Genomic DNA, 60,948 nt, shown 5'->3' on the forward strand with positions numbered 1-60,948 from the left:
ATGAAGATTAGTGACTTATCACTCTCCCAATGTCCCCTGATGGAGGCAGAATTATGAAATATGCCCCCTGCTGCTGGTTCTGCAAGGGCCTGGATATGTCAGCCAGGGGACAATAAATATGTCAGGTAATGCTAGGGATCCTTCTGTATTTCAGTCTTCGCAACGTAAGGATACTGCATATTTACCCAGTAAACAGCTAATAAGTCATAGCGTAAAACATTTGATGCACAAAGATTTGAATTGTCTGTATTTTTTATTCTAGTTGACTAAAACTTGAAGTAAAATCAGGAAAATACTGCGCAGCACGGTAAGAAGTAAGTGTTGTTAAAATCACCGACCGTTGAAAATACACTTTGCCTTTTCTCCACGTATGACAAGGGCTGCATTTTCAGTGGGGGCTCTGGTAAAATATCTTTTGAATGCATGAACTGACCAAAATCCACAATAAAAACTGCATCAAATAATAAAATGAATAAGATGTAAAAATACAAGCCTGCCTTTTTTTTTTATTTTTTATTTTTTTTTTTTGCAATAAGTAACTTTAGTAGGAGAATGCACTGAGTGTAGTGTCTAGCTGTCAAGGTCTGGAGCAAACAAAATGGAAAACATATTTTTCAGGCATCATTGCCTTGCCTGCACACGCACTTTGAATCCATTTCTAAATACAAATGAAAGATAGGCATTATTAAGTACCCTATGAGGCTTGTCATAACTTTTTTTTTTTAAATTTCAGTGGAGATACTAGAAAGAATGAAAGAATTGTTAAATTGAAATATAACATGCAGATTGGGAAACAAATAGCATTGTGCAAGATGGTTCAGTTTCCAAATAAATTATCTGTTTAAAACAAACACACACCAAACTTTTGAAGAGAACTTGTTCTGGGGCTTTTTACTATCTAATGTGGAATGCAAGTTTCCCATAGCTTAAACTCTAAAAGCATTCCTGAAACATCATAGTTCAGGTGTGAAGCCTCAAGTACATTAACCAGTTTAATATTTCATCAGTTTATTTAAATTAAATAGGAAGCATAAGAGATTTCACTGGTTAGAGTGGGCTGGCAATTTAAGTAACTTTTAATGATGTAATGCAAACTTGTAAATCATTTTCAGTGAGGGCCTCCTAGTTCAGCACAACTTTTATGTAATATACTAAATTGCTGGCATAGCTTTAAAATTTGTAATACTTGGAGATCATGAAAATTAGAACAGAATCCATATGTATACGGGAGAAGTAGCTGAAAATATGGATTCAGGCTTAAAGTTTTTATAGATATGTTGTAGTCTTTAAAGCAAAAAAACTGTGTCTGATAAGTGTTAAACCATGGCACATGTAAACGTTAAATAGAGTGAAATGGAAGTACACCACAGAAATGCAATGTTAAAGTTATGCGGTACTCATTGTGGTAGTGTAATTTATCACACACAAAAAAAGCCCCAAAACCAAACACAAAAAGGTTTTATGTCTAAGTATAGTGAAGATGCTGGTATACCGTAGGCTTATGAACAGTAAATGTGATTATCATCATTCTTAACTAGTCAGGGATTCAGTACTTTTGACAAGTCAGCCAACAAATTACTCATTTTCTGTGCAAGGCTTTTCAGTTAAGGCATTCAAGCATCACTGAAATGATGCATAATCCCCAGGCTTTATTGTTGCTTATATCTGTAGGTTTCCATTGCAGCACAGGTATCAAGAGAAACGAACTATATTGCTTCTATGGGAGTTAAACAGGCAAAATTCAGGGAAAAAAAGAAAAGACTGAAAATAAACATACATCTGTTGTGAATCTGGATTGACTCTAAGGTTAAATAATGATGCCTGCCTTCACCAAATTGCCATGGAAAAATACGAACTGATCATAATTACAGTACAATAAAACCTCGTCCTTTTGCTTTGGTAGGCTCTTGAGTACAATAAAATCTTTGGCTAAAATAAACTGAATTCATATTTGTAAGCTTTCTCTTTGACAGTAAGGAGCATACTCTTAAATGGTGTAAATTGCCATCTTTTGCTGACTTCAACAAAGTTCAGACAATTTCTATGACTCAACTAGTGGTCCCCAAGTATGACTATCTGTCTGATGTTACTGTAACATCCATATTGCAAATATGCAAACCGCACACTAGAACAAACTGTTCAAGAATCCTACTTACATTCCGATAAATATTCAAGACGATGGTGCTTTCAGCCTTCAATATAAAAAACTGAGCAGGACTACAGAAGTCCTGAAGAGGAGCAATTGTACACTGGGTTCATTCAGGTCAATATTATATGATCTCTTTCCCCATAAATCATAAGTTAAAAAAAAAACCCAACCCAAACCCACTGCAAAACAAACCACCACCGAAACCAGAAAGCACGAAGCAAATGCAAATATCAGTCCATACATGTAAATATAAATGATGCTCCAAACTGTGTTGGCTCCAGATGTTTTCATGAGCTAAACGGTTTACTGTTTTCATATATTTAAAACATTCTGGTTTTTCACTTGATGTTATAAGCTTTGGGCAAACTTGCTGGCATTGATTTAAGTTACGCTTTTGTACCACATGTAGGTCAAACGCGCATTCTGAATAGATACAATACAAACAGGAATTCTATCATTAATATCGAGAGGTAGTAACTGCTTACACTTTCTTTAGCAATTATTTCGCTGAGAAGCTTTGCATCGAAGGTTGCTTTGACTGTGAAGTCATAAATTTGTACAAAGGATGGCATTGTACAGCCATAGTTGTTTGATAACTCCACACAGAAACGTTTTGAATCATTTCAGTAAGCGTTTGAAGTTGTTTAAATGCCTCAACATTAGTTGCCTATATTTGTATTCTCTTTAGATAGTTTAAAATGAAAGCATAAAGCTCTGTGGAGATTTGTATTTGCAGTTCTCGCGTGCCTCAAATGCCTTATTAAAGAAGTAGTAACATTTGATCTAAGACTTGGGTACTTATCAGGGCACTCAGGAGCCCAAGGACGCGCAGTCCTTTGATCATAAAGATAATGGCAAACACTTCCCTGTGCCATTACAACTTTGCTCTTGCGTTCCGATTTGGGAATTTCTGTGGGGTTTTGGGTTTTTTTTTTCTGTCTTTCTTCTTCACCTTTTGGAGCCTCCCCTACCTCTCCCTAAAAAAGCTCTATTTGGCTCAGTCTCTTATTTCTTTTGGAAACATAATCTTTCTCCTTCTCCCCCTCGCACCCTCTCATTTTCTTCATTGTGCTTCACTTATTTAACTTTTTTTTTTCAATCCTGTGCGAGAAATGCTGTGCGGCCAGCCCCTAGAATTAAAAAAAAAAAAAAAAAAAAAAAAAGAAAAGAAAAAAGAGGGGAAAAAAAGAAAAAAAAAGGCATTTTTACACTAGCTGGGGTTTGGGACTTCCCCGGCCCCGTCGCAGCTGTGTCGGTGTCAAGGCTTCAGCGGCGACGGCCCTTACGGGAGGGGTCCCGGCATTCCTGCTCCCCCACCCCTCCCCCGGCTCCGCGGCTTTCCCCCCTCCTCCCCGCCCGGCCCCCACCCGACGGCGTCTCGCCCCCGCGGCCGGGCCGGGCGGACTGACAGCAGCAGGTTGGAGAGCCGCGGCGCGGAGCGGAGAGGAGCGGCCGCCCGGGCGGGCCTCCCCGCCGCTCCCCGCGCTCCCACCTGGGGCCGCCCCCGCAGCCCTCGGGCCGCCGCCGGCGGGAAAACGGGCCAGGGCCGGCGGGGCCGCTGCGGGCGCGACGCACCGCGCCGGTAACTGTCTCTCGCACCATGGCACTGCCTGTCTCTGAGGGACCCCACCAGCCCTGCGCTCGCAGCCCGGCGAGTTAGCAAACCCAAGAGGGGTTCAGCCATTGAGTTCTCTTTGTACTCCTCTCTTTTAATATTAGAGCACATATTGAAACGATAAACACAATGAAAAGCACAAAATATTTCATCAGTGTTGTAACTGTATATTTCCTTTATTCTGAAGAAATATCAAGTTTTGAACAGTGAACAGAGGCAGCAACTTCTGCTTTGGACGCCACTCTCTTTTTAAAGACCGCATTGTTACAGTTAAATCTAAAGACAATTTTTAAAAGCATTAGATGTCAGAAAAGGGGGGAAAATCTTACCGTCGAAAGACTGCTGCAGGTTCCAGCTCAGTCTGAAACTGCAGGGAAAAGTGGAGCAGCTGCTGAACAAAAGTTTTAGATTTTTTTTTTTTTAGAAAGTCTGCAAAACTAATTTCCCACAAAATAGGACTCAATTTCCGTTTAAGAAACTGGCTCTTGCAAATCTCATACAATTCATGATTTTTTTCCAATAGCAATTGAAATTCATTTTATCTTTCGCACATGGACCCAAGAATTTAGACATAAATTGCAGAAGCGTAATGGGGGATTTTGTTTGGTTGGTTTGGGTTATTTGTTTTAAATTTTGGTTTGGGGGAGGAGGAGGAGGAGGAAGGTAGAGCGAGGAGGAAGGGCTAAGAAACTAAACGTTTCCGCACCGGGCACCTCTGGGCAGTGATTGTCAGTGATCACTAAACGCGTTATCCCAGTTTAAACCAGTTAACAGACGCCTTCGTGGCTACTGATCATTTCACTACACGCACGTTAAAAAAAAAAACCCAAACCAAACAACACAATAAAATAACAAAACCCCCCAAACCCAGACTCTCCTGGTTGTCCCTTTTGAGCCACTAAAGACACAACGAGGAAGATGAAGACACAAGGAATAAAAATTATGCGAATTCTTGTATTGAAGGGGTAGGGGGCAAGAAGGGAAATTGGTCTTTCCCCGGCCAGATGTGATTGCCCAGTGAGCGCCGGTGGTTTCGTTGCAGAACCAGCTCCCTGATGCTGGCGGGACAGCGTGCGGTGCGGGCGGGCAGCCGGGCCAGCGCTCCGGCTCATCCCGGGAGCCTAGGAGTGGGGTGCGGGGGGAGCGGATGAATGCCCCGCACCCGCGGCAGCACCGCGCTCCTGGGCGCAGGGAATGGAGGCGGCCGGCCCCGGCCCGCTCAGCCCCGCACACCGCCCCGTCCGCCTGCGCGCTGGGCCGCGCTGTGTCCTCCCACCTGGGCGCGCAGGTGAGGGGCTGCCAAGCGCCCTTCGTCCCCCCGTGAGAATGGGGCGGTGGTGGCCCCCCGAGTAAAGCCCGCGGATTTCGCTTCACGCTTGTATTCTGTACTACGCTCCCCTGCCCGCTTCCCGGGGGGCGGTGGCACCCCGAGCGGCCCCGCCAGCCCCGACGGGGCCGTAATGACCCTTCGGGCGCTGCGCGACTGCGGGGACATCGCCGCCCCCCGCCCTCCCTCCCCCCGCCGATCCTCCCGGGGAGGAGGGGAGGGGGTGCGCGGGCGGCCTCGTCGACCCCGGGGCAGCCCCGCCGGGCGTCGCGGCGGGGAGGCGTGCTCACCGCGACCCGCCCGGGGGCAGGGAGAGGCGGGCTGCGCCCCCGCGGAGCCACCCCCTTCCTTCCCCCCCAGCCCCCCCCTGCTGCCGCGGGCGCCCGGGGCGCGGGCGCGCAGCGCTGCCGCCCGCTGACGGAGCGGCTCGGCGCGGGGACGGCGCTGGCGTTTTGGAGGGAGTTTGCATGTGGTCAGTGCTGTGTTGCTAAGCCAGCCCCCAGCTCACATTACACACTACTGTATTTATAACCTCTCGGAGCTGTTTCCCCCTTCAAGCAGTTCTCTGGGACCACCTTCTATTGGCTTCAACCTCTCCCACTTCTTGACATCTGAGCAGCTCTGAGAAAGGCTCATCTAGGTCCGAGTGTTTATGCAGCGGAGACTGGCCACTAGGGCTAAAGACCTGGATTATCTGAGCTCAGCTGCCTGCTGCAAAGTCTGTCGTTGCCGTTTTGGAAAAAAAAATTCCCAAGCCCGATCTGTTTACAGTGAAAGTTGACAAAGGGTGGTGAAGTTGGATCTTTCCTAAACTCTCCTGCTTGGAACCTGAGACTTGCATGCCATGGATCACACACTCTTTGGCTGCCTGCGCAGCCCCCATGCCACTGCGCAGAGCTTGCACCCTTTCTCCCAGTCTTCTCTTGCCTTGCATGGAAGATCTGACCACATGTCCTACCCTGATCTGTCTTCTTCTTCTTCCTCTTGCATAATAGCGGGATACCCCAATGAGGAGGGCATGTTTGCCAGCCAGCATCATAGGGGGCACCACCACCATCACCATCACCACCACCACCACCACCAGCAACAGCAGCACCAGGCTTTGCAGACGAACTGGCACATTCCTCAGATGTCGTCTCCTCCCGCCGCAGCCAGGCACAGCCTCTGCCTTCAGCCCGACTCAGGAGGACCCCCGGAGCTGGGCAGCAACCCCCCCGTCCTGTGTTCAAACTCTTCCAGCCTGGGCACTAACACCCCCACGGGGGCAGCGTGTGCGCCAGGGGACTATGGCAGGCAGGCTCTGTCCCCGGTGGAAACAGAGAAGAGGTCCGGCAAAAGGAAAAGCGACAGCTCAGGTAACGGCTCACGCTTTCCCCTGCGGGGCGGGACCCCCGGGCGGAGGGTGCCGGGGGAAGCGGCGCTGCCGGGCCGCGGGTGCCCCCCCGCCGCGGTGCTGGCCCGGCTCGGCTGGCCCCGGCCCGGCCGGCTCCCGGCCACCGCGGTGTTCTCGGCGTCCGCTGGCACCGGGCTGCCGGGTCGCTCCTTCCCTCGGACGCGCTCTCGGGATCTCTGTCTTCAAAGCAAGTTTATTATGTCTGTGGACCGGGGTGGGGGGTGGGGGGCAGTGGTGGTGGAAGAGAGGAATAAAAAGGAAAAATCCAGCACGTGATAGAGCATGAAATCAAGGTGGTGGCGGTGGTGGGGGGAGAGTTTCCTACAGTCAAGGAGAGAAACGTGTGTAGTTTTGGTGAGGATATTAGCATCTGGTCCCGCGCCCCCCTCCCCCCTGCCCGGTACGCCACCTCTGCTTCAAAATTCAGAATATAGCGCGCTCCGTCCCCTCCGCCCCTTCACCGCGGAGCTGACTGCGGTGCCGAGGCGATTGCACAACGCTTGGAAACTCTGCCTTGGACGTGGGGATTCGGGAGAGGGGATGGTGCTTCGCTGCCCTGTAGGATCTGGGTGCGCCTGCATCAAATACTCGGCGTGAAAGGGGCAAGATTTGGAGCCCATAAAGCAAAAGGGGGATCGGGAGTTTTCGAAAGCTGCTTCACTTCAATCTGCTGTTGGCGGGGGTGGAGGGAAGGAAGGAGCTGTCTGACTTTTAATATCACTGCAATTCTTGCTTAAAGACGAACATAAGCACACGTAGGCTTGCAGACATTACAGGGCGATGATTTGGCATCGCTGAGCGTGCAAAAAAACCCTTGACATAATCTCTGCTTTTTAAAAACACGAAGCCTGTCAAAGTCCCAGTCTGACAAAAGCCACTCGGCGAAGGCTGAAGGCTACGCGACTGATGGCACTTCCGTTAGAGCGTGCATAAACCAGAGGGTCATCAGAAATACACTGAGACAGGCAGGAGCTGCTGGAAAAAGAGAGGGCTCAACAGTCTGAAAACTCAGGAGCAGGCGTAGCAAATTGTTATCGAGGAAGAGAAAGTGAAAGGCTTTTCCAGATCTTTATGAAGCTCACAACTGAAACCGTGACCTCTTTCACTGGAAATGTTGTAAGCTTGGTAAAGTGGTAAACAACAGAAGCTATTTTAAAAAATAACCCTCAAGGATACCATCATTTTCCTCATTGTCCATTACGTTATTCTACAGTAATTCAGAGTGGGTTTAACTGAACCTCGTCTTACTTAGCTGGTAGACAGGCTGAACGCTCTCCTAAGATTAAAAGTCACATTTAGTTAACATACTGGTGGCAAAACCTATTGTTGCATCTTCATTGCATTTTATGAGAGAAAAGGAATTCTCAGATTTCAAGAGGTGTATGAGTAATACTAAAATTCGAGTCCCCATTTCTACTGGGAAAATAACTGGATGCCTGTCAGCGCAAGGATGTATTATATTTGTCAATCTATTTAAAGCTGAAGGGAAAAAGGAAATCGGTCCCTTTCACTATCAGGGAAGTATCTGTATTGCTTTCTGTTTATTTCATTTTGTACTGCAAACAAAAAAAATCCAACTCCCAAAACCTTTGGGGAATGTCACAAACCTTACCCTCAAGTGAGTGGAGCTTTCCATTGGATTTAGTGGACAAGGGTTCGAGCCTTTAAGCCATGGTTATGCTTATCTTGCGCTGTACTCCAAACCTCACTTTCTAAGACTTTCTGAAGATCAAGGCAGGTAACTATTTCCTCCTCCCTTCCCCTAAGAGAAACACACTATGTCCGTTCACACAATTGTGAATCTCTCGAATTGAAAATCGGCATCTTTTCAGTACAACTGAGTAGCTGCTGTGTCTTTGGTTTTTCTTCAGGAAAAGCCCGAGTTCTGGACTGAACATTTAACCCCACCCCTTTATTAATCCTGAACTCTCATACTAGATATTTACTGCCCTCCTAATGTATGGCAGCAAGAACTATTTTTAAGTCGCCGCGTTTCTATATCTGTCATCCATAATTGCCCCTCATTTGATTGAAAATCATCTCTTCTTTTAAACAAAATACCATACTTGAAAGAATTTCATCCTTGTCTTCCCCACTTTCTGGAGGCATATTCATCACACTTGGAACTACTTCAATAGGCATTTGTATAAAATCCTAATAGTAAATAACTAAGAAGTGAAGAGGGACTGTTTAAGTTTCAGTGCCAGCGTTCTGAGACAATTATTAATGCTCTTGCTTATTTACAGTTGTATTTCCTCTCCTTAAGCATATCACTTAAAGCCACAGAATGTGCAGTGTTTTCTTGAGCACGGAATCTGTTCCACATTTTGGAGCTGAATTAACCTTAGGCTACCCTTTTCTTGCACTACTTTGCTTTCATTCCTCAAGGTTTAAGATCAGGAACGTTGACTCACAAAACTGAGTTTGAAGAAAGTAAAACCTGGAGATACCCTGTACCCTTTATCTCCCAAACTAGTAACTATTATTCAGCCACACAGATACTCTGAAAATTTACCAGCAGAGACACAGCATTTTGCTTGTTTGTTATGATGGTGGGAGTGTGATTTTTAAAATTATAAACAAAAATCCAGAGGGTGAACAAAATTTTGGATGATGGACTCTGTGTTTGTCCGCGTGCTTGCTCTTTTTCGCTGGAATTCACATCTTACAGGGGGAACGAGAGGATAGAAATATTTGTGCTGTGCTCAGTTGCCCTTCTGTTTGGGTTTGAGAAAGTAAGGTGAAGTGTGCTTTTGTGGTAGTTTTACCCTGCCTTACTTAAAGTTTTCTTTTGCCCTAACCCAGGTTTTAAGCAGTTTGGGAAGTTCCCTTTGAAGATATTGAATAGGCTGCTACAGAACAGGGTGAAATTGTCAACTGTTCTTGTTGTAAAGGACGGGGAAATGCTGCTAACTTAGTCATCGCCTCCTGCATGCTACAGCTGTCAGTGTCTCCAGGTTTTGCAGTCGCTCTCTCATTATCTTCAGAACATTCCTTTCAACCTGCGTAGGCCCAGAAGTGGGTCAGTAAACTTGTGTTTCAGTTGAGGAGTGATGCACACAAATCTTTAGATGTTAACATTTTGCAGTGAATAATAGCATCTGTATCCTTGCCTTTGTAACCCAGCTCTGCGTATGTCAAGGATGTAGGAGTAAAAGGCCAATACTAAACTTGAGGATAGGTTTGCAACTAAATTTGCTTATTTTAAAGCACACTAATGGTCAGAATTATCTGTGTGCTAATGAGGTGCGGATGAAAACCATGCTGAGTGTATAAAAAACATATTCTTGGAGTGCTTTGTTGCTTTGTGGTACGAGTTGTTCTGTATGGAATATTTTAGATTTTTTTAATGCCTCCTCATTACTTGACAGTGACTTTTGAGGCCATTTTCTTTCTGGTTTTTATCGAGTAGGTTTTGATTCTCAGACGATGCAGAACACATCAAATGCAAAATTACTACCGCGATTGTCTAGGTTGGCTTACTCAGGCCCAAGTTTTAAAACTTCAGTCAGGGAGAAAGCATATGAAAGTCTATATCAACAGTGTAATTGAGTTTTACTGAGAAATGCAAAAAGAAAGTGATTCTGGTAGCCTTAAGGAAGGCAAAAATGTTATGGCAAAAAGAATTAAAATAAGCAGAACTACACTGAAAAGATTAGGGGATGGCTGAGTACTGTGGAAGGAGCACTTCTAAGCACTACTATTATTCAAACATTTAATTACAATAAAGAAATATGTGCTTTAAGTTAATTTGATTCCAGTTAAAGTCTAATGTAATTAAACACATGCGTTCAGTCATGAGAAGCCCTTTTTTTTTTTTTTTTAATTTGACATGGAAAAATGTGTTTATGCAGATTTCCAAGTGAAGTCTATCAGGTAATTATTCATATTTTTTTCACTGTATTTAAAATAGTATCATATAGAAACACTGCTGCTAAACCTACAACGACATTTCAGGAATCCAGTGTTTCAATAGCTGCTGTGCTCGGTATTGTTCATTGACAAATCACATGAAAAGAAAATAATACTCTCTTTTTCCAGTGTTTCAACATCTTTTATAACTTACCTATTCTCAACATGCAAGCAGTAAAACGTTGTATCTCCAGGGAATTTATTTTAAACACATCTAAATATCATAAATCATATGTACTTGTTTGAAATGGTCTCTAAAAAGCAGGACATTTTGATAAATGATCATAAATACTGTGAAATCATGGGTTTTGAGGACTTCTGATTGGTTTCTGAAACACATCAGTAAGAAAAATGAGCTGCACTCCTGTAGTCAAAAAGAACTGTGCAACTGATTCATCAATATGTCTGTGCTTTTCAGCATGGTTGTAAACGGAAGCAAGAAAGAATACCTAATAAAACATAGTTTTTCTGGAAAGAGTAAATTTGTTTGATACCCAGCACTAAAGCATTGCTTACCATTAAAAAACCCCAAACAAACAACAAACAGACAATATCCCTTATCCCCAGTTGCATAAATGAAACAAGTTCAAAATCCAATAATCACAGTTTTAGGAGAAAACTTTTAAGGCTGATTGCTTAGAAAATGTTGGGCTACCTAGTGGGCTACTTGCTCGATTGTTTAATAGATGAAATTTTGCAATGCATTCACTTTTGCTCTCAGGAAATTTAATCACGAACTTTTCTAGGACTGTAAAATTTTAGAGTACTATTTTACTGGTACTTTCTCAGAAATCTTTGCCCCAAACCAAAGAGTAATTTTGTGTGAACAGATACATACAGCCTCTAATTAGGTATTTCTGTCTGTTTATATGTATTATTCAATAGGATTTACACCCCCCTCTCCCCTTTTAGTAACTTTGGGGTCCCAATCCAGGTGATTACTGGCACACAAATGTCTTTGTGAGAAGATCTGTTGACTCTGGTGGAAATACTGAAGTGCTCAAGGATTTTTTTTTTAAGCCATTGGAACTCAATTCTGTCACCCTGTTTTAAATTTTTGGCACAGAAATGTAATCGCTTGTTATTCTTTTATCATTTAGTATTAACCACTTATCAAGGATCCCAGTCTTCAAAGCAAAGTTACCGAGGGATCTGGATGAGTAAAAAGCATGGTGCTAGAACCAAATGCAGAAGGAGATGTGGACAGATGTGGGTCAAAGATACAAACATTCTGTCAATATCTCGAGAAAATGTCACTAAAATGTTTCAAAAATCACGGTTGTAGCTACCTTTCAGGGTTTTTAAAGTGCTGTTGCATGGTAAGGAAAGAAAAATGCTCTCTAATTCTTGCAGATATTTATCGATAAAATACAAAGATCGTCTTGTTGGGCATTGCAAATTCAGCATTATATATCTAAAAATAGACTTTTAATGTCTTTGTTGTTAACATCCTAGGATAAAATTTATCCTAACATATCTAGCTTAAGTTTTCTAGTATTTTGCACAGTAAGTCATCAGGTTCCAGATTTTTTTGTCAGACATTGCCCTTTTTAGACATGCTAATGATTTAATAAGTGCTTTTTAAATTGAGCCTGTTAATCTGCATATAATTTGCTGTTTGGAAATACTCGTTCTTCAGTGATGTCATGATTCAGTTTGCCGTATCTTTGAAGTCCTCAAGAGTGGGACTGAGCTCCATGTCTTGAAATTCAAAAGGAAGGTGACATTATCTTTGCCGCTGCCTGCTAATCTGATGTTGCTCACTGGACTATTGCTTTCAACAAACACAATGTTACATGGGCGCTGTAGCATGTTGCTTTCAGGAGCAAAATGTATTCTACTAAGCAGTTTAGCTAGTCTCTGGAAAGGAAGCAAAATAAATCTGGTTTCATCTGCTAGAATGAGCAAAGTTTAAATCCATCTAAATCCATCAGCTCAATATAGTCACAGCGGGGTTGGGTTGAATCCTTATTTTTGCTGTGTTATCCTGTGTCCTTGTTCTAATACACTCAAGAATGCAACTTGAAAGGATGTGAAAGGAAAGTCATATTTTTAAAATATAAATACTTGCATATGTCGTTAATAAGGTTTCTAACTAAAATGGCGTGGTGTTAGAGAAGTTTGATAAACAGTGCTTGAGGCTACTTCATTACATCAGTGCACAGCTGGGCACTGAACCCGGCCTTATGATTCGTCTCGGGCCTATGCCCTATTCTCTTATATCTGTTTTCCCAACCGGTACGTTGGCAGTAACCAGTGCTTCCATTCGATTTGTAAAATACTGCAGACTTTTGTTTAATGAAAAGCTTTGTGTGTGTGTATGTGTGTGTGTGCGCTTGCTTTTTATAGTAAGCTTTAAAGACTTACAGATCTGCACCACCATTTCTCAAGTATTGCTGGTGGCAGGGTAAGAGGAAGATGGTGAACTACCCCGCAGAAAAAACCCAAACCTTCCTGCCGCTACTCAGCAGGGCAATGGCATCACCTTTTCCAGCATGAGCTTATGTCGTTTCATAGGTGTGCACAGCAAGAAGTCACTTGACTTCTGGGGTGAGTGTCCCGGGGTCTTTGAGGACTGGATAGCTGCCTTTCTTTTGTATTTCATGAAAGTTTGAATTCAAAGATGTAATTGTGTTGGATGCACACAGTCCAGTCTATTATGCATTTTAGGTATCACTAAATCATTAAAAAAGTTATTGAAATAAGTGGTTTGTAAGCATACGTGCTAAGGGAAGTTTCAGCTGGACACTCAGATGACAAAACTACCACTAATTTTTTGGTAGCACCCGATTTGAGGCCGTACGGTTTTACTATGAATGTAGCTTAGCTTGGGAGAAGGAGATAGACCAGTTAGCCGTGCTAGTGCTTATGCTTTCTGTGATGCGCTGTCTTGTGTGCTTCCAGCGGCAAACACAGCAAAGGAATGCTTGTTTAAAGAAACACTGCTGCCATCAGTCTTAGTTTTCTAGCGTTTGTTGTCCTTGTTATTCGTTTACATATTTCAAAATCTCCGCCCTTTGATAAGTTTACCTAAACTCTATCCATTAAAAGTAATATTTTAATAGACAAAAATTTAAATTCTATGTTGCTTTTTTATATATATATATATATATATATATATATTTGTAATGTCACTAGGGCAGAGTTGCAGAACTGTAAAGTGGGTAAAACATTAATATAATGGGACATAGTAGTAAACAGTTCACTGTAATACATGAGAAGGTGCTTCTGAAGTCTTCTACTAAACATAAATAGACAACTTAGACTGTCAAGATACTACTTGTTAACATCAGTGATATTAAAGGTGTAATATTAGATTAGGGAGGATATTGTTCATTTTGAGATCTTGGATTTACAGAACACCGTAACACATCTCCTATGCAGAATGTGAGTTTATTTTCCATATGGAATTTGATTTTGCAAATAGTTTTGGAGCTAGGTTACTTGACTGGGAGTTGTGTATGTTACTACATAGGCATACGATTATACATTGAAAGAAAAATCAGAAATCACCTTTGGAAATTGGAATTTGGAAATTGCTTAATGCAATCATTCAATACTACGTAGTTCAAAATCACTGGAGCTTCTTGCTCAATACAAAGGAAAAAAGAAAAAGGAGTCTGAACTTTGTATTGAAAATTACCTCTGCTGAATAAACCTTGCAGTTAGTGGGAAAGGGGGCTCTTAAAATACTTTAATAGAAGGATACATGCATGAAAACTTAACGGTTATTTGAAAGAGAAGTTATTTTGTACTTGAACCTATGTTTCCTTTTATCTTTCTTTTCAACAAATGAAACAAAATAATTGACCAAACACAGAAGAAACAAGTCTCAAAGGAATGAGTCAAATCTTTCATTTATGATGGAAGAGCATAGTTCTACTAAACCAATAAAATCCAGTGGATTATGAAACCCTAACTGGAAGCCAAGTAATCTTTTTTTTTCTTTCTTTCTTTCTTTTGCTTCTTTTTTTAAATTTTTTTTATGAAGCTGCTTCTTGGGCTAGAGAAAAACTGGTTGATTGAACATTATTTTATAGCAAATAGGATATGAAAAACTAAAACTGAAACAGATTACTGAATGCTTTTAAAAGTCCTTCTTCCTTCTACATTCTCTCAGATCTCTAATAGCTTTTTTTTTATTATTTTTAGCAAGTAAGACTGAACAAATGCTGCCTTACATAAACTGCATTAGATGCATTTTAGTAGCCTCTGCCACCATTGTGAGTTTTAATTCTTAGACTGTAATCCTACGATGATGCTAGTATACATTTAATTTTGGATGTTGGGAGATGAATGCAGTCTTGAGTGTGCCGAAATCAAAAGTAACTACAGAGTGGAGCCAGGATCTCACAGCAGAAGTAGTCCTATTACTTTGATATGAACACACTTGAAGTTAAGTGTATGTTTACACATTTTTGTGAATTGGGGGTATTAGTCACTTAAATTTACCAAGCGGAAAAAACTGTTTCCCACTTTGGTCCTCTAAAAATAGATACTAAAAAAATCTGTCAGACATATGTGGACTGACAATATAGCTCTAAAGAGCACTGAGTGAACATCGGGGTTTTGTACCTGCCAAGCAGAAAATGGCTTATTCTGGAAGTGTGCAATCCACCCCGAGTGTGCTGGGGGCCTTCTTTAGAAGGGGGCGTTTTTACAGGGTGGGTGATACTCCTCAGGCACCCGGGTCTCAGTAGCTTTTCAAGCCTTTAATTTTCTTCCAGCTGATGCAGAATATCAGAATGCTATAGGGCTCATTCTCATAGGATATGTGGACAAGAAATACCTACTGGTTAAAAAGTGCTTATTACCATAAAAACAGTAGGAACAGTGATTAGATGTCTCCTAAATTCAATAAAATATCAGTTGTTTCGGTGAAGGAAAAGGAACTGAAGTCAGATGTGTTGATGAACTATACAGTGGTATATTTTGCAAGGCTTTGGTATGCTAAACTAAGCTGGTAAAAATGATGTAAATGGAAGCCTGAGAGACTACAATGATGTCAAGTGCTTGAAGATGCCTCATGAAACTTTGTGCTTAGGTTGCCAGACAGTATTTTCTGCCTGAAGGAATATGAAATCTAATAGGGGCTAAGGCATGGTCACTCCTTTTGAATTGATATTTTTTGAATTAGACTTTAAAACCTAGTAAAAGTCCGCAAGTCATACTCACCTTACGCACGGCTTAGGGAGAACTGAGAACGTTACAAGTCCTTTGCATTTTGGAATTACTGATGCGGTCGACTCAAAAGTGACAGAGTAGTATTAAGCTCCTTTTGTCTTTTATTTTTTCTTTCTATATTCTTGTTTTGGGAGTACCACAATGACCTCAATCCACAGCTGTGTGTTAAGTCTTTGCGTTCCTGAGGACATTAGAACAATGTGCACTAATGGTCTCCCTTCCCAGCTCCTTCTCCCTCCCTCGCTTCCTTTTTTACACAAGTCCATGCTGAAGGAGTGTAAGCCTGTATATCCCTTCAGTTTCCATTTATCCTTGCAGAATGAACACTTTTTGTTCGTTGCAAAACAAAAACCACCCAGCCTTTACCTTAATCAGATTTCCATTAGATGTTATCCTACAGTATCTTAAGAACCGCCGGCGATCTGCTAAGTAGAACAGTGCCGTTAGTTAATGTTAGTCTATTAGGCAATACAAGGTGAAACAGTTATGGTTCAGTGGAGTAGAGTCAGATAAAAATAGAAGGCTTCATTAGCAGTTGTCCATAAGGTGTTTTGAATTTGCAAGATTATATTTCCTTCTGTTATTGCCACTTTCTGGATTTTCTAACAGGTAAAGAGAGTGACTTCTGCCTGTATTATTGTTTTTATGAAACAATGTATTATTATTAAAGGTAGTAAATAGAACAACTTAAATTATAAATTAAAAAAAAAAGTGAATACACGCAGGAGAAAAAGCTGGAGATGAGGGTGGAAATATTTCAGATTGGTTTACATTATGAAGAAATGCGCTGCCAAACTTTCCTGTAGCTTTGGTTTAGCTTTGCATTTTAATTTTTTTTTTCCCCCAGATCATTCTGACCCCTTTGCTTTTTACACTTCAATACATTGCTATAACTTTATGAGGCAAACGTCTTTATTGCTTTAAAATGAGGGTATGTACAGAAATCTTAACAGTATTCAAACCCTATAAAGCTATCTTTATTTCACTGTTCCAAACTGAAATTTAGACATGCAGAGAAGGCGCCAATTGAGTTTACAGTCTGCTGGCATGAGAAATATCAGAGATTTAATGTTTTTGTATTTGCAAACATATCACCAGAGCTTTGCCAGACATGACACCCAAACAAACACTTCTTTTGGATAGAGGTGGTGTGTTTCAAGTACAGTGGCTAAATGCGTCCAGCCGTTTTGAAGTAAGTTTGGTGAAATACAGCTTATGGAATGACCCAATCCTTCAAAGTTTTTGGAAAAGCTGTTTCCTTCCCTCCTCCAGAAGTCACTCAGTACTTTGCCAGTCTGTGTACTGATGCTCTAATCCTGTTGAAGGTTAGGTTACTGTGTGTAATTGTCTTGGAATTAACAGGATAATGTTGAAAAAAATTAAGCAGTCATGCTGGTTGCTACTCTGTCATTGATTCCTTCATCTCAATGGTGTGCAGCTAAGAAATGTTTGTAGTTCCACAACATATGGGTAGATACCATAAAAATATTATTTATGGAGGCTCTGCCCTGCTTTGTGTTTTTCAAGCATGTTTCCACAGCTAATTGATGGTCTTAATTCACACACACTCGCACAGACTAAAGGCTGCATAGATGTTTATCTTGAAACATATGGTTGACTTGATTATGGAGATAAGTGGAAAGCTTGATGCTACCCATATAGTGGAGTCTGGCAACATGTTATTGCTGGCCTATTAATTAAAAGGATCTTGTTAATGTATCAGCAGAGTCTTATTGCAAAAAGCAGAGGTGAAAACCTCACTGAGCTAGAAATGCAAGAAATACTGCTCTTACATGAGATGTTCATATGAATCTGCATGGAGCCTTACTAGTTCAGAAGTTATTTGGCAGGGGATATGGGCTCCCTAAATACCTCTGGAAGAGTATTTTTGAAAATTTTGGAACCGAAGCAAGTCCAGGGAACATATTTATGTATAGCACACATAAATAAGGTCTCACTAATCAGCCTTTGCACCTTATCTTCCATGTCATTTAACATCTCGCATATCTCTGCCATAAAGCCTAGGAGCTAGTTTTGGGCAGTTAAGGTCTGTTTCTGTATAAAAGCAGACAGCGTTTCCTTTCCTTCTAGGTCAAGAACAAATAGATACAGAAAAAAAAATGCAAGGAGACCTGGAGTAAGCACAAAATACCTTTTTTTAGGGCAAATCAACTTTGTCCTTGGTTTCCCCAGTATGAGACAGTGGGTTACTGTTTCTGAACAGGGTGAGAACTATGGTTTAGAAGATCTTATTTTTCCGTTGGAGTTTGCAAGTTGCTTTTATCAATCTTCTCTCTCTTCAATGTGTTTTAGGACTGTTTTGCAAATGACTTTTACACCGCTTAGCAGAAATTGAATCCTATTTTCTTGCCCTGGCCCTCTCTTGACTCCTGCCTTTAACCCTGACAAAACCAAAGCTGAAGAAATGATCTTACATCTCAATCATACCCACTTCAAATTCCCTTCCTAGAATCCTTCTTCTGGTTCCAGCTTATCCTCTCAGAGTTAAACATTTCCCTGTAAAGTGTTGCCCAACTGCTGCTCAGCCAGCATTTTGGATCGTGTTTCTTATCTACCTCAATGCTTTCTCTGTGCTGTCTGAAGCGTTTTCTTCCTTTTTCCATTCACAGTCTTCTCTGCCTTCTGTAGAGCTCACGTACATGCAAAAAACTCCAGAAGCAATATTTTGCCATTATTCCATTGGCCACCAACCATCGTTTTACTGTTAACTTCCTTTTGGTAACTGTAGGTCAGTCATAGCTCTTCTATGCATTTATGATGTGTAGGGAAAGTGCAAGGCTGAGAGTAAGGGGGGATGGGGACTAAAAAAAGATGTTTCATGTGCTCTGTCTTATCTTCTCAAGGTTTTAGCTTCATAAGAGTGTGCACCACAGAGCAGATTCTGTAAACAGCTATAGCGGAAACCAAGTGTGATCCAGACATGACAATGCTGATGGTTGATATTTAATACCAGTGATATACCCAGTGTTGAGCAGAGCCTTGTGTAAAAAGGGAGTATCTGAAACTAAGCCAAATGGGTGAAAAAATAGAAACTAACTTTCTTAAAGTGTACTCTTTTAATTCCAAGATTTTAGGTAATAATTACTTGTGCCAGAAGGAATGTGCTTCAAAGAAAGTAAAGTCTCATTTTGAAGGGCCCCATAAACTCTTTAAATAGCATTGGCAATTTGTCCTTTCACTCAAGTTTTCTCTAAGAATAATTTTGAAAACAGTGATTTACTTTTTTTTGGTGTATGATTCCCTTTTGTTGATACAGTAGACATTGACATACATTTTGTACCTGTGTGCGTGTGCATATGTGTATCAAATCAAAAATACCATCAGCTAAGGACATGGATAGTCAGGTCACTTGATTTGACTAGACCAGCACTTGTTTATACTGTGTTATTTTATTTCTAAATGTCTCTTAGAAGTTTGGGGAGGATGAGGGGGCTGCAAGCAGGGAGAGAAAATAAAAGGTACAGGAGTGGTACATTCAGAATGCTTGGGCGTGGAAATTTTGCAGGTTTTTTCAGTATCTAGAGTTTTCCAGTGTAATATCAGCAAACAGAGTGCATGGTAAAATTACAAACGATATTAAATCTGAACTCTGGAGACATAAATTCACATGAGGATCAGATCACAAGATTGGCTGCTTTCCGGCTAGTCTCCAGTGGGCTTTTTTCCATATCACAAAAATCACCATACAGTTTGGCACAACCTTCAGGCTCAGTGAGGAGGGTTCTGTTCCAGGACTGAAATAGCCAAAAGCACTAGATGCCAGAAGTGAGGTGCATTTGCAGTGTAGGACGGAGACAGTTTTACAGCTTTTGTCTCAACTCCTCTTTCCCCTTGCTAGGAATAAATCTCTTCAGGTTTTGGTAAAAGTTCTATCAACTTTATAGAGGAAAGAGAGAGGAATGAGACGCTAACCTTAGTATTTGTGACTTTATAACTAATGTAAACCTAGAAGTGTGTTGTGCCAGTAACTCACATTTCTGCAGCACACATTATAATCTAATAGAGAGTATTTGAGAAGAATTAAAAAAAAATGATTGTGAACAGATTCTTTTCTGGTCAAAATTAGAAAAAAAATTTAAACAAGAAAGTTGTAGACTTCTGAAAGTGATGGAGTCCCACTCCCTTCCCCCACCTCCCATCAGCAAGCTGATGTTTCCAGCAACTTCAAAAACAGAAGACTTCTCTGTAATCCTAAATGTACATAAGGAACAGATTAAAGTCCTGATTTGTGAAAAAATTTGAGCATATGCTTAAGAACCATTGACTTCAATGGGAGTTAAACATGTCCTCACACACGCTTCTTGAACTGGAGACTAATAAGGATATTAAAAAGGATCAAGAGGCTGCTCCCCTTCAGGAAATGCTGCAAAACTGATAGCTGAAACCTTTTTTTTTTGTGTGTGTGTCATAATCATACTGTCTTTTATCACTACCCTTCTCACCTCACTTCCAACCTTCACAAAGAGGAGAGAATGGCCCTGCTGGCCCTCTCTTCCCCATTGTTCCCCTCTCTTCTGCATGCCACTTACTGCTAGGTTAAGCTTTCTTGGGTTCCAAAATGGAGAGGAACTATAGACTCTGCAGTCCCTATTAGTGATGCCATTATTCCCAGTGTAATGAATGTGAATGATGGTCAGATGGTACAGTGGATGATGGTTGAACAACCCTCCTGAGAGTATTAATTACAAGATAATTAATTACCTTGCTGTCTAGCTATGCAGACCTAGGAATGATTGGAAAGACATAAAACACAGTACAGTTAAAAAAAAAAAAAAAGAAAAGACAGGAAACCTTAGTGAAAAAGTCACACATAATTTACCTAGAGGAATCCTATTTACAGGGAAAAAGGAACCTCCCCACCAAACAGCAATCCATATTAATATTCTTTTATTAGACGAGTGACAGATGGAATGAAGTAGTGATGACTAAAAGGCTTGAGTGTGGGTTGATTTCTTTCGATTCAATATGACAAAACAGGTTATGTATATGGTTTGTGACTGTGGTACTCATTTATTAAATGCTCATTTGGACTTTAAAAATAGCTTGGCTTCATTAGCAGTCTCAGGAAACAGACTCCACGGTGTAATAAATCTCACTTGCAGGAATTTTGGCCTGATACTCATCTTAAAATACTCCGAACTTTCTTTTTTTGAACCTTGTCTCACGCTCTACTACAGTCCTAAGTAATTTATCCCTTCCCTTCATCATCCAGCTTTAGAAGGCAATTCTGCATCCTTATACACAGGATAAGTTAGTTTGGAGATGAGTCTTTGTTCTTAACTTCAAGTCATTTATTCCAAATCATTCAACTTTATTTTCTTAATGAACTCTCTTTGTACAACTGAAGGTCAGAGGTAACTTTGGCATAATGGCTGTTTAGCATAGAATAATTTATAGAAAATAGTTGTGTAAGAATCATAAAGCTGTAGAAACATTGAACATGAATAAGAATGCTCCTTAGGTATAGGAAAAGCTGAAAATGGACTCTATGTTTCTTTCCGTCCCCCATATTTTATTAAATTAGCTCATGTAAATTAGTAAAGATGTTTCCTGCCATCTCTGTTTACGTGCTTCTTGAAGCAGCTTTCTTTCATTCAAATCAGAAAATACACAGATTTCCATCCTTGGTTTCATGTTTTGACTGGTGGCTGTTTCTGTTGTTGCTGTATGTGCTGCAAAACTAAAATGAGATTCCCAGTTCTTTGTTTTTGTCCAGTGGAGTCTACTTGTTCATGAACATGCTTGAAAGCATTGAGTGTTTCAGTACTCACCATGGTAAACCTGCAAACGTTGTGTGTTCTTAAGCAGAGACATTCTTAAAATGTTTGTATTTGTACATTTCTGCAGAACGTGTTTTTTCCATAGTGGGAAGAGGGCCGGGAACAGACTATTACCTTACCAGGGTTAGTATCAGATAATTCTATGCATTTCCTATGCCATTGGTTTTAATTGCAGATATATGGCACTATCACGTATTTCTATTTGCTTGTCCTAACAGTTGCCTTCCAAGATTCAAATACAAAATCTTATGATTACTTAGGGCAGCTTCAGCCATTGTAGGACAGAGCCCAGGCACCATGATGTATCCTGGACTCTTGCGGAGCACTGTAGTTCTGTAACAGGCTCTGCACAAGTCTAGGGTGGACATAATTGTCCTGAGCAGCAGGAATTCTGTAGCTTTAAAGCTTCCCTTAGCATGGTATGGCACAGCACACAGTGACTTATGCTCTACTTCCACATCATGATGTGATCTCCTTTATGGTTTCTTATAGAATTAATTTGGTAATTTTCTGATTCTTTCTGCTACTGTGTTTTGGATTATCCTTATCTGTACTGTCTTCAAATCTGTGATTTAATCAGTGTCCACTTTTTGATTACCAAATAAGATGGTTTCGTATTATTTTTAAATGTATTAAACAAAAAAATATATTTTCGAAAAGGTATTGTTTTAAAATATATATTTTTACAATGACTTTATACAAACTTTATGTCTGCTACTAATAAAAAAGAAAATATTGCAAATAGTCCCTAACTGGGCATTTTGCTAAGTTAGTGTTTTATTCATCTTATTATACTAAGGAATTTAAAAGCTAGAAAAGCTGGCGTTAAACCGAAAGGGCAATGGAAAGTTGGTAGCCTAAACATTTGTTTTGATTCATATGGAAGGAAAGAATTTGGACCAGATGCTTGAAAGAGCTCAGAACCCAGCAGCCCCCATTGTTCTTCATTTAGGTGCCTAACTGGTAACAGTCGGGTGTGCAGCTTTCTTGAAAGCTGATCCTTTTGTGTTGAGGCAGCTTTTAGGCTTTAGCCTATCTCTTCCTGGCTGTAGAACTTTAACTGTAAACATTTTATTCCAGAATTGTCCCTCATCTATATCCTTCAAGCATTTGCTTATAGTTAAGAGATCTATTGTTAATATTGCAGGGCTGCAACCTCTTCAGCATGTCCCAAAGTTTTAAAAATATGTGTCCCTCACATTGCTTTCATACTTGGGACCTACTCCTTTGCATCTGACACTTTAGCAGTACGTTTTCAAGGAGTTCAGCTGGCATGACTCTTAAAATGCAGCACGTTCATATGCTTTTGTTTGCTTTAGACTGGTAACCCTGTAAAGTACAACATATTTCAAAGAAACCAGGGCTATGTGCTTTCTTCTATAAAGTAAGCTCTCAGTCGTAGAAAATTTCTTGAGTGGGGCTATTGTATATGATGCTTGTGAATCACTGTGCTTATGCTTTAAGGATCAAAATGTACAGATGATCAAATTATACATAATTGCAGGATTGGGTTAAATCAAGATCAAACAAGGCATCCAGTGTGCCTTCCTGAAGTTAAAAAAAGGTTAATAATTCTTCCTTGAATTTACATAAGTTTTATATGAATGCAAACAGTTAAAATAGCGTTTGAACCTTTATTGTGCTGCAGGCTATGTAAGGTATATTTGATTTAAAAGTGCCATTGGACTCCACTCTTGGATTATGAGTTTTTAATATTTAGATAAAATTACTAAAAGGCAGGGGCTATTAGTAGGCTTAAAAGGCTAAGACTAAATTTTAATAAATAATACACTGTGCAATCCCTGCATCCCAAAAGTACAGAAGATGGCTGGGTGGCTTTGAAATAAGACACTGGAAATAAATCAAGGTGAAAAAATTTGAGTTTCCAGCTCTGATTTAGACTTGTACAAATTTATCTACTAGAACATTGCCCAGAAGTACCCAAGCAGTCTCCAGGGCTGGAAGTTAGCACACACAGTTCAGCATCATGATTTTGCCAGGTAAACCACCCCTGCTTAGAAGGAAGTGCGTTATTTTGGGCAAATCCCCATGACTATACTCCCTACAGGAGTCCCTGTGTAGTTTAATTTCCTACAGAGTAATTTCAGTTATCTTTACACAGTGCTGTAGTTATTCTATACTTTGGATTTTCAGTTTGTAAAATGGGAAAAACGAGCTTATAGTTCCTTATGTATAAACAGAGCTAAACCATTCAGGATGTCATGCTAGACTGAGGAGTAGGAGGAGTCAAAATGCAATGACAATTCCAGTTACTCACTGCTGGCTGAATTAGCAATCAAGGTATTTTTGAGCAGGTATGTATCTCCAAATAAAACTTTGAATTCTATCATTTGAAATAGAGGCATTTTTATAATTTTGATGATTTTTTGAGCCAATTATTGGCAGATGTGCTTTAGCCAACCATATGTATAGAGGTGATGTACAGATATATTTCTCTGCCTTAACAAATATTCCAGCTTCTTTCCAAATGGTGTGTTTGTTTGGCTGATGCACGACCTCAGCCAGACATTTTTCTGAAATTGAATCCAGATCAAATGGAAGGCCTGGCTGACTGGCTGGATCACAGCACTTGCCTTGATCAATGTTCCTCGCCCATATAGAAAACGGGCAGTTTTCAGGTTATCTGGGATTTCCAACACAGGTTCCTATATGTTATCCATAAATCTGTTTTACATTCTTTGACAGATGCAATTATCACATCCAGTCAGTATTTGAAGACTACAGCAACATAAATTCGGTAGTATCTTGCAATATATATTTAAAATTTATTCATTTTTACATTGAGACCACACAGTTCTTTGAGTAAACCTTCATGCGTTGCAAACCTACCAACTGCTGAAAACCATGTGCCTTTTCCTCTTGTTGGACTGAGTTTGATCAGTATGATTTGCATTGGGTCTCACTAATGTTTTATTGCTCCAATGTAAAATTCTGCTCTACCAGGAGATATTTTGACTTGCTGTATTGTGAATTGTCTCTCCAGAATGATGAAATTCTCTATGATCCTGAGATTTAAATGGAAGAGATGGGACACCCAGTTTTTTTCTTGACTGTCACTGACTGACTTGTTGCCAGGAGATATTCAACAGTCTGACTCATTTTCTTCTATTTTCAAGTCTAAATGTAGGCCATCAATACACCTGGATATTTTTCAGTACAGTGGTTACTACATTTCTGTACAGAACTCTCGGAAATTGTGTGAAAGGCGCTATATAAATGTAAAGAGTAGAGTGGATTAAATCAGACTGGATTTCTGGAATGCACATCACCCCTTACTATGAGTTCTCATAGTGTGGTTAGAGCCAGCCTGTACTGCATGAAAATTTTTTTGTGATGTCCATTTAACCAATAAATCTGTCATCGCTGACTGGTCTCCATTTCCTCTGAAATAAACAAATCACTATTAGGTTCTTTGAAGCAGCAGACTGCCAGGAAACACAAAAGTCACTTTTGCTTCATCCACGGAGATAAAGTAGTTAGCAAGTGGAAATGAGCTGCAACTGAAGGACCCTCAGTGTTCTCACACCTGCTAGAAAGTACAGTAGATTTCCACACAGCAGGAATTCAGACAAACCTCTGATCACTGTGTTCAGTGAAAGTGAGCTTGCCCAGCCAAGAAATGAATTGCAGGCCCTTGGAAACTACTTAAAGAAAGCCAGTTTCACAGGGACAGAGGAAATTTGAAAGAGTCCAGGGAACTCTTCGAGGTCTGTGGTGTCCATTATGTCATCTGCTGTTTGCCTGGCACCATCTTTCTGACCTCCACATTTCTCTGGCTCCGTTTTTGAATATGATGGTCCTCTGTTTGCTCTACTTGGTGTTTCATCCCACAGGGAATCTCTCTGTTCCTTGACTGTCTTTATTACTGCGTGTTTTCATGTGTAAGATTGCTTCTGTTTTGTCTTTACTCTTGAACTGGGATTTACTTCATTTAAATCTCTGTTTCCCAACAGTCTGTGGCTTAAGTCCTATCTCCTACCTCTTTTCAATGTGAAAAGTAAGTCTGATGTAACACTGATGAGAAAGGTTGTAGATGTTAAGCAAACAGATGTTGTGAAGGATAGGTTTTTGTAACTTACTTTATGTTGACTGGCATAGTTTGTGTCTTCATAGAAGTGAAGGGAAAATGTTCTTGTTAAAAATCTGAAGTTATTTTCAGCAAGGTAGCCTTAAGCTTTCTTCCCAATAAAACCTGATTTTTCATTTATACAAATGTCTACAAATATGAAAACTAGAAGAAACTGCTAGTGGAAGTTGATCTAATGACCGGAACTATCAATAATAGGAGAAAGATGACTTTTTGTAGGAAAAGCTAATGAATCTTCAGTAGGGGCCTGACCCAGCAAAAACTAATGAGAATTTTTAAATGGGTCAGGTTTGCAACATAGTTTATGAATAGTGTTGAAAAATCTTTTGTATTTCTTTATCAATTTCATTTTTATGCTCATTTCTAAATCATTTGATGTCCGTGAAGAGTTTTAACATCAGTATTTCCAATGACATTTTTTCTTTGATAGGAAACATTATTGCAGTTTCAGTAAAAGTTCCATCTTGGATTTAGATTCATAGCCAGGAGGGGTTTTTTGTCCTTAGACCTATAAATAAACTTTTTTTTTTCTTGTCTGAATCCTTTTACTTTCAGACTCACGCTGACATTCCACTCTAATTTTTATTGCTAGCAAATGTAATACTTCACATTTTAAACTCATGATAAGGTAGAAACTATTCTTGTAACTACTGCAAGCATAAACACAAGCTTCAGTTATATCCTGCCCAAACACTTACTGGAATCTCTATATTCAGATTGCTCTCTGATGCTTTGTGTACATACAGAGTTTTATAAGTTGATATGGACTTTTAAAAAAAAAAAAGTCTTTACCGGTAGTGACTTCAGGGGACATTCTTGCCTCTGTGCCTTTCTTGCCATAGACTGGGTGTTTGCCTGCTCCCAACACAGTGCTGAAGTATCTTCAAGATAGTGAAGAGAAACAGTGCTGTGCAGAACCAGGGAGATGTGCTTCACCACACCCTGTCCTTAAGCAGGAGCTTACCCCATCGCACGACCTCGTGTGAGGATAGGATGGGGCTGCCCTTCTTCCTTTATTGTTCTCTGGACTGCACTGGTGATGGGGAGATGTGAAAACAGACCCACAGTAAAATGGTATAAAACCATACCAAAGGTAGTGTGGCACTTGCTGTGGTGCCAGATGCCAGATCTAATTTGGAAAACTTCTGGAAATAACTCAGGGCTCCAGTTGACAATATATATTTCCTGGCTCACATTTAATCCTACATAAGTGGTGTTTCTGTCAATAACAGAACAAACGCAAGGAAAGGAAAGTCATGTATCTGTCTGCCCTATGTATGACAATTCAATTCGTACAGAATATACTACTTGTTTATAAAACTGGGATTAGTTTCCAAATTACATTTGCCAAAACGTCCTGAAATGAATCCACATACACTCTGAAAAAGTGCTTAGAGACAATTTTTCAAATGTGATTTTGGTAGCTTCAAGTCCTTAAAAGGCACATTTGTTGAAACTACACTACTGTCTAGGTCCTGATGTATAACAGACATAATTTGTGGTCATTAGGAATAAATAATGAGACGGTGGGAAGAGTTGGAGAGAACAGGAGAGATTGTAAAATTTGAATTTCCTCAAGATGCTATATTACAAATCTAGCTGGTGGGAATGTAGGAAATATGATGTAGAAGATACCAGGTCTGGTCATGCCTTATGTTTGTTGGTTTGGGGTTTTTTTTAATTTTCTGCAGTTGCCGTCATTGCTTTTGTTTTGAGGAGGTTTTTTTGTGGGGTTTTTTTTTTTTTTTCCTTTTTTTGCTTCAGTGACTTAGAGCCCATCATTAACAATAAAGGCTGATTATTCACATGATTCACGTGATGAACCATCTGCACACTTGTATCTTTGTATCAGTCAGGTAGCATGTAGATTTCAGCATAGATGGGAATCCTGGTTTTGCCATTTAAGCTCATCTATAAAAGAAATAGAGGGGAAAACTCTGTAGGATTAAATAAGCAAAGGTATCCCTTAAAGGACGTGTGAATAAAAATTGCATAAGGGTTCTTGGATTATGTCTTTAGATGATTTATTTATGTAACTGCTATAGCACCTTGTTACAGGAAGAAGGAAAATTTGAGGGCTACTAAACACTTTGCTCTAAATTATGTGAACTTCAAGGAATTTTAGTTATATGACAACTGTAAAGAATGTTTTTACATTTTACTGAGCAAATAAGGGATCACTTTCCCTGTTGATTCATTTAATATCTCTGATGTTATAAAGAATGTGGTGAAGCAACAGATTTTTTCCAGATCAAAAATAGTAGGATGAGGTCATGCTAGACTGAGATCTTCAAGCCCTTTCAAAGAATCCTGCGACTGAAAACTTTGCAACTTCTGTCTTTGGGTTCACAGCTACTTTTATAACAGTTAAATGCTGTTTACTTTGTCTTCTGATAAAAAATATACCTGAGGAAAAGTATCATACAGACTTAAACATCCAATCAGAACGATGCTTCTTTTCCAATAATTAATCCAGTCATTAGTGATAGGGAAAACTGCAGGCAAGCATTAAGTCAGGGGTTGTTCAGAGCAAATGCTACAGCCAGTGTTTCAAGGGTGGTTCATTATTTTTATTTATGCCCGTCAAGTACTTTTAGTGTGTGTTGAATTGAAATACCCAACAGTTTTGAAACTACTTTACAAGAACTGAAAGACAGCATGTTCATGAATTTTTTACGTTAGGAGGGATGAAAGAGCTAACTTATTTGTGTGCGTACTACACGGCGTTAGTTTGTGTGGTATGTATGTGCATAATTTACTAACTCAGAATTAAGAGCTTTGGGTCTGCTCCTGTAAGCCATGAGTTCTGGAGCCACACTTTTCTTATGGGAATGGAGATTCAGTCTTGGTGGGAAAAAAAAGACCTGACTCTCTTTGTGAGCCTCTCCCACTCTTACATTTTATAATTGTTTCATTGGCACTAAGTTGTCTTGGAAAAGTCATATCTTGGAGAGAAAAAAACCTGCCACATTGCTCAAGCTATTCCTGTCGTGGGGGGCTTTAAACAGATGGAGAGAGACCCTGACATGGAGCCTTTGCTTCAAGAGACAGCCAGTGCACAGAGCAGGAAAGGAAAGTGGTATGTCATGTGAATCTTCATGCTAAGCAGACTACTTGTGTGTTTATGTATCAACTCAAACTTTTTTTCAGGATGCGTGACTTAATACCTGCATATGCATTACATCAGTTAACAAAATCTGCTCATTGGTGCCTGCTTTGTTTCGGGTAGGATGGGGCATAATCTTCATCATCTGGAGTGAGAGTTAAGCACAGTTGGGAATCAATCCGAGCAAATACACAGAGGCTAGGCAGTGACAAGGGCATCTGCCTGCACGTCTTAACATCAGGAGGAGGGGGGAGTGAGGCGGAAGGCATTTGGAGAGAAGGAAGCATTTCAGACAAATACTTGGGTTCTGTCTAGAGTCAGCTATGCTTTGTCCAAGTGATGATTTGTACCGGATATAACATTGCCATCTCCTACATTTTTCTTGATATTGATTTAGAGTAAATGAGGAGTTGAACATCATTTTTGGCATGTCGTCATTACTGCCTTACTGGTTCATAACTGCTTTTGTAGAAATATTGAATGCTTTGAGAAGGGAATGGTGTAGATATTCCAGGACATTGCTTTCATAATGATTCACAAGGTTCTGGATCTGCAAGTCTGTGTGCAATAGCCAGTTAAAAATGGATAGATATATTTGATGATCAATAGCAGCAGAAGGTGTAGAGAAATTGCTAATCCAGAACAGCACTGTGTGTCATTGAAGGTAATTTTCCTTAGAAAAATGGCTACAAAAGGCAGTGAATTTTTTTGAGTACTTTCTATCATTTGTTTTCACACATAGACATTCCTGAGAGTTGTGAAACAATTTACTGTATGAGTACTTCATGGGGCTGTGATTTGTAAACAGGTTGTCAGACCTGAATTTGAGCTAATGATTTTTTATACTCTATGTCTGTTCTTTTACCAAGTTTTAAAAAATATTTTAGTTCCCCTAAACATCTCCTGTGTGCAAAGGGAGTTTCAAAACGTCTGTTTTCTAAATATGCTTAGGAAGATGATAGGCTAAATACTGATAAGTGATTTTACCCATGGGCAACTTGATGTATGAGTTGCCTAAAAATATATGTCTGACTTTCATAGCTGTCTGACTGATAAATTGTTATCTTTCATTTTCAATGATGCTCCTGTAATTTCAGAAGTTGCTTCCACCCTGAAACCATTTTTAGGTGATCGTGGCTTGTATTCATGCTTCCTAAATATATTTCTGGAGTTCTAGGTCAAATTTGTATGTTTAAGGATCTCTTAATTGAATTATTACATTATGAAAGGAATAGATCATACCCAAATTGTGTATTACCAATTTGTCATGGTGAAGATCTGCTGATTTATACCCACTAAGACTGGTGTTTTCACATGTTAAAGCATTTGAATTACTATGCAGCTCAGCAGACCCGAGTATCAGTTTGGCATAGCTCTCACAGAAGGCTTGCTCACCTTCTCACAAAAATTTACAAAGGTTTGCTAAGAACTATACACAGATTTTCATGCTGCTTTTTTCTTTCATTCTTGGTTTAGACAAGTTTTTTTTGACAAGTTTTTTAGATAAGTTTTTTTCTTTTGCCTTTTGACCATTTTGACTCAGAGAAACAGACTGTGTTACTGTTATTTCTGCACTTGCACCTTAGTGAGACGTGACCTGAACAATGTCCTATGCCTGGTCTGCACACCTGTGAGTAGATCATACACGATCTGACTCCTCCTTGCCCTTCTTTTCCCCTAGGTCTGTTTTTTAAAATGCGCATTTTGTGTGATGCTATTTATATCCAAACCAAAATGTGCTTATAGAAATTTGGCCAGATACAGCCACACCTTATTCGAATAAGGATCAAAATCTTGCTCAAGACAGGAACTGTTGTTTTCAGTCAGGTAAATTGTGAGACTAAGCTGAAGGACATCACAATCATGATGTTTTCCCTCAGCCTTTCCTTAAAACCTGCTCTGTTATAATACTCAGGATCATGACAGCTGGGATGCAGTGAAAAATGTTTTTACTTGTGTGTTACCACTGTGAAGAAGTGAGGTGCAGCACACGATGAACGTATAAAGGCTCTCAGAAGCATGAACCTTCATTTGTTAGTATCCAATGTCCAGTATAATGAGGAGGCCCTTTAAGCACTACTACTACACTAATACCAAAGAATAATATAGTTAGAAGTTTCTCTGTCTCGTTTTATTTGTCCATACATGTCTTCATTCAAAGGAAGAGCTTCAGGGCTCTTTCTATAGCTTTTGAAAAGAACAAAGGTCCTTGTAGATAGGGAACTATCCTTCCTAGCTGAGGCAGGTGTTCTTAAATCTCTGATTGTACTGCAGTTTTTTCAAGTAGTGTTATAAAAATCTATTTGTTTGTTTATTTCCCTTTAAGGCTTTTTAGGGTCATACATTAGTGTCATGATAGTGTCCTTTCTCTGAGAATTAATGATGAATAATTTCAAGTAGTAGCGAACTGTCTCAAATAGGCTCCTATTATTCTCAGTGCAAGTAAAAGCAAATAAAACAAAAATAATTTAGAATTAGTTCCTAACTGATTGAAAGACATGGTTGATGCATTAAGACACATAAAAGTAAATTTGGGTCTACTTAGTAGCTTTTGAGGGAGGGTCCTATTTACAAACAGGGCACCATCCACACAAATAATCCTACTTGATTTATGTGTTAATATATAGGTGAATTAATGCTCATTAATATGTGGAATGAGGATGGTCAACCTGAACTTTTTATCTGGTTACTATTGATGTAATCCAATAAGGGATGACCAGTGATTTTCTTTCATATTCTCAGCCTTGTTTTAACATCTCGTTTTGTCCACAAAACTGAAGATGAGATTGCATGGCACCTACTGCAAGACATCTTTTGTTACATCAAGGGCTAGAAGGGCTGACATCATGAAAATCAATGAAGAGAGAAAGAGGTTGATATGTGAATTTTTATTAGGGACTAGGTCAGCTTGAAAGAGATCAAATTTGTGGAACCAGGTATGGAGACCATCATTGAAAAAAATGGTTTGTGTATACAGTTTTATTGATGTGACTTAAAAACTAAGAGCACTAAAATGAGAACATTCTTTTGTAGTTGAATGACTATGAGGGGTTTTTTTTCTGCTTCAGCTTTAGGTCTGGATAAGAAGCTAAATGACAGAACGCCAAATAAGTAAGCAGTCTAAATCACAAAATAGAATGAGTAGTTGATGTAACTAGTGAGATCTTTCATGGTGATGGTAGAGTCCCTTGTAAATTAGGTGAAAAAAAATTAAGAAAGGACAAACTTTAAAGGAAACCTACAACTCTAGAAGCAGCGTACTCGGATTCTCTGGTGGGTTAGGTGAAGCACATGATAGAAAAATCATTACTTTTTTTTGTTTACATTTTGAGGCATGAGAAGACACAGATTTCCTGCTTTCAAAAGGAAAGTGAAAATATATGGGAGTAGGAAGGCACCAAATTGTGTTTAGAAAAAGCTTAGTGTTCAGCTAAATGCACAGATGCATAAACTAAACACTTTTTATGCCTAAACCACTGTTTATATAGTAATGAGGATTTTCCATCAGTTTCTTCAGTTAAACAGTAGCTGTCTTTTCGCTACTTAATGGAAACAAGGCAGTCTTGCATAAAAACATCAGATATATCAGCATGTTATGCTCTTTTATCTTTTATATGAGTTCAACATAGTCATAACCCTTATAGACCAACATTTTAACCTCCTTTCCTTTTGGATTTTGTCTTAGATTTGTGAAATGAACTGAGTCCAGTTTTGCTTAAGAAGCAAGCAGAGGTTTTGGTTGATAGATAAAGTCAATATCCAGCTTTTGTTTTTGTTTTGAAGGATGGAGAAAGCTTGTTTATGACTAGGAACATCCGCCAAATGCTCTAACACCAGCATAAATTAACTATTTACTCAAATTCGTGTTTACATCTGCAAAAGAAGCTATTGCTCTGTGTTTTGAGTGCCCCAGAGGCCTATAAATTCCCTGGAAAACATTGCAACAATGTAAAACAACCCAGTGCAGTTATTCAACCAGTACCGTTTTTATAGGGCTATGCTGTGCCGGATCATGCTCAGTCCAACATCGGCAATAAATCCAAGCCCGAGTGACATTTGCTCTACTGACTGGAGTCACTAGGGACAGCAGAAAGGAAGGGAGATTCAAGTCATGCTCGCTGGATGTCTTAAATAACCAGGCAGAAAGGAGATTAAGCCTGCAAGTGGTGTGTTGCTAAGGAGCCCTCAGCAGAAGAGCGGGTAAGAGGAGGAATGAAGTTACTCAATACATACCTTCACATCCACCTGATGACACTTTGTCTCACAGCTGACAGTTGAGATTGGAGGCTTCAGGTTTTGTTTTATATCAGTAGAAACTATCAGACAGTATATCGCAGGTATGGCCATGCTAACCAGTCCCTAGTCCATAGTTTTCCCCTTTGCCTCAAGATCCTGAGTGAGGGGCCCATATTTGGGGTGGTTATCAATGGATAAAAAAAAGATTGGAAAAACTCCTTTCTTTTTCAAAAGCTGTGCAATTTTAAAATAAGATACCCTTGATAATAATAGTATAATGTCCAATCATCTTATTTAATTGGGTAGAAACTCAGTGACTGAGTAGTTTAAAATTAGATGGAATTAAATTTTATATTGAACAAAGTAACACCCCAGAGCTCCTGTCTAACAGCTATAACTCATTTTGTTGGAAAGCTGCAGACCTTTATTCCACTTCTAAATATGACTTTTGAATTTATGCTGTTTCGGAGCTGCTACATACTCTTTCTCAGAACTGCCAGATCAGTTGGTATTTTTTGAGGTTCAGAGAGGTATTTTTCTGTCTCTCCCTCCTCTCCTCATTAGCACTGACAAATGAAACATTCATTGTTGTTGCATGAAGTCAAGCCCTGGAACTGCCGACCCTTGATTATATCAATGGGAAGAAGGGCAAAGTAATAAACCAGCAATATTCATTTCTTAGAAAGATGGAGTTCAACACTTTCAGAGTCAAAAGGGAGGATGATGTTTTACCTCCAGCCTGCCAGCCATTACTGGAGATGACAACTGGCCTTTGTATTTCTTCTAAGTGTTAAAACTTTTGGGAATGGAGAAAAAAGTTATAGCTACTCAATTTGTATGTTCAATTGTAATGAATGTTTCTTAATTTTCTTATCCCTATATAGGTAGCTATTTAAAAATGAGCTTTGCTTAAAAGAGGAAACCAAATGCTGCCTGGGATTGTAAAACATACCTGGGATTGTAAAACATATATAGGATTTCCTATGCTTTGACCTGCACTGTTGGACTATTTCTGTAGCACATTACTTTACCTGGAAGGCCTTTCTTCTCCAGCTTATATGCAGCAAGTCATGTGAGGTGAATGGTGGAAGACTCAGGCCATATTATTTATCATTTGTGTGCAAAATGACCTCTCTTATTGGGGAAAACAAAAGTTTCTACTTTTGTTTTTGTATAGTGGTTACAGAAAGACTTTCCATTATTGAGAAGGAGATGGAATTGAAGCTAGCGACAAAATGACCTTTTGATTCGACTAACACACTGTGGATTTGTGGCTTAATTATTGGAGACTCTTGGGTTTTGGGAGATTCTTTTTTTATTATTTTTTTTTTTTTTCTAAATATATCTGTTCTCAAAGTGCTTGCTTGAGACCTGAACTTTATGTCCACATTGATATGTTTGCAAAATCAGTCCCTTATTACTGTACTTTCTCTTTCCAAATTAAAAAGTAAGACTATATAAGGAATGTCAACTACTTTGGAAGTAGCAGTCCTTCTTAGGTGTTTAAAGCAGATGCAGACTTCTTAGTTACTTGAACTATAGTCTCTATATCATACATATAAAAGGGGACAGTAAAAGTATGGCATAAAAGATTACTTTCTCAAAGGCTATACTTGAACCTGTAGTTGAAGTGACGTCCCCTCTTAGATATTTAGTAAATATTTTCTTGCACTCTAATCTTAAAATAGTAGGAAGTAGTCCAAACAATTATGTTGTGGCTTTTTGCTCACATCAAAGTTGAAGGGGATTTTTTATTGCACCCTGCCAAAACTTTCCATTATGAGTCACAAACTTTAACTGTACAACAAGTTAGATTGTTAGCAATGAAGAAAAATTATTCATCAAAAAGCTCTCGTAGATTGTAAAGTTAATAGTAAAAGAGGTTTCGCAGGAAACTTGAACCTGCCCTGTTAGATTTTATTTCTTTTACAGATTTAATTCCTTTGCCCAGTGTACTATTTAGAGAACTATTTGGGGTTTTCTGTTTGATTATGTGAGTGTTTTTCCATCCTTTAACAATTGCACGATAGTTTGAAAAAGGAAATTGTGCTAGCTTCAAACATGACAAATCCTTTGGGGGTTTTTAATGGATTCTGCCATTTACGATAATCATTTGAGAAAACACAAAGAAAGGAAAACGTGGCATGCGGCTAAGTAGCAGAACTTGTTAGTCAAAACCAGCTGATAGTCAGGACTTTTGAAGTAATCATTAGGAGGTTTTCTATCTAGTATTAACAGATAGTAACGTTTTTAAGTGAACTGAAACGTTCATGGTTGGTCTGACAGCCAATGGCGTAAATAGCTTAAGCATCTGAAAAAATTTACTTTATAACCATTTTTATTTTAGTTTCCCCTGAAACACAGGTAATTCCATTTAATTGCATGTGGAAAAGTACTTTTCACTGTTTTTCCATTTTTATAGTTAATGTTAAACTTCAGCAAAATGTTGTAAAGTAAACTGTGAATGAAACAGTAGAATACACCCAGAACAGCAACCCTGTTTGGTAGGAGATTGTGTGTTTTTCTGTCCTTAAAAAAAATCTGGATATCTACTATGTGATGTTATGAGCACATCTGGGCCTGTTGGCTTCATTTTAATGCTTTCTGAGGGATAATAAGATTTACAAAACATGTCACTAAAACCTACCCAGGCATATGCATTTGCACTGAAATCTATGATATTTCTTAAAGACCCAGACAGGGATTACATTTGTGCCTTACGCTGAAAACTGTAATGCCACACTAGTTGAACCATGTCCAACAGCCACCAAGGCACAGAATGACCACCTGAAATTGTTTGAGAGGACTGCAGCATTTGTCAAGAGTTTGAAATGGAAGGTAACTTGTGATCCTGCAGTCCTGTAAGGTCCTACATATACTGCAGAGGCCAGTTATGAATGTTTCAAAGAGATGGGTTTTAGAAAGAGTAAAAATATTTGAGGTAGAAAAAAAAAAAAAGAAGAAAAGAAACAGTAACACAGGATTAAGCAGAAATACTGAATGTTAGGTTTGCTCCAGACACTTTTTTTTCTGTCACATGTTCAAGATATATAAAATTTTCACTGCATCATTAAAGAGCTCCAAAGAAATCTGCTCTATGATGAATGGAAAAAAAAATTAGTCAGTGTACTACACGTAGAAGAATTGCACTGAAAAATACCACTGCAAAATGGCTTCCTGTTTCCTATAGCAGCAAAATACTTCTTAGAAAGAGTTAAAGAATTGTTGGTACCCATTTGTATCTTCATTTATGTAACCATATCCTGAAGACCTGGTTTGGAAAGATGGGTGAGTGAGGCAAACATGGAGCCCTAAAGAAATTCCAACTGTATTAAACTTCTGTAAGTGTTTCAACTTTTATTGCTAAGTATGGAAAACTAAAAGCCTGAATTCTTTGGCTTATGTAAAAACTATTTTTTTTTTTTTCAGACAGAAGCTCGTGCAATTGCAGTAAAGTTTTTTAAGAAAGCAAACTTTGAAGTCAGCAAGATTTTGTCTGCAAGTTCTGCACGTATATTTTGAGAAAATATATATGTAGGAGCCTAAGAAAATATATTTCTTTAATCAACTCAAGACTTCCTATGATCATATGCAAAGTAAAATGAGATTTGTAATGGAATTTAAATCTTCTCTGCCTCTGTTGTGACTTAGAAGAGATGGAGATTCTTGAGCTTTCCCCATCTTGCCCACTATAATCTGTGGAAGAACTTGACCTTTACTTATAAACTGGCCCAAATGGCACAAACTTTTCTAGGCCATTTGCTCTAGTGAAGAACACATTGCAGCACAATGATGTGGTCTGTTACAAGATCTATAAGAATTATTGTAGATTCTGGGTTTTACTTCTTTTTTAACATAATGTCTTTTGTGTGAGGAGTGGTGGCAATGGCAATGTCGATACCCAGCATGTCAGCTAAGGAAGAAAGAGCATAAGGCAATGCTTGGTGAAGTCTAGAAGTATCAACTTGACTTCAGCAATTTCAGATAAGGTGACTATGGTGACAATGTGTGAAAAAAAATGAAGTCGTCTGCATATCGATAAAACAAAATGATTGGTTATTAGAAGGATGCTTGGAAATTCACAATGAAGATTTATTGTAATGATATGTGAAAACCAAAAATCTCAATTATTTACTTTATTTGGAATAACCAAGTTTGTAAAACCTCACTAAAAGTGCTTTACTCACAGTTTCAAAGACTAATATCCATGAGGTTCAAACTTTCTAAGCCACAGAATTATTAGCAAGAGCTTACTGCCATTTGGGAAGCAGACATCACACTAGTCTTCTGCTGGAATATATTGTTGCTTTGAATGCAAGGCACTTTGAATGTAAATTTGAAAACATGTAAAACTAATGACCACTTATATAAAGAAGTTAATATAGAAAAAAGTTTTGTAAAATGCATTGCTTGACATATTTTCTCATCCCCACTGTATTTTGGATTTTTAACATAACAGTGTCAGTCTGGTTTTAGAGAGGAAAAAACCCCAACTATTTTCATGATATTTATTTTCTGGATAGCACATGCAGGGTAGATATTTATATAATTTCTCTATGTATTTCTTAGCAGTAAGTCACTGCAACATATTTTTCCATTCCTTAGCCTCATCTCTGCTTTTGCTGGGAATATTTTAAGCTAAATATTTAGCATTTTCTATCATGCAAAGTGGAACAACCTCATCTGTATTTCAGCTATGACAAAGAGGCAGATCTACATATACTTGCAAGAAAGAGTCTCCTCAAAATGTTCACAGGCTAAAAGGGTTAAGTCACTTAGGTTGCATTCTTTATCATTATTTTGGGGTTGTTTTTTTTTTTCCTTTTTAGACTGGAATTAAATACGGTCTTTTGTTAAACCTGAGTCCCAGAACACTGCCTGTGCTGGCTACTCTACTGTTTTTGGCAGGACAAGGGTCTCCCTGCTTCACAAAGCTAAAATGAAAACTACAACCCATCATTTCAGGGAGATAAGACTTGTTGAGACGTGATTGCACAACTATGTTCTGTGTGTCATATGCTCTTTTCTCTTCCTGAGCAGCCACTTCGTTAAAGTCTGTAGTGATCTTTCTTTGATCTTTTATGTACCATCTTTTCAGAAAAAGAAAATCTATTTTCCTGAGTCATTTTATACAATAATGTAAGGCCAAAAGAAGTATTTTAATGCCTCCTTGGAGTTCTGATACAGCTGCTATCCAGGGAGGGACTTTCATCAGACTGATGGTGATGACTAAGGCATGCACAATATTTGAGGAGGGTTTGGTTGCTCTTCAATATTATTCTGCTTCCTTTGGGTAGGAAAGCACCTCTTTCTTTGGGTAGGAAAGAACCTGTGAGGGATAAATATGAGGTGAGACCCAAGAGAAGGAAGATTATATAAACTACTATTTTAACTACCATTTTCTCCTCTTGGATGTCTTTTTTCTCCTCTTGGATGTCTAATAGGCTTCTGCATGTAAAAATTCTTGGTTTAATTTGTAGGTTAACACTCAAGAGGACTCGCTGCTAATCTGTGGGGAGATGGTGCCAGCACTTCTCACCTTCATTTAATGAAAGCAAATTATTGAAGTCAAACAATCACCATGCGCACGTTATGCAGTGCTGCACATAAGAAATTTATCTCCAGAACTCCAAAAGGGAATTGGAAGTCCCACTGGCTAAAGTCCTGTTAAAATGCAGCCTGTGAAGTTTCTTTAAGGGAAATCCTATGTCTCCTTTCCTAACATTATACAAACATTTGGGATTGAGAGTAGCGTTTTCCACATGAAGATTTCCTAACTAGTGTAATTATTCATATGGGAGAATTCATATGTTGTGTCCATATTTGCATGGTTTGAAGAAGTGATGGGTACATGCTCTGTAATTAGATTGATCAGATGACTGGCAGAAGCACATCTTTTCCAGCACAGGTATCTTCAGTAACCTGCATTAGCTGTCACGGTGTTATGAATCAGTGTTTCCGATACTGCAGTGTAATTCCTAGACTTGTACTTTCAGGAGGCAATAATAACAAAAAAGTTGGCGGTAACAGCTAGTAGGTAATGTTTTAGGATGGTATATAATGTGTTTCAGAATGCCCACAGGTTTTGCTGTGCCAGTTCATGTTGGTTTTGGGAGTGGATATGAGGCTGTTTTAAACTGTAAATTGTCACAGACTGGTTTAGAAAGCATTAACTCAGTAAGCAAACAAAAATTTGCTTTCATTAGAATGAAAAGAAGGATTCATGTAATTTTGATGTCGTACTTGTGCTACTGTGCAGCTTTGCCCATTTGCACATGCAGAGCTGTGAATTATGGAAATGACGTTGCTGTTTGTTCCAATTTTCAGAAAAGATTCTCTAAATGGGTTCAGTGAATTGCAGCTCCAGAAATATGTCTAATGACATTCTCAAAAGAGGCACTCAGATTGAATATGTTCGTTGATTTGGAGCAGAACATTTAGCTGAGCTAAATCTTCTAGAAATATTATTTAAATTACTTTAAAGAGAGGTAAAATTATGAAACACAAATAGATTAAGTCTAGGGTATTTGGTTGCATGGTAAATAAGTGTAGGTGCATCAAAGCAAGCTTACTATGTAGTTTTCTATAGTCTAGGAATTAATATTTTTGGTATAAAGTTTGTTCTCAAAAGTAGGGACTAAGGATTTAAATTAGGATCCTGAAAAACAATGGACAATGTTTTGGACGCAGGCTAAGTTTACATACAAATTCTGAGTAACTTTGAAATGAAAGTAGAAAAAAATAATGCAAAAAATGCATAGCATTTTCTCTTAAATGTCAAAAAATGTTTGAACTTGACTATTCCTGGGTAAATCTGGTTCTCACACATACTTGCTGGCAAAACAATTGGAACCATATGGAGACCTTTATGCCAGCTCTTTGCTTGTGTCACAGTGAACAATTTCATTTTGTCAGAAAACATATATAACAATAAAGCATCAGAAAAAAATTAGATCAGGCAATTCAGTTGTATAGCAATATACACTTCTGGCCATTAAAAAATGTAGTTTTCTTCTCCATAATATCCCTTTGCAACTGTAATAGTAGAGTGTAAGTTTTTTTCTTCATGTGTATCTCAGAGCAATGATACGTTGCTAGATTATTGCTCTGATACTGAAGTACTTTTCTCGAAATTCACATTGCAGATAACTTGAAGGAGGAGAACACCAAAATCAACAACATTTTGCATTGAATTGCATCTCAATTGACGTTTAGAAGCGCTAAAGCATTTGTTTATATGTTCGTGATTTAATCAAATGTAGAGAAAATAAGTTTGGAAGAAATGTCCTTTCAGAAAACATTAAACTAGCAAAAAGTAACAAGCTTTTTGCCTTGATTACTCATTACATTCATTCATTTTCAAGCAAATAACCATGTGGGACTTGTTCTCTGAAAACATTTGAACATCATTTAGATGAAGTCATGCCATTAAGAACATTTAATTTAGCCATCTTCAATATAAATAGAGAAACAGAGGTTTTCTGAGAATAAGTGTTGAAAGATGTGAGTGAAAGTTGAAAACCTGGACATTTCATAACAGCTCCAGGAGTGAAATTCTGATGTCCTTTTTGTCACAAATCATTAGTGGTTATTGTCACTACTCACTCTCAGTATAGATATCAGGATCTGAAAACCATCTGCACCTGCTCATAGAGCACTACCAATAAGACCTGCTTTTGAAAATTTTTCTGGTATCTTCCTTTGCCTTTATTAACTGAAACTTCCTTTTTGTCTGAGAAATGAAGGAATGTCAGCTGTTCAACTAATCTGAGAAAAAAAAATAGTCTGTGCTTCTTGCACATTTTGCCTGTGATTCTGATTAGCAGCAGATCTTTGTATTATGGATGTTCTGATCAGTCACTTTTCCCTATTCTGTGACTAGCCCCTTTATTTCCTAGGCTTATATCAAAAGCAAAAATGCCAAAATGACCACTTTTCACATTCTACAAATGGGTGTTTCAACCTGTGTTTGCTTGGCATGCTTCATCTTTTAATGATGTAGAGAGAAGGATATAGGAACTCTGGTGGACCAATATAAATGTTTGGATTAACAGCAATCCCAAGTAATTTTTGAGGGTGGGGAACAGTACCATTAGTAATGAAGCCTTTCCTTCAAAAAAAACCTGACTTACTATTAACCTCAGGAAAAAGCTAAGCCTCCAAAGACCTGTACAACAGTCAATTACAACTTTGAATGTCTTTCCAAAGGTGCCTTCAGATTCCAGCAAGCATTTTTGCTAACAGATGATCTTAAAGATGCTGCCTGGAGTTTTTGAAAACTGATAAAAACAGTTCTGAGAAAGATGTATGTCCTGCATCCCTCAAAGCAGCATTTAACTGCCTACATTACTTGACAACCAAAGAACAAAGGTTTGCATAAGAGAGACTGATAAGGTACTAATACCTGTATGTAGGCTACATCTTCTGAGAGCGTGCCAGAATTTGTCTGGGAAAAGGTGGAAGACAGACAATATAGATTGCTGTATTTTTCATCAAGTGGTTTGTACCATCTGTATATATTTTATATGTGCCTTTTGAGAGGCAAAGAGTGTAACTTAGATCCCCCTAGGCTTTGTTCTCTGACTCTACACCTACCATTTGGCATAAGATATAGCCAGTAGAAGAAAACTAAGGTTGTTGGGACTTTTTTGTCTTTGTTGCAACAGCTGCAAAACAGATGTAGGCTGACATGAGTTCTGCCAAAAATCTCTTCGAAGTCTCCCACCTATTTTCCAGCTAAGAGATGCTAGTCAGGTGATATAAACAGAGACCTGAAGGTCACAAAGAGATGGTAGCTCCCAATTCTGGCTCTATAGAGACTGGTAAAAAGAAACAGTCAGAAAACATAGATTTCTAAAATTACTGTCCCAAGAGGTATGATGTCGATAGGAAATAAAAGGCAATCTGTACATGAAGCACAGCAACACCTCAGCAGAGAAAGTCAGATGACAGCAAGAGATCATAACTGGTGTTCACTTAACTGGTCTCCTTCCAAGTTTCTTTTTTACATATATTTTCAATAGCTCAAATGCATTAAGCAAAATGCCATTGTCTTTCTGGCCAGGTCTTTGCTGAAACTGATTTCTTGGGTTTACAGTTGTTTTGGTGTCTGAACCTCAATACTGAAAGGCAGTCAGCTTTCTGTGTACCTGTTTCAGGTTTCTGTGCACCTCTCCAACTTCTGCTTTCAGCAGTGTTTGAATAAATCATGGTGGGTTTTTTTCAGTTTCCTGACTATTAAAAATGCATTCAATGACATTCACAACAAACAAATAAAAACCTGAAACTTTTTCACTGCATCAGCCTGCTGATGAAGTCATACTGTCTCAGGTACTAACAATCCAGCATTGACTTAAAGGTAGTATCCATCAATCGCAAAAAGTGTCTAAATAACCAGTTGTCTAAGCATATGTCTATTTACACAGGATCTGTGTGGGCTAGCATTGCTAGCAGTGCTGAATCCTCTGTGCTGGCAAAGATGAAGGACAAACGCTACTCATACCGTTACGTTTCCCCCTCCTTATATCAGTATCCCGGGAACCTGGAATTAAGATATTAACCACATTTGTAAAGTAGCGACTCAGAATCATGAGTATTAACCTGAACAATGACTTGACTCATTATGGTTTTACTGGTCATACAGTAATTCTGTTTTCTTCAGGTAACCATCTATTTGCAGAAAAATTACTTGTCTTCTAAGTCTTAGTCACTTACAGAGGTCAGTATCCTCCTGAGAGATTTGTTTTGGTGGGTACTTCTGAAGTTTTTCCCTTTGACCAATCATTATAGTAGTAGCTATCAAGACTTTACACCTTTGACCCCACCTTCTGTTGTATTTCCAGGTTTATGTCTTCATTTCTAGCACTGAATTTCCAATGTGGTGTCAGTGTCATCTGTAGGTGCATTACTTTTATTTAAGATCACAACCTTCAGTTTGCAAAACAGTGAGCTGCGGATCTTTCTTAGAGAAAGTACTGACATGGGAAGACTTCTTGGTTCATGGCCTCACATGGGGAAAGGTTTACCAAGACAGTTAAGAAGATTTTAGAAATGAATTGCATGTGTCGTACTACAGTAAGCAGTATGCACACCCACCTGCTTTCAAACATGTGGGAAACACATCTCTGCTGGTATAAGAATGGTTAGTCTGCTAAGAAAAATGGGTTAGGTAAATGTCTTCAGTGATCCACTGGGATGCTGACATAGGGGTTTAAGTATTTAAGTTCAAGGTGTCTACATAGTATCTGGTCCTTATGATGAAGTGGCAGATGAGGAAATTTCAAAGAAGAAAAGCAATGTGCATGTTCCTGCAACAGAAAAATGAGGAGACGCGTTATAGTGGCTCTAGTTTGTCAACTAGCATGAAGGAAGAAATGTGAACTTCTGGGTTTAAGGTGGTTTTGATCTGTCAAGTTTTCTGTGGTAAATTTGGATAACAAATCTTGACCCCACTACCCTATGGTAGTTGTGACTGAACAGCTCACAACACCACACAACATTGAGGGATACCCTCATTCGTACATACCAGCAGAACAACCACGTCTGACGAAGTTCACTGTGTTATGTCAGCAAAAATAAAGATGCTTGCTGATTGGAACCTATTAGCATTAAAACATTTTAAATTATTGTCTATAGCACTGAGTCAAACATCAAGAGTTCCCATTTCAAGAAAAAAACAAACAAAAAAAAACCCAAAAAACTTCCCTTCCAAGCAACAGAGTAATGGACAAAAATTAAAAACATACATAGTTGACTGGAGTTTTGAAACCAGACCCACTGGCCAGTTGGACAGTCTCAGGCATGTTGATGATTCATCTGACACAGAATCCTAGGGAGTGATTTCTTGCGGGCCTGTTCATTTGGATGTTGATGCAGTTTCTATTTAAATCAGCAGCTGAAGTGTGAATTTATCTGCGACATTTTTAAGATGGTTCATGAGGCCAGAATTTGACTAATGATACTCCTACTGATCTGCTAATTTTGGATTTATAGGTGTTGTATCATACCCAAACTTATAAATGTCTGGTCTTTTTTTTTTTGACTTCTTTTTTTTTCTCTTTCCACTCTCTCTTCCTCTGTTTTCTATTTTTCCCCTTTTCTTTTGCAGTTTGATCTCTTTTCATTTATTTAAATATACTTCACTGGCAGCAACAGAATGATGGTCACTGAGTTCGGTAGTTTCACTCAGGACCAAATGTACCTGTTTCTAAGAGTAACAAGAATGAGAAGGATAGTAATAAAGTTTTCAGCAAAACTTTCTGATAGTCACCAAAATATTCCTTAGGTAATGGGCTGTAGTGGCAGCAAATTTCCTATGCAGATATCAGCTGTGCCACAACCTCTTACTTGCACCCTGACACGAATAGGAAGAGATCCCATTATCAAATGGGACATGGTCACTGGTTTCTTTTTGATGTATCTTGAATTTCCTATGGTTCGTTTTGTCTTCTTTCCATGAAAGTGTAACTGGTCTAAACCTTAAAGTGTGTTTGTTAAAATAGAGCTTTGGTTTAGAGTATTAGTGTAATTATAGGAGAGGGAGATTCTTGAAGTATTACTTATTAAGACACTAGTCAAATGGTACACATCCTGTACTGGTTGGATGCATGGAGAGTTGCTAGAAGTGAGAAGGAGTTGAAGCTTTGAAGAAATTCTACAGAAATGAAACTGCAAAATTTTAAGCTAAAGTTTGACGTGTGTGAATGGAAGCAGCAAATCACATTTGTCAGAATTACTGCTGTTTTTCCTGATTTATGGTGAAGAATCCATAGGTATGAAAGCAACTGTGTGTTTCTGAGATAAGAAAATTTGAAGAATGTAACTTAAGCACATTGTTATCTTTGCACTTGTTTCCTATTTAGCTGTACACTTTTTATTACTTCCATTTTTTAATCTTTTTTTTTTTTCCTTTCCAGATTCCCAAGAAGGAAACTACAAGTCAGAGGTCAACAGTAAACCCAGGAAGGAAAGGACAGCTTTCACCAAGGAGCAAATCAGAGAGCTAGAAGCGGAATTTGCTCATCATAACTATTTGACCAGGCTGAGGCGATATGAGATAGCAGTAAACCTTGACCTCACTGAAAGACAGGTATGATGCGAAACAATTGACTTTAAATGCTTGCCCAATATTTACCAGTGGTTAATAGCTCCTCACAGTAGAGCTCTTGTTTATGTTAGTAGTAGGTATGTTCATCTATCAGATTGAATGTTTCTAGAAAAATGGTATACATTTATTCTCTCTCTCTGCTATGGAAGTTATTTTTTTTTATATGTACCAGCTACAGATTAGTTTCATCCAGTAGAGAGAGATGGAAGATAAAAGTGCAAGTAATATATCTGTTAAAATGGATGCATCTTTTTTAATCTGTCCACACCGATGTGCCTGAAGAAGTGGTAGGTCCTAAATACTGCATGCACAAGTAGTTGATTTGCCTGCATGCAGCAAATATGAGCATCTTGTTTTAGTCTATTAAATATATGCAGTTGCCATTTGTCCAGAGTTTCTGAACATCCTGTTTCCAGATGGCAGCAAGAATGGGAACACCAGCAAAACTGGAATACAGGCAATTTTAACCACTTTATCTTACCCTGTGCAGTGAAAGCAGAGGACACGATGGAATTTCTTATCACTGTTACTGGTTTCCTGCTCACCAAACCCTGGTCCGGGAAACACTTCTGCATGTGCTCAAGTTTCATCATGCATGTTGTCACATTGATTTCTAATGGAAATACTCATGTTAAGCGTGTACCAAAGTGTTTCGGGATCACATCCCAACACACTAAATAGTTGTCAAATTTCAAATAATAATTGCATCAACATGCACATTTAAAAATGTGTAAATGTCTTTAGTAAAGACTTTTATAATACTAGACTCAAATACACCAAATCTGATGAAATATCACCTACATTTTTGTCATTATAATTGAAGGCATTTTTACCCACTGCTCGTCAGTCATCCCAAGAATCCATATTAGATTGAGGGATTGCTTTAGATGCAGTCAGTAAGATGATATATTCAAGGGTACGTATCAAAGTAGCACCATGATTTGTGAGCTCTGGATATGAGAAGTTTTGCCGTTTTCTTGAGTTTTATCAACACCTGCAATAAGTAGACATCTCAGTGAAAATCCAGCCTTTTCTGTACATATTTACTCACGCAAGCAAATGAAAAAGGGTGGGTTGTTTTTTTTGAAGGCTTCTAGAGAAAAGCCATCCTTTCCAGCTTGTCAAGAAGTAGCCAGTGATTTCTCTTATTTGACTTGAATACATTGTTAGCTTCCACTGGGGTCATCTTCAGTTACTTAAATATGTTCATTATACTTTCAAAGCACACACCATTTTGTATCAAAAACTGATAAAACCTTCCCATTTTCATTTCTTCTGACTAAGGTAAGTGAGACGGTTAGATTAAATTCTACACCTGATTTTGACAGCTAAGGGGAAGAGGAATGAATTCTTGCCTCAGTGACAAAGGTGGAGTCAGTGCAGTACCAAGCAAAACCAACAACAATTTTTAAAAATCTGCAGGCCAATTTGAAGGGAATCAGTCAGCTGAATTCAGAAGACATATTCCCAATATTTAATAATGGTGAATTTGGCCTGGAATTTATCTGTTCTCTCTGATGAATTCTTTATTCTTTTCTTTGAAGATCAGGTTGAGTAGTACAACTAAATGAAGAGACCGTTCACTGTCACAAAGGAAACAGTTAAACAAAAGAATTCAGCATACTGAAGAGGGAGAGATAAATCTTGAATATTGTCTCTGGAGGAGAAAAAGCAGCCTGTGCTACACAAGTGCACAGAGTGCACTGAAGTAATGGGAGACCTTGCTCTTTTCTAGCTGTCATATAATGCTTATTCTAAGCATTCTGATGATAATTGTGATAATTTATATAGAATTATAATTACTCTATCCAATTATGTACTCTAATTCTTCTCTGCTTCTCCAGATTATCAGTGACAACTGAGCTGCTAGAGATAACTCCCTTCCTTCCTTTCTGCTTTCGTGCCTTCCTGCTTAAAGCTACCTTGCTTAGAAAAGGAAAGCATTAAGATTTTTAGCTTGATAGAGTCCAGTTCTGTATCTTGCCACAAAAAAGTGGTCTGAGAGTAAAAAAAAAAAAAGCATAAAAACTTTATTGTTAATCAAAACAAAAAAGAAAATTGAAAGGAAATTCTGAACATATTTTTCAGTTTCTGAATCATACTAAGCTAAGTGATGCTGTCACTTCCAATGTTGTCAGTTAGAAATGCCTCTTTTTTAAATCAAATATATCGCTTTGATGGAAAAATGGTGTAAATAGGCATGGAACTGGCTGTGGGATTCCATGGCATATGCCAATCTTCAGAAGCTGAATGCAGCAAATCAAAAGGCTTGAGTCTTGCATGTTTGTGTGAATTATATACAGTAAATGTATATAATCAAATGCATGTCAGTAACTTAAAAAAAAAAAACAAAACTCCAGGGTGAACCTGGTGTGATACTAGTATTTCTTTTTTTTCCCAGTTAAGAGTCTGAACTCATATTCAGAACTGTCATTCCATCATTAGCAGAAACAGTATCCCACTCCATCCTGAGTGGGATAACAGCACTTATTTGTTTACTTATGGATGTTATTACTTTCTTTTACTAGCTGTCCCAATAGAGGACATCATATCTTAAACAGAGGCAACAATAACAATCCTTTCTCTAATATTATTAGGACTGAATTAATATACTGATGAATTAAAACAAAACCCCACAACAACCCTACTCTCCACTGGGGGAGAACTTTTAGAAAATTGCTATTTCTGGAACAGTTTTCCTTTACTATTTTTCTGCCAAGGGTCCATTGCAGAAAATGGTACCTGATAGGAAGTAATTCCTTTGTTTGAAATGTGAAGACACAAGTGATAAACTTGGTCTCATCACAAGCTTTAGACATATTTGTGTTGGAAGATCCCTTGATCTCTCATGAAACATGGAATTTGCACACAAAAAGAATTGAAACTTGCTTCAGATAATACAGTGACAAAAGCCAGCAGTGGTATTGGGTGAATTAATATATCTGCTCCGAAAATAGATTTGAGAGCAGATCTAATCCCTGATGGAATGAGTTGTTTAGTATAGTTGTTTTTACTAGGTGTTTTTAAAAAAGACAAGCATCGTATTATGGAGTGAGCAGAAGGACAAAAAATAATCTGGGGAAAATATTGTTGGGTCATCCTAAAGTTACAACTTTCAGTTATTTCCCAAGATGTGAGATAAATCACAGAGCCTATTATCTTAAGAAAGCTCTATCTTCCTCTTGACTATAGTGATAATTTCAACCATACGCCACAGCTTAAAAGAGGCACTGACCAACTAACACTTCATAATTACCTTTCTGGCATTTAAACAAGCTGTAGAAAAAAGCATATGTCTGACCATATTTAAAAAGCTATATAAGGGTATTAAAGTTTTCTACAGTCATCAAAGTAAGGCTCCATTTGACTTTTGAAACAACTTACAAGATCAGTTCAAACATAAATGACTCATGGAAGGCCATTTCACGAAAATAATAATGAAAAAAACTCCTCACAACATATGGATCAGGAGAAGGAAGTAATCCTATCACTCCCTAAAAAGGAAACCTGAGTTACAGGACAGGAGGATGAAATGAAATAAGTGCCTGAATTGCCTAGATATTAAGAGTGCACTTTGAAAGCATTATAAGCACATCTGGTGGTAGGATGGCTCTATTATGGTATTGTAAGAATTCCAGCGGTATAGGTACATATAATTCCTGCTCCATCTCTTACAGAGTGCACTCAAAATCCCTGCTCAGCCAGCAGTTAATAATTTTCAGCTGGCAGGCCTCTATTATATTTTGAAGACCCAGTTAGACTAAAAACTATCTTAGCTCCCTAGATATTTGTAACCTTGACAAGCGCATTCTTGGCTTTTTTGTACATCCAGATAAACTTGGAGAAGGTTCCATGCAAACTTTTTAATATCTCACTGTGGGATGAGGAGAGGAAGCAGCTGCAGTGGGGTATCAGAGGCGTGGCAAAATGGACATTTTTATGGAGTTGGTCCTGCCAAATATAGAAAGAGCAGGAGATCTTTCCACCTCACAAGATCTTTTTGCATGGAGCTAATCAAAAGAGTAATGTTGCAGTTCTGCAGGCTAGCTAAGGTTACCGGAATAAACAGTCCAAATATGTAATGCTTCTGTTTGCCAACATAAACGGAAAATCCCACCTAGTCAGATTAAATTCTGCTGATGGCAATGAAGTTTATTTCTTCAATTTCCAATACCCACCCAGAAGTCACTAATCATTTATAAAAGACCTGAAGATACTGACTTTGCAGAGAAAAAGGACTTTTTTTTTTTTTCAAAATGAAGAGTGCTTTTGCATCTGTGTTTTGCTTATATGTGTGTGGTACCAACAAGGAAGAAGCTTTGTAATGCTTTTTTCTGACCAGAAAGAGAAGCAAGCAACATTGCTATTTAGATGCATTGGGGCAACACTGGTATAGTACCATAACCCACATTGTAGCACTGCATTTTATAACTATACAAATAACAAATTAAGTTTTCCATTAGAAAAAGTTTCCTCCAGACCCAGTTACCTCAATCCTTTATCACAAGTGACTTCATTAAAATCCTGCTCAGCACCTCAGAGCTCTGGGGAAGCTAACCACTGCATTTTTTTAGACCTGACTAGTAAGGTATGAGTAGCTCCCCTTAGTCACCCAAATGAGAAACTAGGGAGTTCAATGTTCCTCAATTAGGTGTTCTGAACCACCTCTGGAAGTGTCTCTCCATGAATCACAGAACGACTGGTTTCCTAGTTTAGGAAGATAGATTTGTAAGGTTAGGTGGTGAAATTATTCCCCTGTGCAATTTCAAACAAAATCTAACAATGCTTTGATAGGACAAGCTTGACCATCTCTATCTGATTTATTGTGCTGTCATGTCTTCTCTGAAAGGCAGCTGCTCATTCCAAGCTTCCATGTGTTAAGCACTCTCTATACACACTATAATAATGAGCCTGTGTGGCTTGAAATCCTTTGGATTGTTTGTTTTATTTAAAGTAACTCTCTTAATAAAATAAAACTCGCTAATACTTTTATATTTGTCTTGAGCAATATAAATGCCAGCAGTAAGAGTTACTGTGATAACTCTGTTCTTTCTTAGGAAAGACTGCTCCTGGCAAACTTAATTATAAGTTATGCATAATTTTGATTTGTATGATGTCTTTTTTTAAAAGTACATGGCAAAACTTCAAACAGCATATTTACTTTTGCAGTATTGATTGAATTCAAGCAAGCAATTCCAAAGATCCAAGTGCCTCAAGCTGTTAGTTGTGAACGGACCCGACACCTGCAGAGAAACCCTGTGAGGTTTTGGGTGGGGAGAAACCTCTGTCTGTACCAAGCAGCATGTGCTATATAGACAGAAATATTAGCACCTTACACAGTTGATTTCACAGAGTGAGTAAGGTTTTGCTGTTCTCTAACCCTACCCTTCCTTACACATATTATGGAAAGATGCAGCTTCAGTCGCTTGTGTAAGTAGATAGGAGCTTTTTAGGTTTGTCATCAATGAGAAACAAATACTGTTGGGAAGGTACAAGTGAACATATAGACTAAAGGAGATTTTTATATTTTTCTTTTATGCTGGGCATTGAAAAATGTAGAATCTGTTTCTTGTTTCACTAGTTTCTTCTCCTCAAGGCAGGCCCTGCTGAAACAACTGCAACTTCCTGAGACTTAGGAGCTTTAAAATTGGATGTTGATTTTGGGGCTAGTTTATGATCAAAAGACTCAGGTCTCCTTTGTTTTAGAAGGCAAAAATGTCCCTCCAGATTTGCAGTCATGAATTGTGGAAGTAGTTTAAGTAAATACAAATGAAGGTGCTTCTTACTTGGGCAGGTAGATGGCTTCCATAGAAGCCATTCTATATGGAATGTCTTCCATATAGACCCCTAGAGAACTGTGATGGGCTGGTAGTCAGAGCTTGCCTTCTGCCAAGTCACAGTTCTTGCCGTGTTCCTTTCTTCATACTAAGGTGGTAGCAGAAAAAAGCATCACCATACTCAGCCCAAAGCCGGTCTTTTAAGCCCAACCGTCTTTTAAGTTTCACAAAGTTCACAAGTGGCCTGTGCAAAATGGGTGCAGAATAATGTGTATTAAAATTTCCTTCTCATGAAATAAAAAGTTCTGCATATGAGTAATTTATCCCAGTTAATGCCTACATGAAGAGGCAAAGAAATTGGATTAAGGTAGACTTTAAAAAGATGTATTATAGGAGAATAAGGGAGTTCTAGCAGCAGTCACACAGATTGCCTTTCTTTCTCTAGACATATAAAAGAGAGTAATTGTATAAATAAAGACTCCCTTACATTATGTAGTGAAATAGTGTGTCCCATTCTGCTTAAGGTATGTTAACCCTGAAGCCTGGTTAAGACAGGTTTGGAATAGGGAGAGTTAGCTGGTTGATTGTGAAATTAGTTTTGAAGATTGCTGGTCGAGAAGGTGGCGGTTCTTTGGATGGAGTAGAGGGAGGTAAACTGAGTCGTCTCAAAGACTTCTGAAGCTGGAATGAAATACTCCTATCACTGCTCGCCTCTGAACTATAATGTCTATTCCATCCCAGTCTAAATGTGGGAGGTAGAAAGGAGAATGTATCACCTAAGCAGTACCCAAACCTCAATTGACTCCAGTGTAACGGAAAACCAGAACTTACTCCTACACCTTCCTGGGTGCCAAAAGCTCCAGCTGTCCTTTGTGTATCTGCCAAAACCTCCCCTTTTTCTCAACAGCTGCTGCGAAGTACTTGTGCACATTCAGTGCAAAGTCCTGTAACATAACACAGAGCAGATTGCTTTCAATCAGTGAGCAGGTGAATTAATTCTAATCAGAAGGTTCTGGTACTACTCATTAATTTCAAAGAAAAGTTAATTTTCTCCAATTCTGTGTGTTTGGTACTATTTAATAATAGCAAAGATGAAATTTAATACTCAGATTTATTTAAACTGGTGGAAAACTCAAAATACAAGTTTTTTTTAAGATGGTTGGTTTATTGGGGTTTGGGGGTTTTATTTTTTGACTAGAAATTGGAATTCCTTTAAATCATATAATGAAGAAAATTAAGTTTAATTGAAAAAACTGCTTTAACCTAGTCTCCTATGTATCCAGCTGACTGAAATCCAGCTGAACTATTTTAAATCTCATGTTATCTTTAGTCAGTGAAATGTACTGATAACTCTGACTACATTTTTGTAAATATTTTAAACTAATAGATTTGTTTCTTCCAACCCTTATATTTATTCATAATCTAGAATAGGAAAATAAACCTCTCTGATTTTACATTCCTATTTGCTTTTATATGATTATTAAATAAATTATCTCAAAAATACTATATACATGTGAGAAAGGTAAGTTTCAGCTCTATAAAGCCATGATTTCTGTAAAGTTCAGAAGTTTGACTTTCTTTAAAACTTGGCAGTGTACGTGTATTATCTAAAAATAACAGGAATGCTTTCAGAGCCAAAGAAAGTTGAGAAGTAAACTTTATTTTTAAAGTTTTAAAAGGCGGGGTTATTTTGTTATTCATATGTTTGTCTGTCATATTTAGAGGGAAATAAATTTACAGATTGTAAATAATAATAATAATAAAATAAAATGGATAATGTCTGACTAGGGGCAGAACACTTAAAAGGCTTGGTGATGTGATCTTCCTGACACATCATTTAGGTATAATAAAACATGGAATTTGGGATACTGACTTCAAAGACTCATACTTAGAAATATGCATCTCTTGCAGCAAAATAAGGGTTTCAACTGCCATAGTGCTCTTGTTTCTAATCTTTAAGGTTTGTGAGATATCAGACTTCGAATTTTAATCTTTTTTTGGGACTCCTGCCACTAAAACCTGGAATAGAAGCCCAAATTTTACAAAAAAAAATCTTTCATTTCAGAAAAAAGCTTTTTTAAAAAGGGATTTTTTTCTTAAAAGAAGAAAAACAACAAAAGGTGAAACTAAGGTAGTTTGAGTTCAGTCATGCGTTCACTTTTCATACAAGAATGTCTTTATTAAGAAATGCTCATTAACTACAGAAAGTATCTTTATAGTTTTTATCTGTAAATACAGAATGCTAAAATCCCATGTCAAAGGGAAATATCTGCATTCTACAGAACATGGTAGAAGTCAACTATTATTGTTGATGTAACTGAAGGGCTCTTCTGAAGGGCTATTAAATCAGAAGTCTAGGTGATATGCTCATTTGGAACCAAAGCAATGTGTTGATGTCCACATCGTGAAGTTGTATTAAACATATACATGCAAGACAGCACTCAATGTGGCCCTTAAGCCTAACAGGGACCTATATGTTGTAAGTATACAGTGAACACTATAGTAATGTAGACACTAACAATGTCAACCCCCTTGTGTTGAATCTCCTCCCGTGACTCCTACAAAGTAGACTTTAAAACAAATTGGTCACAGCAAAAACATTTCTCTTGTACATCAGGAGATCCACAATGTGAAATCATTTACTTGTATCTTAAGTAACAGTCTAATCATCAGATGTGGAGATGCAGATGCTAAACAACTTGTTGACTAAGGGAAAAGAAACTGCTTTCGTGCCAGTAAGCAGATGTGCTCAATAGACTGGCTCATAAGTGCTGATTTAGAAACAGCTGTTAATGCTACCATCATCTTTAATATAGTTCATTTCCCTCCACATCCTTTGTTTTCCGTACATACATATGCTTGCTTAATGCAGTTAAGTTGTGCTAGTCAGAGGGTGGAGAAGAGGGAGTGCATTTAAATAAATAATAGGCAATCAAGACCTGATTCTGGGAGGTGGTGAGCACTCTCAGCTTCTGCTAAAGCTAACTTAGCCTTGAAAAACAGTATAATAATGTTTGTAAAACCTATGGTAAAAAGTCTGTGATAGTAAATCTTTAAACTACTGTAAAAGAATTCTTTTTTGCAAAAGTTGTAGATGGTGCAAACTACTTCTTTCACGGGAAAAAAAAGTTGAACAGTTTTTCAAGTTCAGGTCAGTAAGGGATTTTTCTCTTTCATTTTTCCTCCCTCCTCCCTTCTTTCCTTTTTTCCTCTCTCCCTTTGTCTTTCTTTCTCCTCTCTTTTTTGTTTCTCAGGGTGTTTTGTTCTGATGCATGTTTTGCACAATACCTGCAAGTTTTAAATTAACTGTCCATTTGAAAAGCAGTTTTCCATGAACCCAGATAAACTGACACCCTAAAGGAATTCACACAAAGTTTGCTTCACTTCCTTCCCATTACTAAAATATAGACGGATCACATATCAGTAAGAACTATACTTTCCATAACTGACTCTTCAGCTCCAAAGGAAGTTCAGAATTCCAGTATCTGAATTTGATCTCTAGAGGAAATAACAAGTGAAGGACCTGTCTCATATTATTAGCACATGAGCACTGAAGAATTCATCTAGAGTCCGTTGAACTCAATGGAAAAACTCACACTAATATTAGTGTGCTTTTAATTGGGTCAAAAGAGGATCTCAGTACTACATAACGGAGGTCATAAAGAGATATATATGAAAAATACCTAATGTATTCACTTATATAAGAGTCCCTGCTGTACATTAATACAGCAAATGACATAAAATTAACCAATAACATTTTCAATTAGAAACTTCACTATAATTTCGAGCTTGTGAAAATAATCTTTCACATAAAAAGTGAAGAAATTTCTTATTTGTGATTCTTGAAGTAAATCAGATTCAGGTTATTTGAAGTCACTAGTAACAAAACCTAAAATTGTTGTGTTTTTTTTCTTTTTTTTTTTCTTTTTAAAAATTCTTAGCACTTTTTCTTTAAGAGAAGCCTGACAAGCTCTGTCAGTCAGTAGTCTGTATTCTTCTATGGGGAGTACCCCCTACACTCAAAGAGTGAACGCAAAGGTAGCTGTAGTCTTTTCAGCCCTACTTTCCTGAAATGCCATGTTTCCTAGACTGAGGGTCATGTGCAGACATAGTGGTTCATATTGAATCCTCTGAGGAATTTATAAATGTATCTCGTACTTATTCTTGAGAAGGAAAATCATCGTCCTTAAATTGCTTTATATCAATTAATATAGAGATGCTGACCTACACTCTTCCCTGGTGGAGGCATTTCAGGTCATGGTTGGAAGAGCAGTCTGAGGGTGGGTGATCTGAATGAAGAGATACCATCCAGCTTGTCCTCCACCACTTATTACCTGGAAGCCAATGCAAATGAGTTCTCCTAGGAGAGAGGCTGCTCTTGACTGTGGTTTTGTGAAGTGACCCATAGTATAAAAACCAGCAGCAACAAAACATTCTAAGAAAAAAAAAAATGAAATCGGAGTAGAAAACAGTCAAAAATTGTCAGGCCAGCAGATGTGAGAATTTCACTCTGTCTGCGAGAGGAGAACACCTGCATCAGGAGCCAGGCAATAATCACCTTGCTCACGTCTGTCCCAGCCAGAACAGATTCTGACAATAACTGCAGGAGTACTAGCTTATGTTTCTACAGAATCCAGAAATGAAGTGGATGCATTAGGTTACTGTTCCAGTAAGTCAAAGCAGGTTGAATCCAGGCTGTACATTGAAGTTTTTGCTTCAAACACATAATTGTTTTTCTTGAAACCACTTTTTGTATGCATTATTATTTTGTTTTCTGCTTTCAGTGCTGTGACTTATTCTGTGGATGTTCAAGGACATAAAAATATCTGAAGAATTGCTTAGATCTTTCAAACATCACTACAATCCTGTCATTTCTTCTTAATGAATAAAATCATTTTGGCACTTATTTCAGAAGAAGAGTGATAATATTCTGCAGTACTGGGTTGAATTGAAAGTATATTATTTTTAATGTTTAGGTTATGACTGCAGCTGCACCTACTGCACTGTCTGGCATTATAGTGTCATTTGCAAGAGGAACTTCATTGTCTTAAAAAACAAAAATAAGCAAAATTACACTAAGGGTAGTAACGCTGTACCCTTTTGAAGACACTATTTCCATGATCACCTCTGATACATGACCCAAGTATGATAACTTCCAAGATCATAGCAGCTGGTAATAAATGCCTTCCCCCTTTCACTAATTTAACTTTACAAGCCAGATTCTTTGGCTCTGATGAGTTGACTAAAGGATGTGCTGTGCTTTGAGGTTCTTAACTAACCTGGAATCATTTTGCTTTGTTCCCAAGTGATTGGCTTTAACAGCTCACATTGGCTTTTTAACAGGAATATAGAGTATAATATATATATACCTCTCTTCCTTCCCACATAAAGTGCATGCAGATAGTGACGTTAACTATCAGTTCAATAGTAGTAAAATTTTAATGTAAAATTCAAAGTGATAGTAAAGGTTAAACACTGTGATGTTTCCTGGATGTATAAGACACATTCAGCAAAACAGCATTTTTGTGGCTCTATTACTCATGTTGTACAATGCGTCCTGCTGTGCTTGTTCCTTGCTGTTTCTTTTAAAACTCTGAAACACATTCTGCTAAACGCAGCAGAGGATACACCAACATTGCAAACTTTCTTGCTTTCCTTCCAAATGAAAAGTAGCAGGCACTGTTTATTTTTCTGTGGAACCTTCATGTGAAGAGCTGTACAGACACACGCATGAGATTCTTCAGCAACATTAACTCTAAATGGTTCAAACCCAATGATCTTCTATTCATACTGTTTTCAGTGACAATATTTTAAGTTGATTTGAAATCAGCCTTTAATCTGGTCAAATGTATCTGACAGATGCTATGCACATCTTTTTTCTTTTTTTTTTTTTTCCTTTTCTTTTGGCTATTGAGAAAAAAGTCCTTGTGGTTTTCAGTGCTGGTACTTTAGAACTGTGCAAATAGTTTAGATTTACTCCCCCCCCCCCCCCCCCATATTTCTGTACAGAGAAGGGGAGGAGGGGAAATGGGTTTCAGCTGGAGTAAAATCTTGGGGTTTAATGTGACTTAAATACAGATACATTTTTAATGCTTCATGCTATGGATTTCTTTTCCATTCTCATCTGAAATTATTTGCTGGTTTATAAATGCCTTGCCCTCTGGCTTTGGGGGTATTTATTTGTCTGAAAAAAAAGTGACCAGGGCCTGTGGTTAAACATAGAAGTGTTGAGGATCGGTCAATTAGGACCATTTAAACACATTTGTTAAATAGATAGGGAAGTCCTAAGTCTTGGCGGTAAGAAATGTGCTTTCGGATACTTCAGCAAGTGGGAAAAAAAAAAAGCAGAAATGAGCTTTTTAAGCGCTCCACCTGCAACTCACCACCAGTTCACAGAAACAAATATGCAGAAAGCAATGCAACCTTTTTAGTGGGAGTTGCTTTCCAGAGGAACTGTCCTCCTTTGAAGGGTAACTGAGAGCACTGTGGGCAGGAGGGCAGGAGTGTGGGTCCCTGCCACCAGACCAGGATCTGTTACACAAAAGGTAGGTTCTTCTGCTCAGTCCCTCGATGGGAACCATTTTGCCTCTGTTTCTCTGCCTCCAAAATGGCATTAATATGTTTTTCAAGAGTGTGTGAACTTTTAAATATGTTTTAAAGATCTCTGAGATCTTGCTGTGGAGCTAACTAGTGCAGAGGGACCTGCTGCCTTCTTGCAATAACCCCTTTCCCTCTTTTGCGGTCATTATCCTCACATCCCTGGGGGTTCACATCCTATTCAGAACTGGACTGCCAGCTCTTCAGAGAAGGCTTGCTAAGCTTTTTAACATACAAACAGGGCAGAAAGGGAAAAAAATAAGGAGAAAAATAAAAAAAAAAGTGCTGGGCTAGAAAGATCATTATTTCCTTCAGTGACCCCATCTTTATTTTCTTGTTTTGTCTCTTCTGCGAAGGTAAAAGTTTGGTTCCAGAACAGACGAATGAAGTGGAAGCGGGTAAAAGGGGGCCAGCAAGGGGCAGCAGCCCGGGAGAAGGAACTGGTGAATGTGAAAAAGGGCACGCTGCTCCCCTCCGAGCTCTCTGGCATCGGCGCAGCTGGTCTCCAGCACACGGGGGACTCACTAGCGAACGACGACAGCCACGACAGTGATCACAGCTCTGAGCACGCACACTTATGATACACAGAGAGTGTCCCAGCTCCGTTCTCAGGAAAGATGCTTTGCTGGCAAGCCTTACACAGGCATCGTTTACGTATGCAAGTGACTCTGGCAGTGATTTTTAAAGATGTTATGGAAAATTCAGGCTTATTGTGTCTGCTTTTCTTGATTTTTAGATGGTTTACAGTAAGTGCCATGTCTTAAAGGTGCCTCAAGATTGGAGAAGTGGAAGATGAACTTACTTTGAACATTCCAGATTTGTTTGTCATGTTTATGACAGCGGGCAGGTATTTTTGCTTTAGCTTGCACTGAAAATTACATTGCTCTCAACAGACGTTATATTCTGAAAACCACAGTGCCACAAAAATCACTATCTAGTGGATAAGAAATGTATTTTAACTCTGTATATATTTACCTTACAGCATTTTCCTGTCTTCACTAATTTTAGCAATGCATTCATATTAGCTGATGGCAATAGTCACTCATGACAATAAATGGCTTTTTGTCTCTTTATTTTTGTTTTGTTTTTCCAAAGACATACAATACAGGCAGATACTTTTTGTTCAAGTAGAGAACAATACAGCAGTGTCTGCTAGGACACGTCCTTGTATGACAGACAAAACAAACCTTATGTTGCATTTACTATCAACTGCTGCTAATAGGGTATTATTAAACTTACCTAGCTCCTCAATTCTTCTTATCTTATAACTGCAAAAAAAGATTTTTAGGATCATAAGGATAGTCCAGTAACCTGGACATGCTCGGTGGAAACTCCCCAAAGGATTATGCATTTCTACTTTGTCATAATTGAGTACATTGATAAATACTGACACTCTGCAGCAATGTTTTTGCTTCATTTTCAGTTTTAAAAAAACAGCAGATAAGCTGGAAGATATTATCAACTGCTTATGTTGGTGGAAATCAAAATATGCAGGTAACTCAGTATTGTGTCCCATGTGTAAAATCAAGACACATTTTCTGTTATAAGCTTTTTTGTACATACAGGCAAATACCAAAACCGAAAATTTAATACAAACCATTGATTGTACTTTGTAAAGAAATATGTTTAATAAATAATCCTTTTTAAATAACTGATGTCTCTACAGTGATTTTACAGGAAACTTGAAGTGTTCTTTGTAAAAGTCCTAAACAGCTCTGCCTTTTTCGGGTTCTTTGGAACGTAGTCTGTCTGTGGACAACACTAAACTGTGTTTTCCAATTTAGGCTTTTAATCTTGGATAAACCTTATACCTTGATCCATTTGGGAAACTCTTTCCTTTAGCAGGAAAAAGACATCTAACAGCTAATGATGTCTTCAGCCAAAACCAACAAGAGCCCGGTCAACTATTTTTCCAGATATAGAAAAAATATAAAGGGTTATTTTGTTGGACCTTGCTGAATGATGAAAGGGAATAAATATCAGGAAGGGATGCATACTTACATTATGCCCATGTTCAATAAGATGTTCAGGAGGAAAAAATAAAATATCTCCCAGAACTTTGGAGATGAATTGGACTGGGTAGTGCGATAGTAGGAGCCAAGTGAAAGAGCGAGCAAGCAAGAAATGTGCATATCCTGGTAAATGCTTGTGAGCGTTCCCTGAAGCTCTGCAATGTGGAGCAGTAGGGCATCATAAAAGTTAAATGTGATCAAAAACTCTGTGTCTGTTTTCCAAATCCTTTCCACTGTAGGTTTGATCTTTCTTTCACATTAATTGTTGTCACAATCATTTTAGTTTAAAATATCCAAGCAATGGGTAATTCATTTCTTTAAAGACTTCAGAGCTTTTTATTGATTCCAGCAGTTAAGGGGGATTCCATTTGCTTCTTAGTTCTTTTTCAAATGCTTTTGTCATACAAAATTGCTGAGAATGGGAGAGGGATAGCAAAGTCAGCCAACTACTTGTGAATACTAGATATTTTTTATTTTATGTCTGGATGGGGAAGTTTTTTGAGTGGTGGTAATTATCTAAACAGGAATAAAAAACCCCAGTGCTACAGATGAAAGCTTTTTTTATTATTGGTTCATTTTTCTCACTTTTAAAGGAAAAATACCTTAATTTCGAAGTGAAAAATAAGAATGAAAAGTTGAAAAAAGCATCTTGTATTTTCAAATAACACCTTTTGACAATAGAGACTCAAATTTAATGTGACTTGTTTTTCCAGTAGAGGGGAGAGAAGACTCTTGTCTTTCTTGCCAAAAATACCTTTTTAGGTTTAGATAATTGATTGTTGCAGACTTGCATATGAAGTTTAAGATTGAATTTAAAAAGGATCAGCCAAACCTGACATTTTACAAAACAACTGCAAGTCCTTTGTTTATGTTACCTGAGCTGCACCAGCAACGCGTTCCCAGCCCAAGGCATTTTAGGAGGCGCATGATTCTGTTAGCAGCACAGTGATTTGACTGGGATACTTGCAGTGGGGCAGCAGCCAATATGTGTGATGATTGCAATCCGTGAGCCTCAGTAATCTCATTACCAGGAAGAATTTTTTCCAATTGAGAAAGATAGTATTTTTTTCCATTCTCCAAATTTGAACTGAATCTGTTGAGACTTAAACCATAGGCTGAAGAGAGAGAAATGTGCAAATGGATTCATGGTGCTACTAGAACTTTGTTTAGAAAATGGAATGAAACTTCAAACAAAGGACCAACTAATGTAACTTTAAATTACAGGAAAAAACCCAAGGCAAACAAAATTGATTGTCTCCCATTCTTTAAAAGCAGCTTAGATGTTGAGTTTGGCTGTAAGGTGTTAACTGTATGTAGTAACCTCTCAGATTACTTAAAGACCTCTGGTGGCTTTAAACATCTGCTTTGTGGGTACATCATCAGTAAGTGCAATATAGTGCAGAGATCCCACACTGGCAGAGGTTAACACTACGGAGTCTAAGCATGGAGAGAGCCCTATGATGGTCTTGAAGGAATTTACTTACAAGCATAGCACCACAGAAATACAGATGGGCTTTTTCCAGACTTCAGTTAACTCATATTCAAGCCACACACAGCAGCAATGAATGCCCTGCATTTTCAACTCCACTTTGTGGGTTAGCGGGTCTGCTCAGGACTCATCAATG

At 38.4% G+C, this 60,948-nt stretch overlaps 1 protein-coding gene across 1 annotated transcript; it reads left to right on the plus strand.

Annotated features, from left to right (window-relative positions):
- Positions 1-5,935: 5,935 nt before the first annotated feature.
- MEOX2 (mesenchyme homeobox 2) lies at positions 5,936-58,640 on the plus strand (the record flags this gene model as incomplete). Its single annotated transcript, XM_084279989.1, has 3 exons — positions 5,936-6,446; positions 44,747-44,919; positions 57,668-58,640. The coding sequence occupies 3 exons, from the start codon at positions 5,936-5,938 to the stop codon at positions 57,890-57,892; spliced, it is 909 nt and encodes a 302-aa protein (XP_084136115.1). The 3' UTR covers positions 57,893-58,640.
- Positions 58,641-60,948: the final 2,308 nt, after the last annotated feature.

Source organism: Gallinula chloropus (genome assembly GCF_964237585.1).
Source record: "Gallinula chloropus genome assembly, chromosome: 2".
NCBI lineage: Eukaryota > Metazoa > Chordata > Aves > Gruiformes > Rallidae > Gallinula > Gallinula chloropus.